Consider the following 60572-nt stretch of genomic DNA (forward strand, 5'->3'; position numbering starts at 1 on the left):
GGGTAGGGGTAGGAGTAGGGTAGTGTAAGGGGATTCCGCGACGGAGCGCTGTCGCGAGCGGACGTGTGCTCTGTGCCGTCTGCCTGCGTCACGCACGTCGAATTATCAACTACGATTATTCGATATTGAAGTTTTGTTAGTTTACAAAGGCCCTTATCAGGGCCACTTAGTGTTGTTGGGAGTCATTGCTTGTTAGGTGTTGTTGTTCTAAATTGTTGTTTTTATTTCAAAGTATAAAAATAGCCCCTTTGAGGGTCGGGAGTTTATAGGTATTGTTAGTTTGTTATTTAACTGTTGTCGGCTGTATTGTTGTATGGTATTGCTAGATATAGATTCTTGTTGATTTTTCTCATTTTTGTTTGTTGTTATTATATTGTCGTTTGTGCTGGTAGTCGCTAGGCGTCGACCCGTCTGGCTAGCCAGGCGGGTATAAACACGACTATGGCCGACGACCAGTCTTCGGGCATGGATGTTGCGCCTGTACGCAGAAGTCGCCGCGCGGTCCCAAATTACCGTAACCTGGGCCCGGCCACGCGGTTCTTACGACGTGATGAGTCAGTGTCGCCGAGCTCGCGAGATTCATCGCGCTCCATGACGCCGGTGCCCCGTGGCACAGGGATTGCCGCCGCTAGAGCGGATTTGCTAGCCGCGCGAAAGGAAGCTCGAGAGGAGGCGTTCAACCAGCTCCTTAAGGACAGAATCGTTCGCAAAGAAATGACGGAGCCTGTTCTAGACCCAGAAGAGGGGATGGCTAGTGGGGCCTCATGCCGTGAGGACCCCGCGGGACTCACGTCCGAGGAGCTGCGGGCCTCGGCGGGCCGGAGCGTGGCTGCCATAATGCAGATGGCTGCACGCTCGAATAACCGGAAGGGTACGTTCGTGCGCCGTTTCAAAGATGCGGCGACTGAACTGCAAGAGATCGTGGAGGCCCTCGCATCTCGGACCGAGGCTGAAGAAACTCGTAGGGTCCGTGCTGATAATGCTCGGCTACGAACCGAGGTTGAAAGCCTAAAAGCAGAGTTGAAAGCTCACCGGCGCGAATTCTCGGAGATGAGGACTGCTGCTAAAAGTGCAGCAGAAGAAAATATGACGTCACCTACAGTGGGAGTAGACTTGATAGAAGAACTAAAGGCCTCCATTGTGGCCTCGGTCGGGGTAATGTTGGATGCCCGTTTCGCGGGCATTGAGGAGCGCCTTCTCCCTCAGAAGGTGATTCGCCCCCCTCTGGGGGCGGACAGAAGGAAATCGGCCACGCAGCCAGAGCCAACTCATGGTGCTGGAACGGAATCGGCGTCCCCTGGAGCTCCTCCGGCGACTGCTGGACCAAGTGGGTCAACGCCGGACGCCGATAGTTGGGCCACTGTTGCAGGGCGAAAAAGAAAGAAGGGCCCGTCCCGTCCGGCAACGTCTGCCGCTGATCCGACGAACCTTCCGAAGGGTTCCAATGCGGCTGCCCCCAAAAGGGCTGAGCGAAACTTGACCCCCCCTAAAAACGCCGCAGTTCTTATTACAGTAACGTCGGACTCTGCAAAAAAGGGTGTCACCTACGCTCAGGTTTTGGAACGGGCTGAGCGTAAAATTAATCTCCAAGATTTGGGCATTGGCGCGGGGATGAAAATCCGACGAGCCGCCACGGGAGCTAGACTTCTTGAGCTGCCACAGGGGCAGACGCATGAGCAGGCGGAGATACTGGCCGGACGACTCCGGGTGGCGTTGGATGGAGTTGCCGAAGTTAACTGTCCAACAAAAACGGTAACCCTCAGGGTCAGCGACTTAGACGACTCTGCCACAACTCAGAAGGTTGCAGCGGCGGTAGCGCTGGCTGGAGGCTGTCTTCAGTCGGCAGTAAAAGTGAGCGACGTGCAGCCGGGCCTCAGAGGTGTGGGTTCAGCTATGGTATACTGCCCGGTGGACGCAGCCAAAAAAATATGTGAATCTGGTCGGTTGTTGGTTGGTTGGAGTTCCGCCAGCGTCCGTGCACTTGAGCAACGCCCCCTGCGCTGCTTCAGATGCATGAGCATGGGACATACGGGCCCCGTGTGCCCTTCGAAGAAGGACCGAAGCAGTCTGTGCTTCCGATGTGGTGTAGAAGGGCACAAAGCCGCAGGGTGCGTTGCTACCATGCGCTGCGCCGTCTGCGTTGATGCGGGTTTGCCGTCGGGGCACATAATGGGGAGCAACAACTGTCGCCCCCCTTCTGTTAAAGGAGGGAACGGTAATCAGCCACAGGTCAGTGAAAGGCAGAGTCCAGCAACGGAGGATGCTAATATGTCGTCATGAACCAGGCACGACATATTAGCGTCCTCCAGACGAACCTTAACCACTGTGCGGGGGCTCAGGACCTTCTACTGCAGTCCATCGCAGAGTGGAAAATTGATCTGGCCGTAGCATGTGAGCCGTACTTTGTCCCCTCGCATGCACATTGGGTCGGGGACACCGATGATTTGGTGGTAGTTGTTTCTGCGAACAATGCTGACCCCTCGCTTTCTGCTGTCGAGAGGGGTCCAGGGTATGCGGTAGCAAGATGGGGGGAATACACCATCGTTGGGGTGTACTTTTCGCCTAATCGACCACTGGCAGAGTTTGAGACTTTCCTAGACTCCGTCAGTGAGGCTGTTCGTAGACACAACGAAGGGCGCACCTTGGTACTCGGCGATTTTAACGCCAAGAGCCAAGCATGGGGGAGTCCAGCCACAGATGCCAGGGGTAGGACTGTCCAGGTGTGGGCCGTGCACCAAGGACTCTCTCTGCTCAACAGAGGGACAACTTACACCTGTGTACGCGAGGAGGGGGGATCCATAGTGGACTTATCGTTCGCCACGCCTCAGGTAGCTGACAGAGTCACCGGTTGGAAGGTATGGGATTGGGTGGAGACCTTGTCAGATCATAATTACATTAGATTCAAGATCTCCAGCCCTGCTGTGGTCACGATGACACCTTCTAGCGCCGCGAACTGCTTTCCGCGCTGGTGCCTGAGTCGGGTAGATCAAGAGTTGTTAAGAGAGGCGGCTATAGTTCAGCGGTGGTCCTCTCTCACCTTCGAGTCGGATGCCAGTGTTGGCACACTTGTGGACCGTCTGCACAATGACCTGACTGCAGTGTGCGATTCCTCAATGCCAAGGGCCCGCGGATGGCACCGCAGCAGGTGTGTGTACTGGTGGTCAGAAGAAATAGCGAACCTCCGTACCGCCAGCCACCGAGCACGAAGAGCCTATGTCCGGTGTCGTAGAAGAAATGGTCTGGACTTAGCTCTAGAACAGCAGCTACGAAAGGCTTATCGCCAGGCCAAGAAAACTCTACAACTGGCAATAAGTCGCAGCAAGGAGCGGGCTCGGGAGGAACTGCTAGAGGGTCTCAATCGAGATCCCTGGGGACGTCCTTATCGTATTGCAAGAGGAAAACTTAGGAATCGAGGACCTCCCATAACCCAAACGCTCCAGCCTGAGTTCTTGCACCGAGTAGTTGAAGATCTCTTCCCGAATTCCCGGGACCATGTCCCTCCTACGATGTCCACCTTGGTGACAATTGAAGATAGCGGTTCTGTCCCGCTGGTCACCGAGGTGGAGATGGACGTCGCTTTGGACCGTCTTCGGTCCAGAAAGACGGCACCTGGACCGGACGGTGTTCCGGGTAAGGTCATTTTCATGACTCGTGAGTTCTTTGAAGGGCGTCTCAGGGAGCTGTTCAACCAGTGCTTGCGGACTGGTCTGTTTCCGCAGCCTTGGAAAGAGGGCCTGCTATGTCTCATCCGTAAGGAAGGTCGACCGTCAGATACTCCGGCAGCCTATCGACCGATAGTCTTGCTCAACGAAGTCGGAAAGCTCTTTGAGAAGATTATTGCTGACCGACTCGTTGAGCATCTTGAGACTGTCGGTCCGGGACTTTCAGATGCGCAGTTTGGATTCAGGGCAGGTCGCTCAACCCTCGACGCCCTGGAGTCACTGAAGACCCTTACGGATGATGCAGTGACCAGAGGGGATGTTGTCCTCGCCGTTTCTCTGGACGTCACAAATGCCTTCAACAGCCTCCCTTTCGAGACTTTGATGGAGGCACTACGATATCATAAAGTGCCTGCCAAGTGGATATCTTGGATGGGAAGCGACGGACGAAGAGAGCAGCGGCAGGTGCTGAATGGTGTACCTCAGGGTTCAGTATTGGGGCCGATTCTTTGGAATATTGGCTTCGACTGGCTCCTGCGGTCATCTCTGCTCCCCAGGATGAGGGTGTTTTGCTACGCGGATGACACCCTCATCACGGCTTGTGGGAACACGTACGCGGAGGCGAAATTACTGGCCACGATCGGAACGTCTTTGGTGGTGAGGAGGATCGAAATGCTGGGGCTGAGAGTCTCGGCTCCCAAAACGGAGGCTCTCTTATTTCATGGCCCACGAAGGGGTCCGCCTCGAGGTGCATTTATTACCGTTCAGGGTGTATCGGTTGAGGTGAAGGCCCACATGAAATATCTGGGCCTCATTTTGGACGGTAGATGGACGTTCCGCAGACACTTTGAGCTGCTGGGTCCTAGGCTCGTTGGAGCAGCCGCCGCCCTAGGGAGGTTATTGCCGAATATTGGAGGTCCCGACTCGGCCTGTAGGCGCCTATACGTGGGTATCGTCAGGAGTATGGCACTGTACGCGTATGTACTCTTCTGCGGAGACCGCAAAGAGTCATTGCTGTGCGTGCTATCCGAGCATACCGTACAGTGTCATGGACAGTTTCCACTCTCCTGGCGGGTGACCCGCCATGGGAACTGCAGGCTGAGATTCTTGCCCAGGTGTACCACTACCGGTCAAGTCTCAGGGCTCGAGGTGAACAACCAGGGCCTGATGAAGTAAATCGTTTACGAACCCTCGGGAGTGCGGCCCTGGTCCAGAGATGGAAAGAAGACCTCGAGTCCCCGGTGGCTGGCGTCTGGACGGTGGAAGGTCTCCGACCCCACCTTGAGCGGTGGCTGCAACGGCGCCATGGCGCACTGTCGTACCGTCTCGTGCAAGTACTTACAGGACACGGCTGTTTCGGTCGGTATTTGCACAAGATCGCTAGGAGGGAAATCTCGCCGGTCTGCCACGAGTGTGGTGCGCCAGAGGACACGACGCATCACACTCTTGCGGACTGTGTGTCATGGGCACCGCAAAGGCACTCACTTATGTCTTTTCTTCAGGGAGACTTCTCGCTGTCGAGCGTTGCCAAGTACATGCTAGACAGCGAAGAAGGGTGGTCTCACGTTGCCTCCTTTTGTGAGACCATCATCGGCTTAAAAGAGGCAGCGGAGCAGCAGAGAGAGCGGGCGCCTGATGCTGACCCACTACGCAGAAGAAGAACGGGTGGTAGAAGGCGTCGTTATGCGCATCTTCTCCCACCCTTGTAGACACCAGTGAGTAGAACGACGATCGCGTCGGGATGTAAAAGTGCATGTATCTCGCGATCCTTTTACATCCCAATAGGACGCAGGTGGCCCCGCTGGGTTTTAGTGGGTATTCTGGTTTGCAGCGAGTCCCACATACCCGGCCGCAGACTGCACCACTCTGCTTGTGCAGCCTCCGGACGGGATGCGTAAACGCATTTCCCAGCGACAAAAAAAAAAAAAAAAAGGGTAGTGTAAGGGATAGGGAAGAAGTGTAAATAAATAAACTAATAAGTCAAAGCGAAGCTTGAGCGGGTCTGCTAGTAAATTAATGAAAAATAAGGCTCTAAAGATGCCATATGGTTTTTACTCAATTCAAAATTTAGCCTACCGTTCATTGCGTAAAGATTGTTTTAATTACAAATGTACTTTAGACTTTTCTTAAACTTTTATTACATGCCAAATTATATACTAAGTACTATGATAATAGGGATGTACCTACCCTAAGAATTTTCACTACATTGAAAAGTTTTAAAATTATGTTTTTAAGGACGTGGGCAGTCCCGAGATGTGGTAGGCGTCCACTGATCCGCATCGTACGTATCGGGCGCATCATTTTGTTCTATTTGAATGCTTTTTTACGTCCGTTAAAAAAGCGCTCGTGCGTATGGCAGCTTACAGACGACAATGTGATTTTAAGCGCTCCGTTTTCTTTTGGGGCACGGAACCGTTCTGTATTCTGAGCGGAACCCTAAAAAGGTTGGGAAACTGAGACACAAACACTATGACACAGCACCCTGTACTTCGAAATGTTGGATAGAAGCAGGCGTTACTTTGCGGAAGTTCATCATGATTATATAATGATTTATTTATTTTGCTATCATCCGCGAAAATTCGGCGAACCCATGCGACAACGTCACCCAGGTCCGACAAAATACTCTCTACGTACGTTTCACCCTGAAACCGGAGCATCCTCAGGAGATGTTGACTCTACAACTCTACAACTCTACAACGTGCAATTGCAAAGACTTTGCAATTGCACGTTGTAGAGTCAACATCTCCTGAGGATGCTCCGGTTTCGGGGTGAAACGTACGTAGAGAGTATTTTGTCGGACCTGGGTGACGTTGTCGCATGGGTTCGCCGAATTTTCGCGGATGATAGCAAAATAAATAAATCATTATATACTTCGAAATGTATTAATAGAGTTTTACGAGTTTATTGTAGGAAAAGCGATTCCAATGAAACTATCTAATCTCTATATTTTTGTGTTTTTCCTTTTGTAAGTAAATAATAGCAAGCTATCTTTATGGTACCTACGTATTTTATTGGTGGGAATTTTGCTTGCGTATTATTCATCCAGGTAGAGTCAACAACAATAATGTATTTAATTATGTATCAAGTGTTTGTAATCCTACTGTATCTAATCATCATCATCATCATCATCATCATCATCATCATTATTAACAAGCAATATTCGGCTCTCTGTTGAGCACGAGTCTCCTCTCAGAATGTGAGGAATGTGTGACCAATGCGGATTGGCAGACTTCACACACGTAGAGAATTAAGAAAATTCTCAGGTATGCAGGTTTCCTCACGGTGTTTTTCCTTCACCGTTCGAGACACATGATATTTAATTTCTTAAAATGCACGTAACTGAAAAGTTGGAGGTGCATGCAAAGATTTAATCAACGATCTCTCTTTCTTAATCTGGTGCTTCTCGGAGAAAAAAAACATAAAAAACTAAAGAAATTTTCGGGATTTGCCGCCCAACTATTTTGATCATAGAACATAAAACTTTTTGGAAATCGGTTAATAATTAACTTACCTTTTATTATTATCAGTCATTTCACTTGTAAGTTTTTACCCCGATATCATATTTCACAACAAACTCATTTTATTAAATAATTTTACATATTTTGTATCGTACAGACGTATATTATTTTATATGCAACGTTTTGAAAAAACTAAACACAATTTTTTTTTATTATTAAAGTAAATAAACGTTAACAATAAGAAACACAACAAAAAATATTTAAATTTGAATAAACGTCAATTAAATACAATAAGAATCACTTTAACAAATATTTAATTCGACCATAATTTTGCACGATTAATTAATTTGATAGCTGTTACATAATTTATTATGCGATCGGTTTATAATAAAACTTTACGATGTTTTACAACCGCCGAATTGTAATTTTGTGCTGCAGTCACCACTGCGCCGCGAGTTTACTAACTGTACGGAAGTAAGTCGATTTTTTCTTAACAATATACCGCCTTTCTAATTCGATTGATCTCGGCACATTTCGCTTTCACCTAAAATCGATCCCGTGATCTCCGTGACTGGTAGATCAATAAACAGAGGCGTGACTTATTATGTTCGACTTCTGAACAGCTTCTAAATTATTACGCTTTAATTGTTTACAAGTCAAGACGTAGATTGATGTGTAGGCAAATTATATTTTGATGATTTTTTTTTTTTTTTTTATTGTTTACAAGTTAGCTCTTGACTACAATCTCACCTGATGGTAAGTGATGATGCAGTCTAAGACGGAAGCGGGCTAACTTGTTAGGAGGAGGATGAAAATCCACACCCCTGTCGGTTTCTACACGGCATCGTACCGGAACGCTAAATCGCTTGGCGGTACGTCTTTGCCGGTAGGGTGGTAACTAGCCTCGGCCGAAGCCTCCCACCAGCCAGACCTGGACAAATTAAGAAAATCTCAATCTGCCCAGCCGGGGATCGAACCCAGGACCTCCGTCTTGTAAATCCACCGCGCATACAACTGCGCCACGAGGCCGTCACTAAATTAATTATTATAGTCTGACCTCATGAATTGAGGCAACGATATTTTATGCTATAGATATGTTACGTCAAAATCACCGCAAAAAGTGATACGATGTTGTGAAATTATGTGTTTAATTTTAAAAAATATTATCACCAAATCTTAAGTGTGTTTTTGACGGTCTCCGTGGTGCAGTGGCATTTGATGTGGCGGTGGATTTACAAGACGGAGGTCCTGGGTTCGATCCCTAGGTGAGCTGATTGAGGTATGGCTGGTGGGAGGCTTAGGCCGTGGCTAGTTACCACCCTACCGGCAAAGACGTACCGCCAAGCGATTAAGCGTTGAATTTTCATCCTCCTCCTAACAAGTTAGCCCGTTTCCATCTTAGATTGCATCATCACTTACCATCAGGTGAGATTGTAGTCAAGGGCTAACTTGTAGAATTTAAAAAAAAGTTATAGTGTACGGCCCTCAATATTATTAAGACCTACATTTTCCTATTCAAAATTTCTGAAGATCATTTCTAAGACAGCACAGATAAGTTTTGGAGAGAGAGGATATCCTTGTCTTACTCCTTTTTGTACCTTAGATGGTTCGCCTTTCTTTTCTAGCTGAATGCACGCAGAGCTGTTTTTATTTTAATGTATGTATTTATGTAAACATACATGTATAGCGTTTACACTGAACACACACCTCGGCAATGTAGACAATATTTCGATATTATTTGTTTAAATAACTTTACTATGCAACTAATTGATAATAAGGCGCCTACTAACTAATTAGACGCCTTTGTTCGCCTCTGTATTGGCGCGCTAGTGACATATCTAATAGTCTAAAATTCGTTGGGTTGGGGGTGTCTCAAGCACACTGTATTTAGTAGTCTGCACTTAGTTTAATACTTATGTAGCGTTATCCATATTAAAATTTAGTAGGTAATCCCTAAGTTGATAATGCTTCACTTATTTATAGTAGGAGCTTATATCTTCTTCTTCTGAAAGTCTGGCCACTACAGGCTATTAGTCATATACTCGATCGCAGCTTACACTTGACTGATAAGTATCCTATTACGCATGCGTGAAACATTTCGCATAAAGATCGTTTTTTTCTGTTGTTCAATGTTTTGTCAGTTGCTATCTAATCTGCTATCATTTTAATAATTTGAGGAAATTGTAAAATGAATGGATGCCATCTATTGTCATAAAATCATAAACAGATAACAATTGATTAAAAATATATACTAGGGTATATACTAGTGGGGAGTAATAGAGGGGAATATACTAGCGGGGAGTCATGAAGGGGTATAAACCAGTGGAGGGGGGGGATACTTGAGGGGTACCTATATACTAATGAGGGATACTAGAGGGGTATACACAAGTGGGGAGTACCTACTAGAGGGGTATACATGGGGTATCAAAGAAAGAATGAAAAGAACCACAGAACAATCAGCATTTACTAAATTCGTGAAAAGAACATTACAAAACTGCAAGTTAACATGAACACCAATCAAATTAAAAAGTTAGAGTAGTGGTGAAAGGTGAACTATACTATACTTAGTTTTAAACTCTTTTAATAATTTCTTAAAATGTGTTAGTCGTGAATTCATCAATAACATGTTCCAATATAATGAATATTTCTATACAATAAATAATAATATAACATTAAAACTTAAACTTAAATTAACTAGGTATACTTACATACTATATTTAGTAGTTGCATTATCGAAAAGCTTTTATTCCGACTTCTTTGTATTTTTAATTTGCCATGACAAATTAATAATTTTCATTGATCCAGTTCAAATGTTGCCGCCACACCATTTTAACTTTTTGTGAAGATGCAAATATTTTTTACAATAAATAATATCTCCTTATAAATCTGACATATAGAAATTTATCTAGATCAATCTTTCAACGATCTATCGATCTATAAATGGATTATACGGGCAATCAAAGACATCGTACATGAATGGTTTTATTGCAACTCATAATAAATATATAATAAAATATACTTCAAAGAACACCGCGTGCAAAGGATTCGTTCAGGTATGTTACAAGTAAGTGATATAGGACCTACTGCAGCCACGATGATAACAGATAATACAAATAAAGAACGCTTACTGGTCTAAGCCACTGATGGCCAAAATTACGCAATTTTATTAAGCTTTAAAGTTTGCTAAGCTTCTACTATTGTAAGTAAGGTACAGAGGCGCCTATGAAGTTTGGCATACATGGTTGTTTTATGAGGTTATCATCGACCTTTGCTATATTTTCTTTGCAATGAAGTTAAGTAATTTTGTCTTCGAAGAACACTAAAAATTAAACAAACTCTCAGGTTTCTGGTCAGTTTATCTCGAAGATAAGTGTCTGATGACTGACAACATGATTTCTTATTTTATTCCAAAAAAAATATGAACAACTGTCTTAGGTACTTGGATGTATAAGAATCACCTTTGTAAAAGCTATCTCCCGATACCGCTATATATGAGTTAAACTCTACTTAATAAAAACTCTACCATAGGTACTTATTTTACCTATGATAGGATTTTTAGCTGTTATAAAACTCCACAAGCACTCATAGAATACTAGTGAGTAGTGTCATCAAAATATCCTTATATTTTAAAATGCCTGAGTGAATCCAAAAATACTGTTCCGGTAAAGACGTTATCAATTTGTGTAGCTTATGCTTTAGGAGGTGCCACGGATTCTGGTCCACCTTCAGGGATAGGGTGTTTCGGACCTTTGATGGTAATATCAGAACATGCGCCAAAGGTTTCTTGTGGTCCACACCCTAATCCTGACCTCCCCTGACCGCAGTGACCCCAATTGTTACCAGCTACATATCTCCACTGAAGCACGCAGTGATCACAAACTAACCCTTGAGGGAGACGATATTTAACTTTGAACAATCCTTGAGTAGGAGGAAAGAAGTACTTTCCCCCTTTTTCTAAGTATACTGGGTATTTGTCAAAGCAGGCCTGGTCTTTGGAATGGGGGTCAGGGCAGATCTTGAAATACCAGTAGCCTTTGTGGTGGACAGTGATCTCCACTTCAGCTGTGAAGACTTGGCCGGAGTGGTAGGTGGCTACGATGAGGCCTGAGCCGTATTCTCCGCCGAGTTCGTGACGCTTAGGATCCGGGGCATCCCAGGGATCACCGCAGAGGCCACACCTGGTTTTGGTAAAATTGGAACTATTATTAAAAGTAATGTTATGTAGAAAATGTCTTAATCCTATTGTGTACTGAACGAACCTCTTCCATCTAAGACTGCATCGTCACTTAACATCAAATGAGATCGCAGTAATACAAGAAAAAAGGTACATGAGGCTTAACACCTATACGGCTCGGGTTTACGAACACAGCACTCTAGGCGGTTCTCTTTAGTATAGAAAGATGCCACAGATTACATTGTTAAATTCTAAATTATTTTATAGCTTAAACTGTCCACACAAACAGTGGAGCAATAAATAAGAATGCCCTGCAATATGTGGCATAACCTAGAAAAAGGCCACAACTCAGTATTTGGCCACATACTTCCTATTTACATATGTATCCCTTGCATGCCCTGTGAAGTGTTGCCTTGTTTATGGGTGATGGATTTTCATTTAACATAATAAAAAAAATATAAAAGGAATAAATTAAAATTAACTCACAAACTAAAGGCCATTCAATCCACTTACTTTCCTTTGTTGGTGCTAAACTGATGGCCGAAACCACCGCAGTTGAGGCCGTGGTCGTCATAGTTGGGTTTGGTTGGGAACCCCTTTCGCCACATGGAAGCCCTTGACGGAGGTCCCAGGACTCGACCGTGACTGGATACGGACACCACAAACACCGCTAATGCCAGGATATGACACAGCATCTGTGATAATAAAGTATTAGAAAGAATTTAATTACTACAAACACAGTTTTGTTCATCAAATAATAATAAAAGAACGTCATTGATGTTTTTATGTTTTACGAATATTTCCATTCCCAACCACTTAAACATAAAGTGTTAAACGTAGAGGTACGACAATAGGTCAATGAGAGAATATCGAAGTCATGATCGTTTTAAGCCTATTTCTTATATGTATAGCCTATAAGTCCTGTCCCAATCAATAATATAATGATGATAATGATGATGATGAAGCCCTCGAGCATTAGAACAGCGTAGGAAGGGCCCTTAAAAATGGGCTGCTAAGGATTGAGGATTTCACTTTAGATACATAATATTATATTATGTTAAATTTTACTTTTCCAAATTTTACTGAAATCCGTAACCTAACAAACATATTAACTATTATTTGTAGTTCAACAATACAAATGAAAAATATAAAAAAATAAACATTGTAAAAAGGCGGAATAATAATAATCTATAAAAATATGAAAGGATTCAGCTATTATACTAAAAAAGTCTTAGAACTTAGCTAAGCTTTTGATATTTCAAAATCATTGTCACCTTATTAATTTGCGATGTTTTACTTATTTTATAGCAATAATTATTTCAACACAGGGAACCACCAAATTACACGAAGTGCTATGAATAACTGGAAAATAAAATATATCGCGGAGTACTACAAGGAGCTATTTTTGCACCTACATAATTACTGATATTAATTTTGAGTGTATTCCCAATTAATTCCAAATGTTTTCCTGTTTACATTGACTTTAGCGGTGAACTCTTAAACTAGGGTTTAGGCTAATGAACCGCAGAACTGAATCCTTCCTCGTAATTTAGAGCCTAGAAGTATGTCACACTCATATTATAAAGTTGAAAGTGTGTATGTGTGTATGTTTATTTTCTACTCCTTCACACCACAACTACTGACCGGTTTGGTTGATAATACTTATTACGTTATAAAAGATTTGAGTCATTTGTTTATGTTTAGTTCGTTCTAATACAAGGGTGGTTCAAAAACAAACAAAAATAATCGTTACTCGTTAGCCTATAAATATTTTATATAAACCCTTTAGTCAAAAAATTAACTCGAAAAACATTACCTTGCTATTTTTCTTAAATCCCAATTAAAAACGCCGTAGCAGACGCCTGTGATAATCGTTTAGTAACTGTTAAAAACTGTCTAGATCATAAAATAGATCAAGACAATTTATACAAGAGTCCCGATGTTGTCAAAACTTATCGCACAAGACAATCGCCATCGAAAATAGATTCGATAGAATCTATACATCATCGGTTAATAATATTTGTACAGTTTTTCGAGATAACAACTTTAAAACGTTTCTAAGATTCACCGACAAGACCTTAGTTTTAGTTTTACAGAGTAGTTTAAAACTAGAGGCTACAATTAATAAACAATGGGACATACTTGTTAATTTTTATTTTATTTTCATCAATCTGGCCCGACAGATGTTATCCTGACATAGACCACTTTCTATAATCTATATTTAACTGTATTCTAAATAAAAAATAAGATTATCAAAAATGTCACAACTTTCAAACCATGGGTCAAGCATATATTTAAATTGAAGTGATTATTCAAATACAAAATTACTTACTTCGGGATAAGTTCGAGTTTTCTTAGTGTTTTCTAGTTCTAGTAGAAAACTATTACTATCTATTTGTTCTTATCACTACTTAATCAGATAAATATTGGATAGGTCATAAAATTAACGTCTTAAAGCAAAAAAGTAAGTTAAGTACAGCAAAAAATATTAGGTGGATTATTTATTTGAAAAATTCTGAATATCTCAATTTTCGTATTCCCTATACATTGTTTTTAAAATTATTGTATATCATCAATTTCAAATCTTTTTTTGAATGATTCTGTCTTTTCACAAATTAACTATTAGTTTAAAGATTAGCATCTAATTAAAAGGAGAAGGTTTAAGAACAATATTCATCAAAACCGGCTCAGATTTCACAGAGTTGTCACTCATTAGCGTAACGTCAAAAACTAAAAGAAAGATTATACTTACGCGTCCAAATGATCCTTTAGATTTCGAAGGTACTTCACAATTTCTCTGCTCAAATGATTTCCAAATATCTTCAGTTCCAATTGATGCGCGAAAATAAATAAAATGATTTTCTGCAATGTAGGAAAATTCACTTATTCAAAATTATATTTGCGCAATTGCTAGTATGAAATCATTGATTTTGTTTATGGAGTGTGGTATTTATTCTCAATGTTTATGTGCAAGTTATGTCTTCTATCTTGTAGCACAGTAAAGAAAATACTGTTAAAACTGCCCAACTGGAAAGTTAATAAAGAGACGGTTACTGGATCGCAATCAACTAGTGCGTTGATCCCATGGGTAAAAATAGTCCAAAGACGTCACCATTCCTCACAGGGTCCGCCGCACTAACTGCAACCTTTAATACCTACTAGCTCAGATAACCTCAGTTATTGTCTTATAATACATTAATATATTTAGTAGGTAAAATATATTTATAACACATTTGCTCGTAAAGTATCTCTTATTTCACCAATTTTAATATTGTAATGTATCTCATTATGCACATGTGCCGTAATGTAAAGTATGCTATATGCTCGACTAAAATGCTAAAGTAGTCCGAACTACGTATGCCTTTGGCACCAGGCGCTGCTAATTTTTTTGTCAATTTGACGACGATATCTTGTTATGGTACTCATATGTATCTACATAGGACGCCGTTAAATTCCTTGAGTCGATCTTACTGCGTATTATGTTTATCTTTCGAGTTTCCAGTATGCAGGTTACTAGTACCATCATACACGCACTGGTTATTTTCGATTTCGAAAACCAGTCCGTATTCACGCCCTACGTGGACGTTTTTATCCATGCGCAAATATTTCAAATGCATTTCATTCCTTTGAGTAGGTACGAGTAAGTACAATGTAAATAACACGAAAATAATGGAATCAAATAATGGCAACACAAAAAGGTTGATATATGATACCTTCTGATCATTTTTGAAGGCGGTGCCAACACAGTGATGCATTAACTTAAGCCATCATAAAGTTTTAGGATTTTCAGACGTTTCTTTCCCTTGGTTCTTTCAGAATCGGTTTTGAGCCACCGCCTTCAAAGTGATCAGAAGGTAGCACATACGATGTTATTTTTCGCTTTTCGCTTTTCAGATAAAAATCGGAATCGTTTGACAAATTGTCTATTGCCTTTTGTAACTTCGTTACAGGTTAAGGGAAACATTGAAAACGTTTGGATTTTGTTACTTATTCAAATTCAAGTTTCTTACTTTTACCTGCCCATGACAATTAATTAACATTTTTTTACTTTTCTTTATCAAATAAATAGCGTTCTCTGTTCTTAGCTAATCTATGTAAATGTGTCATAGATGTTTAGTCATTTTGAAATTATCTGTCATATCATATATCGAACACAAGTCGAACACTTTATTAATTACTATTTACCAAAAAAATAATCCAATTAGACAGGGTCATACTAAATGTGGTTCAGGGTCAGATTATAATGACCTCTCTAATGCTGTCCTACAATATAGTGTTGGCTTAAAATCGGAATTTCCTAGGTTCGATTTCCAATTCTTATTGGTTTATAATTATTTATAATATTGGTTTATAATATTGGTCGGAAATAAGTGCCAATTGTAAATCCTATGCCTACATGTGTTACATTTAAAACCTTTATAGTTTTACTCAAGGTTGGTTCTACGATCTGCTCATATTTACACCACAGCGCAACTGGCTATGTTTCTCCACTTACCATCATGCGGGCCATCTGCTTGGTTTGGTTGGCTACGTACTCAACATAAAAACTCATAAACAATTATATTGTCAATTTAAATAAGGTAGACGTAGGCACCCAAAACGCCTAGATATCGTGAAGAGAAATAGACAATAGAACATGGACTGTAACTACTCTGCCGCGATATTGGCCGATATTTTGTCTATTTCTTTGCACGACATGTCCTACACTTTGGTCGCATGTTAGGCCTCCATATCAAGAAAAGCTCTCTTTTATGGTGTTTTACTTACCAAACAAAAAAAAAATAGGTAGATTGGTAAAAACTACAGTTCTAAAATAAAAGTTTTTCTACGAAACAACTCTTGTATTATCGTACTCGGTCCTTGCCATAATTTTAGGTAAATAAGTTAAACAATAAAATCACAACTTAATGAATACTTAAAATTAACATCAACGTCAACCAAAAGAGTTTTTTGAAATTTAAAAGCCAACAAAATAACACCATATTTTCGCCAAATTATCACCAAAACGGACGTTAGGAATTCACTTATGTCTATGGCAGGTAAAGATAATCAAAAACGCATAAAAAATTAAAATTAATACAATGAGGAAGTGAAAATTAACATATTAGATTAAAAAAAAGCAACATTACGCATAAATAAAGGAGTAGTTAAGATCGTAAATGAAGATAAATCCAGTGTCAAATATATGCAGTGTCAAATATATGCAGTGTCATAAACTTGGGTGAACAAGGGTAAATACAGAACTCTTAATAACAAACAAAATATAGAAACCCAGATAGAAGTGATAGGAATGGCATGATCCAATTTTATAAACCAACGTCGTCGATGGATTCTCTCTACAGAACTTAAAATATACATTTCTTTTTATACACAGATATTCTCTAGATGTTATTAAACGTAAGATGTAGTGTAGTTGAAAGTTATTAATCAGGTGAATATAAAGATATGGTTTTTCTTGTATCGTGTATTACCAAGTTCACGAGTATGATGGTTCACGCCATTTCTATAACTTTGATTTCTATGTGGAAAATAAACAAGGCTTGACGTTCCTGTTGACTTTCAAACAAACTTATCTATCAGATCAGATCGATGATGATGAGTATCGTCAAACCTCGTGAACTTCCATAATATACAAATTATTTTAATAACTATTACTTTATTTACAAATTCCTAGTAAAGTTTCACTAAGCGTGAATGAACATTCAGATTATTAACTTTTACCTAATAATACATCACAGATTGATATATAAAAAGAACTAACATCTAACCCACGAGATGGTGGGGTGAACTTTTGGATTGGCACAAAGTAGCGGCACAAGATAACTTGGCTATGGATATCGTACGTGAACCTAAATCTGTTTCCTTAATACGAAATCAACACGGACCATTAGTGTCTAATGAAATTATGACAAGTAAACTAGATTGAATTAATAACTAAACAGGAAGAAAATAAGCAAAAAATTACTAAGAGAAATAAAAGTTCATGTCCTCTCTAGGACAACGCAAAAGTCCGTTCAAAAAATTGGCAAGCACTTAATAATTAAATTGACAATCTTATTAATAGTTCCGATAACATCACTGACATTTGCTAAAAAATCCTTTGACTAGATATTCATTAAATACAACTATTGATCGAGTAATGGGGATATTTTTACATGAGAAGATTTTAAGATTTCAACTTATAGCTTGAAAATAAATATCAATAAATCAAGATAATTAAATACAAAATAATAAGCGTTAAAAAACTAAGCTATTTTCAATAATAAACTAGAATTTTTGCTAACTTGCCTAAATTAATCGTATTTTGTGTTGTATTGTAATTCTATTTGGTACAATCAGATAACTTGGTATTTTTTTTCATTTCATCCTTCATAGGTTCAGTTTTGTGTGATTCGTTTTCTTTTTCTGCCCGCTTATTTGCTTCGTATTGTTTATTTTTTGAATCATTTTTATTTTGAAATTCATCAGATAAAATCTTTTCGAATTCAGACGATACTTTACTGAGATTCTTCTTCATAACAGAATCTGGATAGGTCTACAAATAAAAAGATTCACTTGAAAAAACATTTTGTAACTAATTATACATTTATAAATCTCAATGGCTAGATGATCGAAAAAATATTAAGTTCTACTATCAGTCGGTGCACTACTGTAGTTCCCACCACAGGCCAGAGATATGGCTAAGGAAAAGTGTAAGGAAAAACAAAAAGGTGAACTTTGAAAATAAGTATATATATCATCATGAATTAATTATGTATGTTTGTTTCTCCTTTGCGCAGCGGCTGCTGAAGCGATTTCGTTGAAATTTGGAATGGAAATAGATTTTCATCATCATCATTATCAACCCATATACTGCTCACTGCTGAGCTCGAGTCTCCTCTCAGAATGAGAGGGATTAGGCCAACAGTCCACCACGCCGACCCAATGAGACAATTCTCTGGTATGCAGGTTTCCTCACGATGTTTTCCTTCACCGTTTGATACACGTAATATTTAATTTCGTAAAATGCACACAACTGAAAAGTTGGAGGTGCATGCCCCGGACCGGATTCGAATGCACACATTCCGGAATCGGAGGCAGAGGTCATATCCACTGGGTTATCAGGGCTCTCAAATATATAGATTTTACTGTGGATTAACACATAGGTTTTTTATCACTTTTTATCCCGGAATCCCTAAATTTCACTAGGACCAAATCGCCCGCGACTTTAAAGTATTATATAAAAAAAATATTATTTATTTATTTTCTATTACCTACCTTGAGATAAAGTCGGACATTATTGAAAATTCGTTTAAAATCTTGAACAACTTGTTCATATTCGGTGTATGAGGAGTTCTTTAGTTTGGTTGAAATATCATTGAGACACATTGGATACTTTACAACTTCATAAAATCTTGGCGCCTGAAAATTTTCAATTATGAAGAAAGAGAGTCACAAACAATCAGTCTTTATTGGTGCAGTGATCATATGAGTAAAACATCTGCCTTATTACTTTTCAGATTATATAGACGCTCAGAAATACCTGGCTTTCTAGTGGTAATAGAATATTCAAAATCGGTTTAGTAGATCCAGAGTATTATCTCCTACAATCTTAAAAACTTTACCTCTTTATAGTATTAGTATAGAATAGGTTAATATAAAATAACATACCACTTTGATATCCATATCTTGTTCGATAAACGAAGCTTCATTTATTTGAGATAGATGAAAAATTACAAATTCGAACTTTTTTACAATGGTACTTGATAAGGGTTTCTTCTTTTTAGGATGGTACCAAGTACCAGAAGCTGCTACTTTAGTTTTTCCACCGGTTTTTCTTTGATTTTCATCTTTAATTGAGTTTCCAGTTTGATCAAAATTAGGACAGCGTACATTTGGTTTTATTTCTTCATTTTTAACAATTTCAATATCAACTTGATCATCGATCTCAGTTGTATTTTGTTGTTCTTCAGTAATCATATGGTCTGTAAAAACTTCATTTTTATTTGTTACACAGTCATGTTTGGTCGTCTGATCCCACATTAATGGAGTTTGTTTTGACATAAATTGACTAGAATGAAATATAGCAGACCAAGCATCGCAACGGTCAACATTAAATTGTGATTGGTTTGGATCATCAGAAATATCTTCATTCGCAGTCAACCCTAATGCATCGTAGAGTCTTGCAGTATCTGACTTGGATCCTTCATGAATAAAATCCATTAATTTTGGTGCTGATTGCTTAGCTGCCTCCCAAGCTCGATCAGATGTCATTAGTTCTAGAGATTCCATTCCTCGTACATCTAAACAAGGCAAAGTAGGTCTTACTAAGGAATTTTGATCCTTTAAGTACATTTCTTCAGCTCTTCTTGAAATCAAACACGGCCACGATTCTATATTGTACTTTGGTTGTGGTGCTAATGTTACTTCTGCAAATGGAATATTAATTTTTAAAGAAGACGTATCGTCGTTTTGGTTCTCATACACGACATCTTGTGAGGTATTTTGCATAAACGCTGAGGTTGGCTCTGCTGGCTTTATTGGTACTTTATAACTGCCAGGTTTCATATACACTTTAGACATTTCATGGAACTCATCATTTTCAAGGTCAATAAATTGCACGGGGCCAGAGATATTATTAGAGATCGTCACAACATTCGATGGTACTTGAATATTGTGAGTATGATGAGTCAAAAAATCACTGGGTTCTTTTCGGACCATCTGGCCCCATGCCGCAAAAAAATCAGCCTCTTCTTTAGTATCACCGCAACTATTATTTTTTTGCACATAACAACTTCGTATGTCAGCTGTCGATGCCATGCTCGGTATCAACGACTTTTCGACATGACTTAAAGGAATCATCTTAGCTTTAAGCTCCATATCCCGACGCTGTAGTAAATCGCATTGCATATTTGCAATGGTAGTTTGACTGGATGTTTTTCCTAATTCAGCATCCATTTTATGCTTCAACTGTGTAAAGGGATCTGCCCTTTGATCGGCGTGACAGGCACCTTCTAAAGCGCGAAAATCAGGAACATTTGTAATAGTCCAAGATTGACGGGGTTTCGCTTCGCGAATAACGCATGGTTCGCATTTGTACTGAGATTTCTGATAAGTCTCAATGTCACTGTGCTCGTTTAGTGGATAAAAGTTTTGTGAATTCGATGGTGGTACTACTGGAATTTTTTTATAAGTTACATTGGATCTAGTTGACCATGGACTGTCACTATAAATTTGTGGCACTGTTGTTGTTGGATTTTGTATCCACGGAGGTTGCATTACATTGTAGGGTTGTGGGGAAGCGTTAATAGTCCTCGGAGTGCTTACATGTGCCTTTGCTGAATGAAATTTATTTTGATGTCGAGGTGCTGCCGAATTGGTAGCATAATAATTATGTGTAAAACTTTTTTGTTCCACAGTAAACCCGTGATCAAGACATTTAAAAGTCTTATAAATATGTGTAAGCATTTCTTTTGTAACTGCCTGCCATTGCACAAAACATTCTCTGATATTTTGACTATAGTATTTGTTTTCGATTCTAGAAAATGTATCATGCTTTTCACTAAGCAATTCCTTTACTCCTTTCCAACCATCTAAAATTCTTACAAAAGAAAATATAAAGTTCTTTATGACCCAAGGAATACCTTGAGAGTGCAGATTTGCGACTGCACTATCGGGTTTCTGGACATTAGATCTAGTTTTAGCACAAATTGAGTGAATATTTTTAAAACAAGGTCTGTTGTGATGAGCAATAGCAATATTTTCGGCATCGGTGCATGCTTCTATAGCCAGTTGAACAATTTGATTGGGAATCTGATCATGAATGATAATTTTATCCATAGCTATTAGCAAATCTGCACATCCTGCAGCATTATTTTTGTCTTCTTCATTAAGTGATCTTTTTTGATTAGGTTTTTGAATACCAACATCGTATCTAGTATTAGGGTCTGGTATATTACAAAGTTCTGAAACCATTCTTTCTCCTTCTTTAAAAAAGTCAAGACTAGACGTAGAATCAGATCTCAAGTTTCTATCCTTGTTTCTAGGTCGATCAGTTTCAGTACTAATATCTTTATATCTTTCTTGATATCTACTGTCAGCACTGTATGCATTTCGTTTATCATGACTTTTGACAATTTTTTTCTTCGCTCCAGTGCCAATCGGTTCCTGGTGAGAGACCGACCAGGAGGTTCGTCTGTCAGCATTGATGCGGTCAGCCATTACATTGGTACCGCTATAGTTTGACGTGGATGGATCAAACACGAGACCGACCAATGGCGAGTTAGGTGGAGAACTAAACGTCGGAACCGATGGTTTGTTGTACCTGGAAGATATATTTTTTAACTATAGGTAAAATACCATACTTTAAACGTAAGAAATACATTTTAGAAGATCACCTGCTGTTTTGGTTGTGATAATGCTGACTTTCTTCGTAGATTCCAGTTGTAACTCTGCTATAAGTCGTTATATTTTGATCTGATAAATCTCTGCTGAGACCTGAAATGGAGATAAAACGACAAAAACTTTTCATCAGTTATCTTCTTCATTATATTATAATTTATATTTGATTTCATCATCATCGTCATCGTTATTAACAGCCAAAGGACGTCCACTGCAGGACATAGGCCTCTTGCATGGACTTCCAAACAAAACAGTCTCGAGCCGCGAGCATCCAGCGGCTCCCTGCAACCCGCTTGATGTCTCAGTAGGAAGTCGATCAACACTGCGCTTTCCGGTGCGGGGTCGCCAGTCCAGCACCTTGGGACCCCAATATTTGATTGATATTTTAATAATAGACTAAATTTAAAATTATATAGAAGAAATGCTTATTAGTTTTAATTCAAATTGTTCGTATCCGTATCCGAATATTTCAGGCATACAAGCTTAAATTAAATTAAAATTACTGATGTCTTTAATATAATTATTTAAAATTAACTTTATTTATTATATTGGTATCCACTTACCATAATTCTTTTGCGTTCCATGTTGGTGTTGCGAGTGGAAGCCATCTTGGTTACGCTCTGTTCCATCTGCACCGTCCCGGTACTCTCCGGATTTGTTTGTTGTGCCTCCTCCATACTCTTGCATTTGGTTTACGGTAAACTGTCGTTTTAACATTATATTAAAATATTTTATTCAAATATTCAGTGCGTGTTGCCAGTGATGACCTATGACTGAGACCTATGGATCCGAGACTTGGTCGCTAACTATGGGCCTCATAAGAAGGCTTAGAGTCACACAGCGAGCGATGGAACGAGCTATGTTAGGAGTATCTCTGCGTGATCGAATCAGAAATGAGGAGATCCGCAGAAGTCCCCGACATAGCTCAACGACTTGCGAAGCTGAAGTGGCAATGGGCGGGGCACATAGTTTGAAGAGCCCAAAGTGCTGGAATGGCAACCCCGCACTAGTAAGCGCGGTGTTGGTCGACCTCCCACGAGGTGGACTGACGACATCAAGCGAGTCGCAGGGATTCGCTGGATGCAGGTGGCTCAGTATTGTGATGTTTGGAAGTCCCTACAAAAGGCCTATGTCCTTCAGTGGACGTCCATCGACTGATATGATGATGATGATGATGATTTTATTGAAATTGTTATATTGTGATTTCAAATACTCTATAATTTGTTGTTTACGATACTCTCGATCGTTTATTTTTATAAAAGCTATATTTCGTAATAAATGCTGAAAATATTCATAGATATTTCATGGAAATATAGCAATTTAGAAGCCCGATGAGCTTTTTGGTTTGTTTGATAATAAATTTTAAAAAATTAAATCTTTATAAAATTTTTCGCATCCGAAAACGCCAATTTTAAGTAATAATGTGGGACCGTTTTATAAAGAACATGACTTAATGTAGCTTGACATGACATGAAGATTTAGAGCAAAATCTAGTTGGTGTCTGCCCCGCTATCATCTTTACAATCTATTTTTTCTTAAATTCCTATCACGTATCGTCTAATTATAATCAACAATAATATCTATGATTTTTTCATCAAATTACTGATGTCGAAGTACCTACTATATAATGTCGGAACTTAGCCAAACTTACTCACCGTTATTATACCGCTTTCCGCCACACTCGCAAGGCTTTTCTCAAATATTCAGTGCATTGCAAGTGAGTAATGATCACTTGAGCATAGTTTCGATGTGTTAAAAATTTTTTCGAGACATTAATAATTAACCTTACAAGATACGTTACAATTGGACTCGTCTTAGATGTTACAGGAGCAAGTTTCTGTCCTTCTTATTTTCTAAGTTTTTTAACATGAAGATAAAAATGATCGGATTCAGCTCCTGGGTGTGCAATGGACAATGTGACTTGCCAAATAATTGAAACCAACCATATGATTTCGTTCATTTGTTTTTTGACGTTTTGTCATTCGACATTTATTTTTCGGAACTGTTTTAGACCAAATCGGTCTAATTTATTTTATCATCAACACATAAATACTTACTGAAAGTCTGTCTGTGATTTAAAAAAATGATTGTGTTTTCTCAAATGTTTATATTTATTTACATGATATTTATATTATCAACCCATATTCGGCTCACTGCTGAACACGAGTCTCCTCTTAGAATGAGAGGGGTTAGGCCAATAGTCCACCACGCTAGCCCAATGCGGATTGGCATTCTTCACACACGTAGAGAATTAAGAAAATTCTCTGGTATGCAGGTTTCCTCACGATGTTTTTCCTTCATCGTTTGAGACGTGATATTTAATTTCTTATAATGCACACACCTAACTAAACTTTAATAGTTAGCCTACTTCCAAAAAGGACGAGGTTCTATGTTTTGCTCTAAGGTTTTTTAATTCATAAAGGAATTTATTGTTGTTGAAATATTTTTTTTCTTAAAAGAGAATCTCGAGAACGGAATCCCAAGAGCAGCAGCGCAAGACAATCTACATCTATAGTATATCAATAGTATCTACACACTTTAATTATAGAAATATACACAAAAAGACAGCATGCTAAAATAAATTCGTATTTATTTCGTCACCTACAAATAAAACTAAAAGCACATTACATAGATGTAATATATTAAGCATATTGTAGTTTAATAAACCTGTAATGACACTAACATCTGTTAAATCCATGTAACACATTGCACATATGGCAATTCAGAAATTTGTAATAATGGTATAATTAAAAAAATTGGCACATTTTCATTAATAGTATTACAAGTAGTTTCGTTTTCGTGAGCACGCCATTGGAGTGACATACTTGTGAACAAATACTATTACGAGGGAAGTGAACGCCATGAATATAGAAGAATGGTGTCCATGGGCGCTGTTGCACAGATCTTTTGTACAGGAGCATACTTCCTGGCGACCACCGAAGCCGGAGCGATGGTAACAAGCACCCTGGTAAATAAAAACAAAATGTTTATTATAAAACTATGTATTTTTTTTTAATTCTCTACAAGTTGACTCACCTTATGGTGAATGATGATGCAATCTAAGATGCGGGCAAACTTGTTAGGGTTGCAATGAAAATCCCCACGCCTTTAGGTTTCTACTCATCGAACGTCGTAAATCGTTTGACGTCTTTGAAGGTAGGGTGGTAACTAGCCACGGCCGAAGCCTCCCACCTGCCAGACCTCAACTTCCCTTCTGCCAGGATATCGACCTCTGTCTTGTAAATCCACCACTGAGCCACGGAGGCTGTCAAAAAGACTACGCCACAGATTATAATGCAAATCTTTTTATCCTAATTTTATAAAGCTGAAATGTGCGTTTGTTTGAACTTTGGATTGGAATTGAAAAATTATTTTTGTGTTGGATGAACCATTCATCAAGGAAGGCAAAGGCACTTCACGCTTCCAGTCATAGGAGAGAAACGTCAACGAAAAATGAGGCGATTGAAAAATAATTGTTTTGAGAGCTTCCCTGGTGTGCTTAAAGCAAAAGCCATTAAGGTACCTATTAAAGATTCTTTTTACATTGGATTATAATTATCATCATTTTAGTTCAGTGGGTAAAGGTTTTGAAATGGGTGCCTCTAAAATTGTTATTTTAATACTAGCTGATGCCCACGACTTCAACCGCCTGAAGTTCAGTTTTTCATCAATCCCGCGGACACCATGATTTTTCCGGAATCCAAAGCCAATATGATAATCCACGGTATACCTAATCAATCTACTTTTCAAGTTTTAGCCAAATCCACTTAGTAATTTTTACTTACATTAAAACTTACATTAAGTAGGTATTTAGTGGGATTTAATCAGCGTACAACCTTTATTTTTTCATCCAAAATTCATCTAAATTGATTGAGTAGTTTTTGGGTGTTAGAGTAACAAACATGTTTACCATTATAAACAAGTCACACAAAAATCCTGTACATTTCCGGGATATAAATTTCACCTTGTATTTAGTTTCATCCCATCCACAGCTTCTGATGACTCTGTCGGTCGGCATGTGACCATTGACATCGAATTCCACGTGCTGGACGATCTTCCTGCAAGGAGCAAGTAGTAGTATATAAAATTTATCAACAATTTGTTGTTTTAGTTTTGGCTGAGGCTTTAGACAAGCTTTTGTATTGCGGAATTTACTAAAACGATCTATGCGGCATTCATTTGATTCTCTGTTGGTGGTAGGTATAAATGTTTTTTAGTGATTGATTGACTTGATTGATTGAGGTTTCGAAGTCATTTTCTGAAGATACATTTTAATTCTCAGGTCACTTTCAGACGATAATGACTACTTCCAATCAAATGAAATTTGATGATGATGATGATGATTCTATTGAGAGTTTACCTGCAAAGTGTATGAGTGACTCCTCGGTCGTGGTCCGAGCAGTTCCGCTTCAAGTTCTCCGGCAGAATGGCGTCCGAGCACATGGTGTTGATGGCGCTGTTACACTCGTAGCAGACTATAGCAGACCCTGGAATACACATCAATACCAAAAGTCCAATACTCAACTGACCTATTCGTTTTATAAGCCTGAAGTTGTGAACTGATCTGGTGATAACTAAAAAAACATTTATATTATGGGAACAGTCTTCTATGGTAATTGTTTTAGAAAGTGGAAACACATGAAAGTGTGTAACAATCGCTCTTCATGGTGCTCGTAAGTGTGAAACAGTCGCTTTTAACGGAATGGCTCTTCGCAGTGGCTTCATGTCATCAAATTTTGGGGGACTGGTTGAATAATGTGTCATCTTTTACAGGTTAGTAGTAGTTAACTCTGATAACAAACACAGTGGGATTTCCTCAGATTTTATTAAAGTTTACCGATATATTGCAAAAACATTTGATAATTACAATCTTATTCCAAAAACTTTTGAATAATTCAAGTTTCATAATAATTTTCTATATAATAAAGAGTAAGTATAAAGAATCAGAGACGCAATTTGAAAAAAAATTATAAAAAAATTACCTACCGTAGTGGAAGAGTCCAAAAATGATCACAGTTTCAAGGCCGCAACACCTCATGTCTGCACTAAGTGAGCCTTACATCTGACAGTCGTTACGATCAGCCTATAGCAACAGGCTAAAACTTGGTTGAAACCCATGTATACTGCAGCGAACTGATTGTGATGAACTAAACAAGGATATAGCACTGAATAGCAATCCTGACAACACAGAAGTGTCCCCCTATCAATATTGATGTGGAATAAGCTACTCTAATATTAAAGCGATTGAGTTGAAATTTGCCCGCAGCTCTACAATATAATACTATTGTTGAAATTGAGTGATCGAAACTCGACCCTAAGCTTCTGCTTATGGTTAAATCATTTGGTTGGATTTCGGAATGTACTTCATGAATGTATAGAATGAATATATAGGGTTGTCACAAGTAAATTATCTTGATCTTGACCTCTCTCCTTATTCGTGTTTTATTTTTATGTCCATAAACACTTTAGGGTTTAGAACGCTGCTTGTTTGCTGTGCTGCAGTGCTTTTACAAAATTTTACCCAATCAGCAAATAATGATGTCAAGGTTTTGTCAAAATCTACAGGCTCTACTTATAGGCAATTTCCGATCGAGGAAGAAGGCGGTTGAATGTTTTTTATATTCAATCATCATCAGGTGCGTACTTGACTCGTTCTCACGAGCTGTGACGATTAAACTACACCTCAAACTGGGTTTTATGCAGTATAATGAGCAGAATAATGATAACTAGCCTTGGCCGAAGCCACCAAACAAACGTTTCTAAATCCCATTACCCACGCGTCAGGAACACTCGATCGAAATTTCCGTGTAGGTAGTTAAATGTTACCTACACACCAAAGTGACACGGCCTGGATACAGGATGCCACTCATTGAATCAGATATACCCACGTAAAGGATGCACGCAATTTAAATCGTTGCGCAATTTAGATGGCCAAGTATTTGGGAGCTGAAATTTGAGTGATATTTTGATTTGTACAGCTAAAATTCGATGGCATACGAAAATTCGTCATCTTAACGACATTGGAGAACTTGATGAAGATAATTCCATTGAAGTGTTTGGCGTTTTCCACTCTATCTTCTAATTGAAGATTTGATTTCGCTTTTCCGATGATAGTCATGCTGACTCCTAGCTAATATTTGTAAGATTTCTAAATATTGTTTATTGAAGACATTCTAGTACTTAAATTTATATAAATATTAAAAATGTTTTATTACTTTAACAATATAAATATTAAAAGAAGATATTACATCTCCAGGTAAGAAGTGTTTTCTTTGTGAAATGAGAACTAAAACGAGAACAAAATCAAATCTGCATGTAAAATTGATCTAACAACCATACAACAACCAAAACTAAGATTAAACTTAAAATAAAATAAAAAGCAGGCTAATGAAAAACGTTTAATAAATAGTCGCAATTAACAAACACAACAGTATAGATTGTACAGCAGTGACATGAACAACATTATACGATACATAGCCATCGGTAAAGTAGTCCGAACTGATTAGAACATTAAAGAGGCAGTGTTAATTCTGATGTGTTATCGTCTATTTACAGGAGATTGCTAAGTTGTCGATGATTATCATTGTTGGACGCAAGTAAAGATAAATAAATCAGCAGTGATGACTCACGAACTTGCAGGTTATTCTTGGTATTTATTTTCTTCATTATTGTTATACAATGTTTTATGCTGGCTTCAATCATCTCTTTCCACACTTACACTATATTTAAACGATATATATCTGTGACGTGACCTACAGAGTGAATATATAGCACCTCTCAAACTTACAAGTTATAATATCAAGATAATGAAATGAAAAATGGAATGTAATGTAATTTGAATTCAAATCAATTCTATTTAGATTTAAGATATTTTACTAGCTACAAATACTAAAATAATTAGAATTGATTGAACAGATGGTACAACAGGTGGTGAGTCTGCCCTAATTTAAAAGTAGGTACATATTAATAAGAAAGAACACATACAGTATAAGCTTTTGAAAATATTTGTAGGTACATCAGAAACATTGACTCATTAAATGATTTAAATGCTTCGGAGTCTGGAGACTCACTTCAGAGCTAAAGGTATATTATTTTTACCACAGTCCACCGCACATAAATACATGGTGTTTATGTGTATTTCTACAAATCCTAGTCCGTAACCTAATTAATGCAAATAATATTGAGTTACTAATCCTCTACTTTGGAATATAAACCTGTAAATTGTACTAGTTTTATAACAGCTTAGATCTAATCAGAGTGCGTTCTAATAAGCTGCGACCTGGTCTAGTTCTCTACCTGAATCTAATTGAATTAGCTCATTGCTCCACTGTTCACAATGTTAGTTTTTCCCTATAACGTTAAATGATTAGCTTCCTGAAGTCTTCTTTAATATATTTATTCATCTTGCTTACTGTTGTACCAAATTTAAGATCTTTCGTCCTAATGAAACGATAGTACGACAACAAGCAAGGCAAATAAACGCAATTCAGAAAATTCAGGATTTTTTTCTCACTAATCGCTGTTTAGTATTTTATTTATATCAATCACAAGTTGAGTGTATTTTGTTTATTTTTTTTCTTTAATGCTTTTTTGCTTTAACCCTTTGACGTGACATAACTCACAGCACAGTCATAAGTATATGAACACCTTCGGTTGTGATGCTACGCGGGGAAATATCAAGTTACACATCAGCTTCCATCTGCATATCAATTTCATATCTGCATTATTTTCTCGATTAACGACTTCAATCTCGCATCGAAATTTTATCATACTTAGACTCTTATTGAATCATAATATTATTAATTAGTATTATCCATTCACATATCAAGAATATAATCTGCTACGAAAAAAACTTTTTGCATTATCATCGTTCGTAAGTCATTCGTCCTGCTTACATAATATCGCAATACCTTGTTTTTTTTATCAGTAGCATTATTTAAATTAATATTACTAGTACCTATTCACGTAGTTCTTCATAGTCAAAAGTCAATTTAAAAGTTACTTAGTTTGTCTATTATACTGATTCTTTTTCTACTTTCTACGATTCCTTTGGTATCTAGCTTTTCGTCCTACTTCTTTTAACATCGAAATAATATAAATACTCGTATATCATAGGGATCAGGGGACAATGCTCAATAACATTCTTTAGTTCATGTTCAACACAATAGGTACAATACAAACATACAAAGCGAATCAGATAACATCTCCCAGATTAGCATTATAATCAGCGATTTTGAAATGCTCAACATTCTGCATAGTACAATTGTCCCCTGTTCTATTTATCCTAATACAGCTGCAACGGAAGGGTCACATTCATTCTAGAAACGTTCGTCTAACAGAATAACATTAACATCCTAATCTATCTATAGCCTATTGAGGCCAAGTACAATACAATGTACAAGACTAGTGCTTCCTTCCCAAACATTTCAAGGTCATTTGCTCTTAAAGTCCTAATGTGACTTAAACTACTACTGTGTTTGAAAAATTAAGGAATACACTTATCATAATTGTGTTACCATCACTATTAAAACTAGAAGGTGTGAGAGTAAAGTATAAATAATCACGTCCATCTTGATAAGTATAGTACCAAATCTAATCTAAGAGAAATGCTGTTTGCAACGATAACTGTGGTAATTTATGCCGACAATAACAGTGTAAAGTATTTCGTTAAATCTTGCTGCAGCATCCCACAGATGATGTTATATTTTGATGGAATAAGAAGACATAGTCCTCGAAATGTTTGGGTCTTGAGAAGGTAGTTAGAACCTTAGCAGCGCGAACGTCAGAAGCATCAGAAGGGTCGCTGCGACTGGAACTGACGCAGAGTTACAGCCGTCTTCTAAGCACGAACACACTTCCTGTCTGCCTCCGAACCCTGAGCGTTGGTAACAGCGCCCCTGTAACAATTTTGTCATTGTAATACGAAGCCAGTATGCCATGATGTGCAATTATTGCGTCGATCAAGACATGCCAGAACTTCGCATATTTATTTGTAGGATTGACGGTGCAGATGCCAGTAATTATGCATTACTTTGATTTGTGTTATAATAGACTGATAATTTATATTTAAATTTTTTGTAGCCATTTCCAGACTCTATCTTCAGATCTTGTGGTATCAATATAGTTCATTATGAACCAATTATAATTTTTTATTCTATCCAATAGTCAGGTGAAATCCTTATTTGACTAATGCGGATTTACATTTATCTGACGTGACTTGACGTGACGCTTCAAAACAGAATCGGTATCATACATTTTGCGTGGCAACGTTTACACTTATGTGTTGTGACATATCGTGATGAATACTGATGCATCGCATACAAAATGTATGAAACCGATTCTGTTCTGATTCGTCACGTCACGTCACGTCAGATAAATATAAATCCGGCTTAAGGTACCTACGACAAATATGGGTAATAATGCCACATAGATCCGACAAATTGTACGTTTGATTGCGATTCTGAAAATGTGATTCGATACATGCACCAATTCAAGGTCGCTCAGCGAGTTATGGAGCAGGCTATGTTATACTCGTAAGTCTTTTCTGGAGGACATTTGCAGCGAAGAAACCTGTAGTAATCGACAAAGCGCAAAAGATTAACAAATTGAACTGGGGCGGCCATATTTGTAGCACTAACAGATTTACCCAGGGGCAAACGTGTTTTGGAGTACAGACCAAATGTATATAAAACTCCAGGTCGTTAGTTTATCTTGCTGTTGTAAATGGTATTTGGTAGTGGGAAGTGGCTGGACGAGAAAGACAGAGGGTTGTGTTGGTCTCAGAAAGACCCATGCCTAGAAGTGAATGAATAGAGGCTGATGCTCAGGTCGATGGTCAACTAATTGCTCGAATAGGTTGTAGAAGTGGAAAGTAGCTGGACGAGGAAGACAGAGGGTAGTGTGCGGCGGTTTGTACTCAGAAAGGCCCAAGCTCAGTAGAGGCTGATGATGATGACTGATGTTCCTCACCTTGTAACTGCTATCATCCCACCCGCAGCCTCTGATGATGCGACTGTCCGGCGGCATGCCGTTCATCTCGAACTCCACCACCTGCGAGATCTTGCGGCACATGGTCTCCTTGGGGCTGCAGGGCAGGCGCAGCGTGTCCGGCAGCTTGCTCATCAGGCAGCGAGAGTCGTTGTGACTGTTGCATTGGTAGCACGTGATTGCTAGTCCTGGGGATAAGCGATAATATTTACTACGTTATATAATGATTTATTTATTTTGCTATCATCCGCGAAAAGTCGACGAACCCATGCGACAACGTCACCCAGGTCCGACAAAATACTCTCTACGTACGTTTCACCCCGAAACCGGAGCATCCTCAGGAGATGTTGACTCTACAACGTGCAATTGCACGTTGTCGCATGGGTTCGTCGACTTTTCGCGGATGATAGCAAAATAAAAAATCATTATATAACCATGATGAACTTCCGCAAAGTAACGCCTGCTTCTATCCAATATTTACTACATCTGTAAAGGCTTGGAAGCCCTGATAGCCCTGTGGATATGACTTCTGACTTTCATTTGAAAGGCGTAGGCTGTGGCGTAGGTTTAAATCCAATCTTGGTTATGCACCTCCAACTTTTCAGTTGTGTATTTAAAAAAAATAACTGCATAACTGAGAATTTCCTTAATAGTGTAAAGTCTGCCAATCTGTTTTGGGCTAGCGTGGTGGACTATTGGCCTAACCCTTCTCATTCTGAGTGGAGACTCATGCTGCCACACTAACTATTATCGAGAGGTGGTTTTCGATTCCCACCGCTGGATATTGTCGTACCTACTCACCTTTTCCGACTAGCTGGAGAGAACTGGGAATTGGTCATATTTAAAAAACAAGATACCTATGGCAAATATTCGTTATAAAAGAACTTACTTATGGAGTATATATGTATAATATAATGACAAACTTTCCGTTTTCATAAAATGGTGTGTTTGCCTATCGTAGGTATCTTAGCCCATAAGTATTAGCACATAAAAATGAAGACTGATATGACTACAAGACTTGAGCAATGAATAAGAGCATAAGGCTGCCAGTCCACCGAAGCGGAGCGAGGCAGCGGAGCCGAAAAACGGAGAAATATTAACCAATAGGATTGCTCAAAATCTACGCTTCTCTTAAGTGGACAAGGGACTTACGAGCTAGTTTAAAAATCATGTAAAATTTGTAAGCGGAGCGAGGAAGTTTTCTTCGGGAAGTCACTTCGCTCCGCAGCCTCGCTCCGCTCCGGTAAACAGTACGCAACTCCGCTCCGCATTAGTCCGTTACTCCGCTACGCTTACTCGCTCCGCTTTAGTGGACAAGCAGCCTTAAGCTTCTATCAAAATGAGGCATGCGAAACTGACCAAATATTCGCGAACTGCGAAATCTATAAATACTTAGGTCAATCAACGAATGTGCGATACATTTTTTTGCTCGTAAATCAAGAGTAAATTTATTTAGAGCTACCTCATGTTTTCAATGTTGTAAGTTTTCAACGTATACTAATATTATAAAGAGAAAAGATTTGATTGTTTGTTTGTTTACATTGAATAGGCTCCGTAACTACTAAAGCGATTTGAAAAACAAAAAAAGCTGAAGTGGCAATGGGCGCGGCACATAGTTCGAAGAGCCGATAATCGTTGGGGTCTTCAAGAGTCAAAGAGCTGTGATAGCCCAGTGGATATGACCTCTGCCTCCGATTCCGGAGGGTGTGGGTTCGAATCCGATCCGGGGCATGCACCTCAAACTTCAGTTGTGTGCATTTTAAGAAATTAAATATCATATATTTGTCTCAAACGGTGAAAAAGAACGTGGTGAGAAAACCTGCATACCAGAGAATTATCTTAATTCTCTGCGTGTGTCTACCAATCCGCATTGGGCCACCGTGGTGGACTATTGGCCTAACCCCTCAAATTCTGAGAGGAGACTCGAGCTCTAGCTCTAGCCGAATATGGGTTGATAATGAATTGTGTCAAGAGTGGGTACGACAGACGTTGGATCGAACCACGACCTCTCCGTGATGAGGCCCTTTTACCACTGAGCTATTGAGTTTGCATAGTCACTTCAACCTTGGCCGAACAAAAGCACAAAAGCCACAAACCTTGTTGCAGTAAACTGCATAGAACCGCCAAGAAGCAAACCGTCCCGATCGCCATCGTGTCCCGAAATACCGGTTTATGCCGCTCCGTACCGCGCGCGCCGCACTAACTGACTGACTGGAGGAGATCTATGACGGCTATGCTATTATGTTACACTGTGGCCACACTATGACCCTGTTCCTCAAATGATGATTTAATCCACTGAAACGGTAACAGGCGATCAATTTTATAATGTTAAAGGTTTACCTAACACAGTGAAGTTATAGCAAAGAACGTTTCCACACAAAATTATAACATAATTTTCGGTAATGTAGGTACTTGGAATTCTGTATTCTTAAAGCACTCACACTCTCAAATGAAACAAAATAAAAATTAATTTCTTCAAATTTCAACTTGTGACTTTATCACAGATTTCATTTATGTAATCGTTTATTTAAAAGAAGGCTCAGAGTCACACAGCGGGCGATGCAACGAGCTATGTTAGGAGTATCTCTGCGTGATCGAACCAGAAATGAGGAGATCCGCAGAATAACCAAAGTCAATGACAAAGCTCAACTAGTTGCGAAGCTGAAGTGGCAATGGGCGGGGCACATAGTTCGAAGAGCGGATGGACGTTGGGGTCCCAAAGTGACGGAATGGCGACCCCGCACTAGAAATCGAAGTGTTGGTCGACCCCCCACTAGGTGGACTGGCGACATCAAGCGAGTCGCGGGGATTCGCTGGATGCAGGTAGCTCAGTATCGTGATGTTTGGAAGTCCCTACAAAAGGTCTATGTCCTGCAGTGGACGTCCATTGGCTGATATGATGATGATGAATCGTTTATTTAAATTAGTGCCTTTATTATGTTTAACATTCTATAAAATATTATCATCTTTCTTTATAGTACATATTAAAAAACTTTATTAAATGGACGAAAATGCGGGCCTTTAAATTACATGTTTCTAAATCTAAGCTAAAAAACAAGTGTTTGAAAATGCTATCCAATGCAAGATCTCAAGATTACAATCCAAAGCGAAAGGCCAGATTAAATCTCATTGTCATAACAAACATTAATCATAGCACATTCAGCGATCACTTTAAGATAGTACTTGTGATTGATATTATGAGTTCGATAAAATCAAGTATTAAGATTAACAAGAGTTTAATTAAGCTATCTGTCCAACTTAATCTCATTTCGATGAAGGAGCTTAAAAACAAATTGAATTACTTATAAGATCGTATACTTGGGGTAAACGAATTAGTAATTGAAAACACGTAGCGAATAACCCCGCTGTTTCACCCGTGTCCCAATATGAATGGGAACAAAATATAGCCTGTAACATAGGCTATATTTTGATCCCATGTATTCCGTGATAATGTAGCTTATTATTGATGAAAACATTTTAAAAATCGGTTAAGTGATTTAGGCGTGATCGTAATAAAATCACATTCGTATCAATTAATACGCGTATTAGCAGGGCCCTACTTCTTGTTTCCGTGAGAATACGGGGTTAAAATGTTGTCTGTGTAGTTGATAACGTAGTTTTATATTGATGAAAGAATTTTTGAAATCGATTTAGTAGTTTGGACGTGAAACAAAGCAAAAAATATATTTTAGCTAGCATTAGTGTGTAACAAAATCAATTTAGCCAAATAATGAAACCGACATGAAGTATGCCAGGCTTTCGGACAACACAATTGAAGATTTTTAACCCGCGGATATAATCAACGATTAGTTTTTTCGTACTGTCGTGACTGATCATAGTTTCAGCAACTGGGCTCATCCAAGGTACACGGCAGTTACCTATGATCGAAGGAGGCGTTTATCCAATTGCTACTGCGGTCCTGACAAATTGACTGATATATGGATATATTATGTATGTCCGCGTGTTATGTTAAACGAATGTGTCAAAGGGCGGAGCAAATCTGTGTTTGTGACCTACTTTCTATTGAGATTGAAGGTTAAACGAGATCATGAATAAGAATTCTGAATTACTTAAAATTTGATAGGTAACTAACTAAAAAGAATAATCTCAAATGTCAGTATTATATTACTTTAAGTCGGCGACCACGGTTAGGAGCACCCGAGCACAGTATTTACTGCTTTTGAGAAAACTCGAGCTCAGCAGTGAGCCGAATATGGGTTGATAATGATAGGGACTGGACACAAATCTACAAGAAGTCTTATTTTTTTTAATTATTTACAAGTTAGCCCTTGACTATAATCTCATCTGATTGTAAGTGATGATGCAATCTATGATGGACGGAGGCAAACTTGTTAGGAGTAGGATGAAAATCCACACCCCTTTCGGTTTCTACACGACATCGTACCGGAACGCTAAATCGCTTTGCAGTACGTTTTTGCCGGTAGGGTTAGGACTAATCACGGCTGAAGCCTCCCACCAGCCAGACGTGGACCAATTAAAGAAACCTGAATCGGCCCAGCCGGGGATCGAACTCAGTACCTCTTTCTTGTAAGTCCACCGCGCATAACACTGCGCCACGGAGGCCGTCAGAGTCTTCTTATAGAATAATCTTTACAACCTAAATCTAATTTCCTAGGTCTAATACCCAGGCCTAATAACATAGCTAGTAACAGTAGGCCTTCCTGGATTGCAGTTGCGTGCGCAGGAAGCCCTTGTTACCTCTCGTTACTGCGCCGGGAGCGTAATCTCTTAATCACGGCGGTAGGGCTAGCGCCTGGCATTCCTGTCAAAATACCCACATTATCGAATATTGGAGGTAGCAGAGCGAGGTATTCAATCATCATCAACTCATATTTGACTAACGGCTTACTGTTGTGCACGAGTCTCCTCTCAGAATGAGAGTATTTAGGCTAATAGTCCACGATAGCCCAATGCGGATTGGCAGACTTAAACAACAGTCCAAAAATTGGATCAATTGAAGGCTCCATAACTCCTCTCCTATAAAAGAAACCTAACCTAATCTGGCCTATTCACTAAATTTTACCTACTGTATGATATCCACGAAGGGTTGGAGGGCACCTTTTTTTTTTTTTTTTTTTTTCTGTCTGAGTAGGTGCCGATAGCTCCCTGCGGAACCACTACGGCGTCACCGGGGGGGTTGGGCGAGCGCAGAAGCATCGCCTGATGTGACCCGAAGGCTGAAAGAAAGATAGAGGACGGAACGGCTCTCTAAGGGCGTCTCCTATGAGACTCGGACCTCGGCTTAGAAGGCCATTCTGGAGGAGGTAACCGTGACCTGAGTGAATCAGTCCGGACGCCCCCAAGATCGTGAGTTAGAAAACCCACGTCCGGGTGACGTTAGATATCGGGGACCTCGTCTTCGCCGGCGAAGACGCTGTGTAGCTTGTGATTGTGTTACCTGGGAAGCATTGTCGGTTGTTATGTCATCGTCTGGATCGTAAAGGACGTTCTTGAGACGCCTCTGCTTGCAGTTAGCGTTTAGGTTGGGAGTGTAATTGCAGGCCTCAACCACTAGTTGGTTGGGATGGATGGCAGCTCTGTCAAAATAGTTTTGAGAGAGCTGTTTCATGTACTTAGCTATTGTCGGTTGGAGGGCACCAGGTGGCATTTGTTACATAGAATCTCAATTTCGTTTACGTCAACTAACAACGTCGAGGATAGTGAATTAGCTTGCTGGTGAGCTAATGAAATTACGCTTATAATAAAAATCAAATTTAATTTATTTCACGTAGGCTTAGTTTACAAACACTCTTGTAAATGTAAATGTTATACTATATTATTTTAATAATGATAATATGTAGGACTAGCGGACGCTCGCGACTTCGTCCACCCTTAGACCTCTTTAATGCAGCCCTTACAGTAAGTAGTATTGCTGTAAAAATGGAGTAAATTCTCCCGTTTTCCCAACGTTCACTGCTCTGCTCCTATTGATCGTAGCGTGATGAAAGTATACTATAACCTGCCCAGGTGTATGAAAAATAATTGTACCAAGTTTCGTTAATATCCGTTAAGTAGTTTTTGTTTCTATAACGAACATACAGACAGAGAGACAAAAAATTTACTGATTGCGTTTTTGGCATTAGTATCGAGCACTAACCACCCCTAGATAATTATTTTGGAAATATATTTCATGTACACCTCTCTTCTTCATGTTGACCTCTCTACAGATTAAGTATAGAATAGTAGTTAGTAAATTAATCCAAAAAGAGTCCACAACAAACTCAGTCAGGGCTTTTCTTTACCGACCTCCGTGGCGCAGTGGTATGCGCGGTGGATTTACAAGACGGAGGTCCTGGGTTCGATCCCCGGCTGGGCAGACTGAGATTTTCTTAATTTCTACAGGTCTGGCTGGTGGGAGGCTTCGGCCGTGGCTAGTTACCACCCTACCGGCAAAGACGTACCGCCAAGCGATTTAGCGTTCCGGTACGATGCCGTGTAGAAACCGAAAGGGGTGTGGTTTTTTATCCTCCTCCTAACAAGTTAGCCCGCTTCCATCTTAGACTGCATCATCACTTACCATCAGGTGAGATTGTAGTCAAGGGCTAACTTGTAAACAATAAATAAAAAATAAAAAACCTTAAACTGTATTAAGTTCCTATACAGGAGCTCTGGTAGCCCTGCCTAGGTACTATCTGGGCTATAATAATGGCCTAGCCCCGGTACCTCTGTCTGTCGGTACACTGATTGACCTCGCCTCGTCTGTATCACATACCGTATGATAAAAACACTAATATGAGCACTATCCATATCCATACTAAAGCAATAGTATTAATTTCGATTAAATTAGGTAGGGATAAATTGGACCTTAGAGCAGAACATATGCTAGTTTTTATTCCGGAAAAATCCATGGTTCTCGCGGGTTTTGTTAAAACAGAACCGGAACAGACGGAGTCACGGGCTTCGGTATATTGATTGTAGACTCATTGACAAGTGACTGTTCACTACTTTGTTTGCGTAGAAGTTCTTTTTAACCAATTTAAAAAAAAGGGGGAGGTTTCTCAATTCAACCGTATATTTATACTTTTTTTTAATCAACTTTAATGGACCTTTGTCCATAGGGATTAAATAGGGATGATGAAAGTGTTTTTTTAATTGTATATAAATTAGGAGTCCACAAATTTAAAGTCGCTCAGCGAGCTATGGAAAGGGCTATGTTAGGAGTCTCTCTGAAGGATAAAATCCGGAACGAGGAAATCCGTAGGAGAACGAAAATAATTGATGTAGCCCAAAGGATTAGCAAACTGAAGTGGCAGTGGGCGGGCCATATCTGCCGTAGAACAGATGGCCGCTGGGGCAGACGTGTTCTGGAGTGGAGACCGCGTACTAGCAAACGCAGTGTAGGACGCCCTCCAGCTAGATGGTGCGACGACATCAAGAAGGTAGTGGGAAGTGGCTGGATGAGGAAGGCGGAGGATCGTGTGTGGTGGCGCGCTCTCGGAAAGGCCTATGTGGACAGTGGCCAGCAGTGGACGAATACAGGCTGTTGATGATGATAAATTATAAGTATGCTAATAGTAAAGCGGTTTTCTAAAAGTAACAGGATATCTGCGATCATACTTTCGGACGTACACGGATTTAAAGAGTTATTTCTTTTATATCAATATATTCTAACCTAGTCATCATCCCCATTACATCAGTGGCGTGCACAAGGCCCATAACTAAGATAAGCATTATATGTAACGTACGTACAAAATCTATTAATACAAAATCAATTGCTTCTATGAAGTGCACACTACTGAATTACACAAGGAAACATGGTCTACAGACCGGCACAAACGCCAAACCAAGGGGTTAACCTAAGCGACTTCGGATAATCAGGTCATGGATTCGAGTCTTGGGCAGGGCGAGTTTTGTCAGAATACCCAATTCATAATAGCAATACACATATAATAAGTTGGTAGTGTAACCTTGAATTATTATGTGGTCAAATCCCATGTCGCGGAGCGAAGACCACTTTTTCAAGCTATTAGTTTAAGATAGTTCAGTGACATCTGTGTAACCCTTACAGAGCCAAACTATTACGTAACCCGCCCACCCGCATTGCAGCTGCTCGGTGGGTTTCATTAACCTCCAACTTGTCGGAGAAGAAAAGACTGTTAGATGTGGGAACGACAATAGTCCAGCGGGCGGGGATCGAACCACCACCTTTCGATAATGAGTCCAGCCCCTTTACCACATACTGTGCCTTTAGCCACTGAGCTATTAAGGCTTTTCTCCGTCCATGTCCCTTTTTTTACGGTCCTGGGCCTTTTCAACACTTGTTTATAAAAAAATGATTATCTTGGTCTTTAGGTATATACCTAATGAGTAAATTAATAAGCTGTCAATTTCATTTTGTTACTGAATAATATCGCATCGCTTACATTAATGTTGGTAATGCAACTAGAATCGTAACTGAACTAAACTAATTAAAGCTTCGTGAGGCATGATTTCGTCGTATGTGCGAACCGAATTAAACCGGTTAAATTTCAGTGTCAAAGATCACAAAGGGTTGTCCCTTTGTGATCTTTGACACTGAAATAACAGATTCATTTATAATCTCACATCCACTCAGACACTCAGTCTGCTATCTGCCTTACAAGGAAAATAAAACCAAAATTTGATTAAAATCTTAAACTAGTAATTCCCTATTAAAAAGTTACAGACAGATTATGCATATAATATTAAATAGATTCCATGTTATAGTTTAATTTTTAAAGCGCCTGTAACATTCTGTTTACACCGTTACCAATAAGTTGATATGCTATTTTTTTTTAACAGGCGCTTTAAATGTTAATAGAAAGTTTTGAATCCTGTGTTATAATTCTGGTGTTCTACATTTAAACAGGCAAGTATTTATACTATTCAATATTCTTAAAATAATAGGTTTCACATATATTTTATACTAATATTATAAAAGAGATAAAGTTCGTGCTACTTGTAATAGTAATCTCTGGATCTACTGAACCGATTTTGAAAATTCTTATACCAATAGAAAGCCACGTTATTTGTGAGTGTCGTAGGCTCTATCCCCGTCTGCTCACGTGAACGGGAACTATGTGAGAAACCGCAGGGCGTCAGCTAGTTTGTACTCACTTATTACCAACTACCATCGTCATCATTACAAGCCGTTGGAACTTAACTTAAAACCATCATAAACAAGTTATATCACACTACTACTTTTGGTTGGTGGGAGGCTTCGGCCGTGGTTAGTTACCACCCTACCGTCCGCCGTCGCCGAAGACCGCCAAGCGATTTAGCGTTCCGGTACGATGTCATGTAAAAAATTTTCCGGGTGTGGATTTTCATCCTCCTCCTAAAAAATGTTATTCCGCTTCAGCTTCAGATTCATTCAGAGATTGTACTCGAGGGCTAACTTGCAAAAAAAAATAACTTTGTAACCACAATTAAATGTACCTACTGTGTGGATTACCCTGCCCACTACTAATAGATCTTGTCCGAATGCCGCTGAGGCCACTAACTAAGCGCACTGGTTCACAACGGCATAGATCCTCGATATTTAGGCAGTACAAAGACAACAATACCCCATACCACACAAAACTCAGTAATTACCCGTACCTACTCGCATTAAGTGAATAAAACTCAATTGAAAACAAACAGTGCGTGTAAAACACACTTATTCTGGACCTTACCGAGTAATTAACTACTTTACTATATTGGTAGCACGAGGACAGACAGTGTTTTCTGTAGAATTCATTTGTACTAATTAATAGATCTGTTAATTACACGTCCTTATTCTGGAGACACTTCATTGTTAAAAATAATTTAAAACTAAAAGCGTTTATTCGATAAGTATCGGTTTAAAAATGTTTATAAAATCCCATTTAATGAAAGAATAGTGTTATGGATTCCACATAAAATTATAAATGAGGATATTTATATTTTTAACGACTGTATTAGTTCAGCAATTATTTATAAAGTAATATATGACGGGATTCTTGATTGAATTTACCTAAATCCCACGCGTATAAAGTGTGACGAATTCTACATGCAATAGGTACTTATATTTAAGCTTGTAAACATTAAGTGGGGTCAGGAAATACAAATATGTTAGATTACAAAATTTCGGTCTCGACCGTAACACATAATAAGAAGAAACACGACACTTCGTAAATGCTTAGGCAGCGTTCACACTTGACTTAAAGCCGTGCGTCATAAACTGGCTCACTTTCACTAGGCCCACTATGTATGAGAGGTCGTACAGACTAGTATTTTAGTCGAGTACAAACAAATTTTGGGCGATAAATCCAAAAATTGATCGTACTCGACTAAAATACTACTAGACCTAAGTATCAGTAGAGACAATAGTTATTTAATCTATTCACTAGCTGATGCTTCAGCGTAAAGAAATCTATGAAGGCTTGCAATGGCGTAACATAGGTACAAATCGGTCATCGATTTGTTAGGTAGATACTATTTTTGTCAAGCACTCATAAAGTAAAGGTGATATAGTCGCAGTTAGACTAACAGATGTTGATTTGTTGACGTTTAGAAACTGAATTCTAACCGGATAACGCGATACCTTCTGACTAAAACTGACTAGGTGGTCGGTGGTCTAGTGGTTAGACTTTGTGGCAACTGATCATGAGGACCTGGAGTCGCGTCGTGCGTATTGAAATGAAATATCGGGTTTTTTTTTAAAAGTTTTCGCTTCCAGCTGGAATTGAAAAGTTGGTATTGTTACATTCATCGACGCTTAATCGTTCTCGGAGTTACGTCATGAAATATTGGGTTTTCTTTCCAAAAGTCTTCCCTTGCAGCCGGATTTGAAAAGTTGGTACTTATTGTAACATACATCGACTGACGCTTAATTAATCATCACCGTCCTTAACCCTAAGGCGGAGGATCGTGTGTGGTGGCGCGTTCTCGGAAAGGCCTATATGTCCAGCAGTGGACGAATACAGGCTAATGATGATGATGATGATGATGATGATGATGATGATGATGATGATGATGATGATGATGATGTTCTAAGTCAGTCAACTCGCTTTAGAGCAAAGGGGTACGTATAAGCTGCAAGTAACCCAGCCAATAATAAAAGAGGCTGACAATAATGATTCTTCATAACACAGGCAGTAAGCGGCTAAGTTAACGCCCAGTGTGGTCGTAGCCTTAATCAGTTCATTCACATCTCGCGCCCGTTCACGGAATAAGGATGTACATTGTGCTTGTCCAAGTTAGCGGCTCCACTGACCGCGCCAGTCTGTAAGCGACGCTAAACCCCTAAACAACTTCCAAATAACATATTTTATACAATAAACATAATTATTAAAAAAAAATCGGTGACAAAATGTCTCTAAAATTCGCGCTTCCGATCTTTTTCCTCGCGATTTTCGTTCGTTTTGGTGAGTAGTGAAAATTTTAATATGCAATTACTGAGCCGGAACCGTTGGCTATAAAACAGAACAATAAGTCAAGGTCATCCAAGGAATAGATTCTACAAAAGCTACAAGCTACTCTGTAGCCATCAAAGTTTTTAAACTTCATTTGCTTAATTTTTTTTTAATTCAATAAATAAAAATATCCTTTTTTTTTAACGCTGCGAGCAACGAATATGCGGGTATGATCGCGCATAGGAATGCCGTTGAAATTACTCTTTTTTGGTGTAATTTCACGAACAAACAATCAGTCTCTCCGTGTATGTATGTAAACTAAGCCTAATTGAAATAAATGAATTTTGAATTATGCCGTGTTGTGTGCCGAGCTATGCAGGTACAATTTTTGGACACAATGCTTTATAATGACGGCTGACACAACTCTAAATAGAGGAAAAAATAATCTGAGCTCGTAAATAAACAAAAAAATAATAACTTCAAAATTAAACTTATAAATTACTATCTTTGCGGTGAAGGTGGTCTGTTCATATTTAACGACATTTTATTTATCTTCTAGCAGACACCGCGTGTTCCCACCCTCGTGGTTCCCGTTCCCGTAGGAATTCTGGGATAAAATATAGCCTAAAGCACTCAGGGATTGTGTAGCTTCCCAACAGTGAAATAATTTTTCAAATCGCTTAAGTAGTTTCGGAGCTTATTCAATGCAAAAACCAAACAATTTTCAAACAAATTTTCTCTTTAGGTACTTTTGTATGTAACGAATAAACTCAAAACTACTGAACCGATTTTAAAAATTCTTTCACCAATAGAAAGCTACATTATCAGGGAATAACATAGGCTATAATTTATCACTATATTCCCACGGTAACGTCAAATACGCGGGCGAATCCGCGAGGTTCTGCTAGTCTTATACTCAAAGTTGCTCTTGTCCAGGTGAATCAATAAAGTGCTACGAATGCAACAGCGCGAACAACTCAATGTGTCTCGACCCGACGCTGTACGACTCGGACACCATACAGAAGTACCTTCACAGCACCGAGTGCCAGCGCAGTGTGTTGGCCGTGCAGCCCAAGCCCATGTTCTGCAGGAAGATCATACAGACCAGTGAGTAGTCAATGAGCAACTTGACGACATGGACATAGTGTTGCCAGATGTCCGGATAAAGCCGGACATAGTTAGGCTTTTCTATACCGAGTCCGGCCGAAATGAACAGTGTCCGGCTTTTTTTAGGCTTTACATTTAGCAAACGAGCGAACATGTTTAGAACATACGGTAATAAATAGTAGATTGTTATACAAGGGGCTAAAAAGACCCATTACATACGAGGTATTTTTAGGACACAAGCCGTAAGGCGAGGGCCGCTAAATAGAGACCGAATATGACAGTGTTTTAGAGCAAGAGTAGTGAATAATAATCATGAATACTTGATTTTATATGCAAATAAATCTTCGATACCTATTAATACTGATGTACATAAAATCCTCAACAATGTAGACTGTCCGTCCTATTTACCCAAAACTGGCTGGACTGTCCGGTTTTTAATTTCGGCGACTTGGCTATCCTACATTGGCAGCATGCAGCAGCAGTGTCTGCGCATCACGAGCCGATGTTTTGAAGGTCCATTGCTGGTCATAGGCCTTTAGCTGGGACTTCCAAACACAACGGTCTTGAGCCGCCAGCATCCAGCAACTACCTAACAAGCCGCTTGATGTCTTCCTTCCACCTAGTGCGGGGTCGACCAACACTGCGCTTTTCGGTGCGAGGTCGCCATTTTAGCACCTCCTCGGAGAAACTCCAAACATAGCTCGCTCGATCACCCGCTTAATGAGATCTCTACCTACGTATGAGGCTCATAGTTAGCGACTAACCCTAACTAATTCGCACGAGAGTTTTTTTAACGGACGTTAAAAAAGCGTTCAAATACAACAAAATGCATTCCCAAGTTCACACGACAGCGTTTTTATAACATGACGCCTTTTTTTTTCGAGCAGTGTTGCATTTTATATTCTGGCGTTAGAAATAGACCTTCATTTTACTTCATACTTTAATCGAACGCTTCGGTATTACAGACAGAAAATATTCATTTATTATCATAAAATGCACTGTTTGTTTACATTGAATAAGACAATTAACCTTCTGTTTCTTCTCATTAAGTTCAGATTAAACAATGTCAAAAAGATAGTGTAACAAATATTTACTTAGTACGAAAAAAGCGTTATTTTTTTTAAGGCTCAGTTATACTCGCGCCTCGTACCTCGGTCCTTGACGCGTCCTCGCCTTGCATTCCCGCCCTAAACGCGAGCGCCGCGAGTCGTCATAATTATGTTTTCTGTGCTCGCAACTCGCCTCGCCGCTCGCGCGAGAGTGTAAAGGTATTAGGAATAGTACTCGTAGTACTAGTATTGGTCTTATTTATAGAGATCACTAATATAATAATTGATATTGATAATGATCGAGACCTACTAAATAGCGTGGACACGGAACAGCTTCCGAACTCCTGACAATTTCGTAGAAGAAAGATAAGCTCAATTTTTCATAGCCCGACCCCGGTAGCCCAAGACCAGTGGTGTGCACAAAATTTTTAATAAGAGCAGGCACTACAAATTGTACAAATACGAAATTCTAAGTTATTACTTAGTTCTTATTTTTGCAAGCATGAAATGTACCTATGCAAACTTCATGATTCCAGGAACTCATGATCTGATCTAGCATGGGCTATATTAATAGTAACAAGTGGACACCCGCGACTTCTAGTGAAATTCAGTATTTCAATAACCCCGCGGGTGGGTAACCTTACATTCTTCCGGGATAAAAAGTATAATTTATGTAACCCAATAACCTCATTTATCTTCCAGCAAAAGTCTCATCAAAATCTGTTCAGCCTTTAAAACATTTTTTTTTTCATAATATAGTAATACTGAATTGTACCTATTTGAGAAAATACAATCATTTTGACATCACACACAGAGACTTTAAATATTTATATACTCCGAGGCACTTTAATGTACTCGCGTCATATTAAAGTAGGCGGATTATCGTGCCTCTGATTATATTATGTACTTAACGATAAAGATACCCATTTATGATAACCATTATAACATCGTCGTGTTCTCCAGTTCTCCACAAAGGCCACGACCCCGAGGTGAGAGTGACGCGCGGCTGCGGCTGGGTCAAGCACCACCGGGACTGCTACAAGGCAGACAATGAGGATCATCTCGAGACGGTCTGCCAATGCTTTAGCGATGACTGCAATGGAGTCAACGCCCTGAACTATAGTTTACTCTCAATTTTAACCATAAGTCTAGCTAGTATAGTGTTACTTATGTAAAAAACCCGATATTATGTGACAGAATTACCAATAATCCGTAATTTTAACACCTATAATTTTATTTTTTGTCCCAGAATTGGGATTTAACGTTACAAATGTCTATAAGTTTGCAATTCTGTGGTTGAAGTTTTAAATTAATTATAAGCAGGGTAATAATAACATTATACTTACAAATAAACTTATTGTTCTGTTTGATTTGATTTTACCTTTAAATAAAAACCTAAATAAGTCCACGTTACCAATACGGCAAAGCCATGAATATTTTGCCAACGCCATCTAGTAGCAACGCGATGCTTTGTTACGAACCTTTGAACGTGTGAATGCCGAGCGGAATGGCGGCCGAGCGCTGTTAACGCAATGCATTTTGTTATTGCTAGATGGCAGCACTCGGAAAATTACCCTGTAACCTATATTTCTTGATTATAAAATTTAAATGTTTTTTTATCATAATGATGTTTGAGATGCTGTAAATAAGATGCTTAAATTAATAATGATTTTTATTTAATTTTCAAAATGTCGAAGTTGGAGAAACACTTTAGTAATTTTGTCACTTAGTGCAAGTCAGGTTGGCCGAGTGGTCTAAGGCGCCAGATTTAAGCTCTGGTTCCCGAGAGGGAGCGTGGGTTCGAACCCCACACCTGACAAATCAGTCTTATATTTTTGTTTCTTATTTTTTGATAAATATTTTCAACACAAATTTTCTGTTATATATTCAACAAGCGGACGTCCGCCTGAAAATATATTTATATTTTCGCATGTTTAATACATAAGTAATAATAGTCTACTAATCTATACTTAATATATAAAGCTGAAGAGTTTGTTTGTTTGGTTGAACGCGCTATTCTCAGGAACTACTGGAATCCGATTTGAAAAATTCTTTCGTGTTAGATAGCCCATTTATCGAGGAAGGTTATATGCTATAAATTATCACTGTTTTTCTACGGGAACGGGAACCACGCTGGTAAAACCGCGCGGCGAAGCGAGTCGCTGGGATTCGCTTTATGCAGGCGGCTCAGTATCGTGATGTTTTTAAGTCCATACAAAAGGCCTATGTCCTGCAGGACTTCCATCGGCTGATGATGATGAATCATTTAATTCTGATTTTATTTTCGTAATAAAGTATACTATATGTAGACTTCTTCGTGTTATGGTATCAAATCTTGCCGAGTTTTATTTGAATTCATTCAGTAGTTTCAGCGTGATGCCTGGTCAATATAAAAAATATCTTCAATGTAGAGAATTTTACCTGTTACAGTTTTATTATAAGTATGGATAGTATTTAATTAGATAGGCGGATATCTTTCACAGATTGTGACGTCACTAATCCAAAACTGACGGCTAAAGTCGTTATCAATTCGTCAATCATCTATTATCGAACGGTTATCCGTACATTTGGTTTTTTTTAACACCTAGTCCTAGTCCGGTTTAGTATGGCGAAGGCAACCTTAATAAAACTTTCGATAGGGTGGAATAACGCCGGAAATCATTGCATTATCATGCCTGTTTACCATTTTACCAAGTATAAAAAAATATATCGATTAATAACCGTAATGAAAAATATACGCTAGTTAGCAGTGGCGAAGGATGAAATATTGACAAAGGCTGAAGGCGTCCAGGGTGTCCCATAAATATTACATTTACAAGGTGATAGCTGACATTAAAATCTACCAAAATAGTGTAATATATGTTAGCCGAAGGTTTCAAGTTATTATACAAAATTTCAAGTTATTATACAAGATTTTTATACAAAATTCAAAAATCCCTACCTTCAATGCAGTTTATAGTCATACTAGCGGACGCCCGCGACTTCGTTCGCGTAAATTTCGATGTCAACTTTACTACTACCCCTACCCTACCCTACCCCTACCCTACCCCTACCCTACCCCTACCCTACCCCTACCCTACCCCTACCCTACCACTACCCCAACCCTACCCAACCCATACATTTACCCTACCCCTACCCTACCCCAAACCTACTCCCACCCTACCCCTACCTTACCTGCACCCTACCCCCATCCTACCCCTACCCTCCCCGTACCCTATCTCTTTCCTACCCCTATCCCACCCGTACCCCTATCTCACGCCTATCCTACCCCTACCCTACCACTACCCTAAACCCGGCCCTAAACCTACCCTACCCCTACACTACCCTTACGCTTCCCTACCCGTACCCTACCCTACCCTGTAACTTCTCTATCTTACTCCTACCCTTAGCAAAATCGGTCCAGTCCTTCGAGAGTAGTGGTATGACCAAGAGAAATAGAGACTTCTATGCTAATAATATAAAGAGGTAAAGTTTGTGTGGTTGTAGGAGGTAATCTCTGGATCTACTGGACCGATTTGGAAAATTGTTTTACCAATAGAAAGCTACGTTATTTGCGAGTGTCATAGGCTATGTTTGATCCCCATATTCGCACGGGAACGGGAACTACGTAACTGAAAGCGCCGGGCGTCATATAGCGGAATTTCTGCGTCTTTTAGAAATTTTGTATTATCTCCGAAACTATTTAAGTAATTAACATACTGTAAAGGGCAAATCTTATCTCCATAATATCTTTGTGATTATTAAATAATTAATAATAATAATATAGTAATAAGGATTAAAGTTTAGTTGTATAAATAATGACGTAAACCTAAGTATAAAAAATTAAAAATTTTTAAAACACAAAAGGTACTATATCTGCTAATATATAGAAGATAGATATATAGTGTCGCGGACTTTTTTGTAGAACTTTTAAAGATACATAAAGTCTCCATACATTAATTTCAATTTTACACAATAGTTAAGGCAGCGCATGCGAATAAGTCTGTTTAAGAGGATTTTCAGTCCGACCTGTATGACAAAAACTGTGATAACTCGGCTAATATATATGATACCAATATAAAATATAGCCTATAGCACTCCCCGATAATGTAGCATTCTACTGGTGAAAGAATTTTTAAAATCGGACCAGTAGTTCCGAAGATTACCCCATTTAAAAAATGTGACAAACTTACAAACTTACAAACTTTACCTCTTTATAATATTAGTATAGATTAGTATAGATAATGTGCTGAAAAATTTCATAAGTGTTGATTTTATACTTATTAATTAGTTTTGAATTGTTGTTTCAAGTAATGAAAGTTAATTTTTTAACTGTATCTGTATCTGTTTGTACTGTATCGTATATTCAAAATAGTAAAGGAAGAGCGAGAAAAAAAACAACTGCGCAGTATTGTATCGCTTCGAAAATTACCATCTGTTTCTATCCAGATTGAAAACACTGAAATTTTTACCGTATATAAAAATGAGTTCTAGCAGAATACAAATAGAATTTAAAATTAAATGACAACTTTCGAGAAAGCCAGGCGCGCATTAGATTGTGGCAGTGGCTATGCCCACCACAGGTAGGTGTAGGTAGGTATGCAAATGAAACTCTTAAGTTATAGTTCAGGGTTCAGACCGTATACTTTTTCAAACTCGCCTTACACCGTCAGATAACTTATAACAAACAGTCACTGGCCTGAACGTAGGTAGTAGGCTGGTTCCCGCTTCAGGGTCCGTAAGTATTAGGCCTCGGCGTGCGGTGAAGGAAGAGCAGATGGAAAGTAGATAAAGAAGGCGATGAAGGCGAAGACGGCGCAGAAGGCGAAGAAGGCGTAGAACCTGGAACCCCAGAGCAAGCGAGGCATTAGAGCGTGCCCTCCGTCTTGCCACGTAGTACCTGTCCAAGCCCAGCGACTGAGACAGACACTACAGAGCACCGAACAGCCTTACAATAGCTAAGTTAGTAAGTTTGATAGGAACTCACCCCAGCGGGTTTCCCTAGGTTTCGAGCCCAGGAGGCCAACACCAACCAAAGTTAATTATTTACTTGGCACTAACGCAACGTCAATTAGTCTCTTTCGAAAATTGCACAGCAAAAGAAATACAGCGAAGAATTGCTATTGCTTGGAAAAAATATTGGAGCTTTAAAGAGATAATGAAAAATAAAGACATAGACATGAGTACAAAAAGGAAACTGTTCGAAGTTGCAATATTACCATGCCTAACGTACGGATGCCAAACATGGTCACTAAGAAAAGAAGAGGAGGATAAACTTTCTATTTGCCAGAGGAAAATGGAAAGAAGCATACTGGGCGTAAAAATAAAGGACCGAGTAAGAAACCAAACCATAAGGAAAAGAACACAACTGACGGATATAATAAAAAGGATCCGATCCTTAAAGTGGAAATGGGCTGGGCATATTTGTAGACTGCAGAACGATAGATGGACCAAAAGGGTGACGGAATGGGTACCAAGGGGCGAAAAAAGAAAAAGAGGTCGTCAGAAAAGGAGATGGGGAGACGTCTTCTCACAAACGAGTGGCACGGCCTGGATGCGTACAACCCGAAACAGGAAAATATGGAAAGATTTGGGGGACGCCTACGCCGTACAGGCGACTTGTATCTAGTGTATTATTTCTTTTTTATTAATGTTAGATTGTAAGTTAAAATTGTAAAACGATACTAGAGTAAAGGCTTTTTTATTTTTATTTTTTATTTATTTATTTAACGTAACGTCCCAACCTTCGGCACCTGACGCAGGTATGAGAATGCCTCGCACCTTATGTGCGGTCGGTTAGCATCGCTCCTTCCGAGTGCAGCCGAAGTAAAAGATTCGTGCGAAATCCTATTTACAGCTGTGCGCGAGTACGTTCAGTTCAAACCACTCCGCGCGAGGACCCATAAGCTCAGTGCAAACCACTGTCCTATTTTATAGTTATAATAGCGTTACAAGATCAAACTAATATAATTCATCACATGCATTTCCTGCGACTTCATTCGCATCACACATCATAGCAGCGGCGGGGGTCTATAACACAAATAGCCATCCCCCCAGTGGGCCTTAGGCAAATCGGTAGTTTTCAATGACAGTTTTGAAATATCCGCCGAGATAGTTAATAACACAAATTAATCAATAATAGGCAGATGGAGCGGAACACGACTGTGTCGTAGCCGCTCCAAAAAATTTAAAAATAAATACATTCTCGAGTCAGTACGACACGAAGCGTCGCATCAGTAACTTTCAACATTATTCAAGAAAAATGGCGTCTTATGTTTTTAAATATTTTAAAAACTGTTCACAAAAACTAAAGAAATAAGATAGAGTGGCTAGTTACCACCCTACCGGCAAAGACGTACCGCCAAGCGATTTAGCGTTCCGGTACGATGCCGTGTAGAAACCGAAAGGGGTGTGGATTTTCATCCTCCTCCTAACAAGTTAGCCCGTTTCCATCTTAGACTGCATCATCACTTACCATCAGGTGAGATTGTAGTCAAGGGCTAACTTGTAGACAATAAAAAAAAAAAAAAAGAGTATTTTTTTATCGGTAATTATTGATTATTATATTAATTTACGTAGGTAATTGTTGTTAGTGTTAAATTTTGAAATACAAATTATGACAAAAGTGTGTATATGCGGATGTCAAGGAGACGCGTGACTTTTTTTTAATGGGTTTCACTGGCTTCACAACGCTGCTTGTAAACACTCATTCTGTATGATCTTTATTCTGTGTACACTATCATGTAATGTGGGCCAACGTAGTACGAGTGTGTTTTGTGCAATAAGGAGAAGCCGAGTTGCACAATAGATAGCACGAGTGCTACAATCGCTAATTACGTGCAGTGGCATACAATACTTTTTTTACGACCATGATGAATGAAATAAAAGAATTAGCAAAATTTGATAAATAATATACCTAATTGGCGTTGGGCATGTCCTCCTAGATTTGTCTCTAATACGAAAGCCAGAATTTTTGTAGCCATAAAACTATTTAAAATTAAAAAAAAAAAAACTTGTAACACGGTTTACTCGTATGGCAATGAACATTACCAAACGACCTGTATGAAATGAATAGTTTTGTGATATGGTTTGTGGTTTTATAATGAGTAGATTGAAATGAAATGAAAATTTATTGTTTTATCAAGTTTACATAGCTGATTGGGCTGGGACCTTCTATTAAGATTACGAATTGGGAGTACAAAACCTCCATTGTAAATTAGTTCTAAGACACTATTATATAATATTTGTTTATTATCTGACATTTCTAAACAAATATAGTGCGTGTTAAGCCTAAAACTGTTTATCAGTATTATCACATTTAGCATCACACACACAGCTGTACAATATGATCACGATGAAACCTGACTCACACATTAACAATTGGCGTTTTCCCCAAACACACACTAACGACAAACTAACGCAGTATACCTGGTTAGGTATATTATTATTATTAGGTATATTTGACCGTCTGCGGTTATTTTTGTCTATGACGCACAGAATTTTCATGGAAACAGATGTTGGTTTTCAAGAAAATCCTATATGGGTGATATCGCATCAATATACCTAATTGACGTCTACCATCCACCAGGATTATAAACAGAAACCTTCGATGATTTAATGATGGTGATGATGGAAAAGCTTTCATAGAGTTCGTTCGTTTTTCTGACTTTTTAAATGATAGAGATCTACGGAATCTATTCTGTTTAAAAGGCAAAATAAAAACTTGCTTTTTTCAAAAATGCAGAATCAGTTGCTAGTGTTGTGGTTCTCAACAGAGGTCTGGGTTCGATAACAGTTCGGGTCGATCTGGTGGTAGGGATCCGTAGAAAACTGATTACTATCAAGTTAATTTTTAATGAGTAGCTTCACCTCGATCAACTTTTTCATTTACGAAAATTCTTGATTTTGGTAGCTAACTGAGTTACAAATGAAAATTTCTGAGCGCCGGAACGTGATAATGTACTAGGCAATTTGTAGGACAATGTCGCTGTTGAGTTGTATAACTATTAATTAATCAACAATAAAAAAAACATCTGGTTAGTAACAACTTTTGATAAACTTCACAAGTTGAATCAATACCAAGGTTATAAAAAACGCTCAGAAATTTTTATTTCCTGGTAACTCAGTTAGCTACCAGAACAAAGAATTTACGTAAATAAAAGACTCAGACTTGGCCTGTCAATATTTACTCGAAAGAGTACTTTGTGCCTAGTGGGAGTTTTCAATGTTTTCATACTGTTACTATCGCGTTGACGTAAACGAGAATTTATATGGAATTGAAACAATTGTGCATTAGTGCCACTAGATGGCGCTGTTTCAATTCCTTAGAAATTCGCGTTTACGTTAACGCGATCGTCACAGTATCAAACTCTACTAGGCCCTCTGGTAAATACGGTATATTGGGCAATTATTTTTTCCTTTTGTTTTATAATATGTAGAGAGATGCCAATACAATGACACTTTTATGCCAAACAATACTTCATGCTTTGATCCCGAAGGTTTGATTGAAAGCCTTTCAAGCGAGCCCAACATTAGCTTTGAAGAGGTATATTTTTGTGTTACTTTTTTTTCCAATGACTTTTGTGAGACGTGCACACTGCACATTTGCATTTTCCAATTTTTTTTTATTTTCTTTAACTTTTTAGGGCTATCACGGCTCTAAAAAAGTGGATATGACCTCTGCCTCCGCATCCGGAGGGTGTGGGTTTGAATCCGGTCCGGGGCATGCACCTCCAACTTTTCAATTGTGTGCATTTTAAGAAATTAAATATTACGTGTCTCAAACAGTGAAGGAAAAACATTGTGAGGAAACCTGCATATATACCAGAGAATTTTCTGAATTCTCTGCGTGTGTGAAGTCTGCGAATCCGCATTGGGCCAGCGTGGTGGATTATTGGCCGAAGCCCTCTCATTCTGAGAGGAGACTCGAGCTCAACAGTGAGCATTGAGTGAGTATATGGGTTGATAATGATGAATGATGATGATTGACAAAATCGTGGCATTTCGTATGCCTCCCACCCAGGGTAACCTCTCACCCCCACATTGCTACCGTCTAGCTCTGGCTCTACCATACTAGCGCAGTTTAAAATCCTCTATAAATGGTCTAAGTCTATAAAACATATAATTGTGATTAGTTGCAGAGTTTGTTTGAGAGATAATGTTTTTTTTTTATTCTTTACAAGTTAGCCCTTGACTACAATCTCACCTGATGGTAAGTGATGATGCAATCTAAGAATGAAAGTGGGCTATCTTGTTAGGAGGAAGATGAAAATCCGCATTCCTTTCTGTTTTTACACGGCATCATACGCTAAATCGCTTGGCGGTACGTCTTTGCCGGTAGGGTGGTAACTAGCCACGGCCGAAGGCTCCCACCAATCAGACCTGGACCAATTGAAAAAACCCATACCACTGCGCCATGGAGACCGTCAAATGTACAGATATTGTACAGAAGCAGAAATAAATACCTTTCGCTTATTTATTGTATCTAAATTATATTTCAAAAAGTAGTTTTCTTAGGATTTATTTATCTTAGGAATTGGGATTTATTAATTTGTCAAGTTTTCTTAGGAGTAGTGTATGTTTCTTGCTTCAGTTAGGTCTTGTTTAAGTTAGGTCTAGTCACCTAGCCAAACTGGCCTATTCACTATTTTAGTATTTATTATCAACCTATTGAAGTGGACAGCAAAGTGTCATCTACATACTATAAGATATCCACCGTGATCAACGGATGACATTTGTAATTTGTATCATGGTTGATGACATTTTGACAATTTATTTGCTTTTTAATTTGATGGGTTGATAATAAAGACCAAAATAGGAGCTGCTGCTGTCCAGCTGGTGGTTACCCGGTCCATTCCCTCCTCCCACAGAAGTCACCAATTTCGCGACACCTCTGGCAAAGCTCCCTCGGATGCCTCTTGGTCGGGTCACTCTTATCCAATCCGCCAGGGTTATCCAGCCGCATCTGAAGTTACAAAACAGAAAACATGATTTAAAAAATCCCGCCATTAGAACATCGTGGACACGATAGCGATCGAAAGACTTCACCAATCGAGTTTTTAGGGTTCCGTATTCCTCAAGGAACCCTTGTAGTCACTTGGTCGATTTTTATTTTTATTACGCTTCAGTATGATTTGAATTGAACCCTATAGAATTTACACGGTTCTAATTGATATTAAATAAACTATAATTAAATTGAGAGCTGTGATAGCCTAGTGGATGTGACCTCTGCCTCCGATTCCGGAGGGTACGGGTTCGAATCCAATCCGGGTCATGCACCTCCCACTTTTTAGATAAGTGCGTTTTAAGAAATTAAATATCACGTGTCTCAATCGGTGAAGGAAAACATCGAGAGGAAACCTGCACACCAGAGAATTTCTTAATTCTCTGCATGTGTGAAGTCTGCCAATCCGCACTGGGCCAGCGTGGTGGACTATTGGCCTAACCCCTCTCATTCTGAGAGGAGACTCGAGCTCAGCAGTGAGCCGTATATGGGTTGATAACGACTCCCGATAGTCCGCGCGGGCCGCGAAACGCGAAGACAGACATGGTGAAAATAGAAGGGTTCCTTGTAGACTACGGAACCCTAAAAATAAGATTATGAGACGTGCTCTGTTGGATTTTCCAAATTATTATGTACTAGCCAACGCCTGCGATTTTCGCGGAAATCTGTTACAATGTTACTGGTGGTCAGATATGAGCCATAGTCGTAACTTATCATAAATGTTATGTACGTGTATTGTAGAGAATTATTTTGTATGCAATAATCTTAAAACTGTGAATATTTATACTAATATTATAAAGCTGAAGAGTTTGTTTGTTTGATTGAACGCGCTAATCTCAGAAACTACTGGTCCGATTTGAAAAATACTTTCACCAGTAGAATGCTACATTATCGGGGAGTGCTATAGGCTTATATTTTACATAGGTAGGTAGGTAGGTAGGACCGAAAATCCTCTTAAACAGACTTATTCGCATGCGCTGCCTTTAGTATTGCGTAAAATTGAAATTAATGTATGGAGGCTTTATGTATCTTTAAAAGTTCTAAAAAAAAGACCCCATTTAAAGTATGTTACAAACTTACAAACTTTACCTCTTTATAATATTAGTATAGATAAATAAAAAATAAGTAAAATAGATACAGAAAATCAATATCAAGTAAATAGGGGGTCTACCCAACACGGTAAAATATGGCAAGGGGTCTACAACTCGAAAAAGTTTGGGGAACTCTGGTCTAGGCCAATGTTGGCCCACGAGTTGGCAGCGCCGCCGTTGGAACTGAGGGCACGCCGCCGAAGCACCGTCTCTTGCCTTGGGTGTCTATAGCCGTATCAGCCGTATCTATTCTAATATTATAAAGCTGAAGAGTTTGTTTGTTTGATTGAACGCGCTTATCTCAGGAACTACTGGTCCGATTTGAAAAATTCTTTCTGTGTCAGATAGCCCATTTATCGAGGAAGGCTATAGGCTGTATATTATTTCTGTATTCCTACGGGAACGGGAACCACGCGGGTTTAACCGCGCGGCGTTAGCTAGTCAATGATACGGGGACCTCAGACTACAGGGCAGGGGCCCCGTACGTGTGAATGCAAAATTAGTACAATACAGGTAATCCCAGAGAGCCCAAAAGTTGGAAACATACGTTAAGTCACTGTCATATTTATTTTAAGCGAGTATGTTTGTTTCTTTTGTGAGAAAGAAAGCCTTATTTATATATTATAGCCTTCATTTGGGCCCCCCAACTAATTTTGATACTTATTTTGATACAGGGCGCTACGCCACTGCTTTGTACGGACTGCAGTTCATAGATGGAAAAATGCACTGCCTACCAGGGGCGTTGGTTCGTAACAACCCGACTCCTATCGGGTTACCTTTAATAATCCACGAGTTTTACGGACGTACATAGTTTAACATTCTCAGCTACAAACACATTCAAACTAAAAAAAACACATATACGGATTATCTACGAGAAATCATATCAGTCTTCGCTACTGCTGTCTCCCCTAAGGACTCATTACGAACCTGTATTGTTGTAGTCACTTTTTTTTAGTACCTATTGTGCATACCCTGGCTAAAAACCTTATGCACGCCACTGGTGTGCAGTAAGTATATCACGAGATTATACCTTATTAGCCGACGCCCGCTACTTCGTCTGCGTGAATCTCGATGTAAACTTTCAACTACCCTTATCCTACCCCTACTCTATCCCTACCCTACCCCTATCCCACCCCTACCCTACTCCTACCTATCCCTACCCTACTTTTCTGGTTGATTTTTTACACCTTGTGTCAGAAATACCCAAATATCTTACGGAAGCCTATTTTTTTCCAAAATAAAATTTAGCCTATGTTAGTTGTGGATAACGTAGCTTTCGAACGGTGTAAGAATTTTTAAAATCGGTCCAGAAGTTTTTGAGCCTATTCATTACAATCAAACAAACAAACAAACATACAAACAAAGTTTTCCTCTTTATAATATTAGTATAGAAGTATAGATAACCTCACAAACGCGCATAGTCACAAAGTATTGAAGAATCAAAGAAATGCGATGGAGGATAGCACTCCTACCTGTCTATGAGGATACACGTTGATCTTACATTTGCTGCAGTCTTGCCCACTGTTGGCCCACGAGTTGGCACTCATCCACCGCCGTTGGCACTGTGGGCATTTGAACTCGCCGAAGGACCGTCTTTTGCCTTGGTACGGTGTCAGCCCTTCACCCTTTTTAGCCTTGTTTCGCCTTCGCCTGTTCGCCTGAAAGTGTTAATTTAATGAATATTAGCAAAAAGTAGAAGATTCTATGTTTGGCTGTTAGTATGTATGTTTTTTATGTATGGCCAGCGATATTTCAATGCGAGATGCGAGGAAAGGCGGTCTTTGAGAAAATGATAAACCTTAACCTTATTTCAATTTATAAACAACTAGCGGACGCCCGCGACTTCGTCCGCGTAAAAATCGATGTCAACTTTCAACCCCTATTTCACATTTTATTTTGCAAGTTTTATAACTTATACCTAATAAATAGTCCACTTATCATTTTACATTTACAAATGTACCTAGAAAAATTAAGGACTTTCCGTACAAACTTTCTACCCCTATTTCACCCATTTCTGATTTTGTTATCGCGACAAAAAGTATCCTATTATCCTTCTACGTATTATGGTCTCAAATCGACTTAAACCCTACCCCTAACCTAGGCATACACTCCCCTACCCTGCCCTACCCCACCCTACCCCTACCCTACCTTTACCCCCTACCCTAATCTTACACAACCCCTACCCTGCCTGTACCCTAACCTACCCTACCCTATACCTTCCCTACCTTACCCCTACCCTTAGCAAAATCGGTCCAGCCCTATGAGCGTGGTGCGATGACAGAGGAAAATAGAGACTTCTATGCTAAAATTATAATCTTTGGATCTACTGGACCGATTTGAAAGATTGTTTTACCAATAGAAAGCTACGTTATTAGCGAGTGTCATAGGCTATGTTTGATTCCCATATTCACACAGGAACGGGAACTACGTAATTGAAAGCGCGGGGCGTCATGTAGCGGAATTTCTGCGTCTTTTCTTTAAATTTTGTATTATCTACGAAACTATTTAACTAATTAACATACTATAAAGGGCAAATCTTATCTTTATAATATTCTTGTGATTATTAAATAATTTATTTTGATAAGGATTTAAGTTAAGTAGCATAAATAATGACGCAAACCTAAGTATATAAAATTTATAATTTTTAAAACACAAAAGGTACTATATCTGCTAATATATGTATAGAAGATAGATATCGCGGTGATAGGTGTCGCGGAAGATAGGTGTCGCGGACTTTTTTGTAGAACTTTTAAAGGTACATAAAGCCTCCATACATTAATTTCAATTTTACACAATGGTTGAGGCAGCGCATGCGAATAAGTCTGCTTAAGAGGATTTTCGGTCCGACCTGTATGACAAAAACTGTGTTAACTCGGCGAATATATATCATACTAATATAAAATCTCCCTGATAATGTAGCATTCTACTGGTGAAAGAATTTTTGAAATCGGACCAGTAGTTCCGAAGATTACCCCATTTAAAAAATGTGACAAACTTACAAACTTTACCTCTTTATAATATTAGTATAGAGTATAGAATTGTAATTGTACTTACCATTTTAAAAAGTAGTTTAATTTATCAAATAAATAACCACTAAAATCATTTATAAATGCACTTTAACCAGGATAAATACTGCACTTAAAAGGTGAATATCTAGATTCTAGTACTTGGGCAATAACTATAAATCTGCGATCCTAGGTACCAGTAGGTACGTACCTAGTAACAATAACTACTTGCCAAGTAGATATGAGTTTAAATGCCTTCCTTGTACTGGAAGTGTTTTGAATTTGTACCAAGATTCCAAGAAGTTACTTAGTAGGTACTTAATGAGTCAATCGTGGAGAACTAAGCAGGGTTGCCATATAACTTTTGTAGATCTACCTTTTTGTAGATCTTTGGTAGATCTACCTATTTCCTGTCTACCTATATTATTAAATCATTTTATGATCTACATTGTTAAATGAAGTCTTAGCATATTATACTCGTATATAATATAATATTTGTAATTCCTACAAAGATTACGCGGACGATGAATATGAAAAATTAAAAGAAAAAAAATTAAATAAAAAATAAAAGAGATCCATTTTAGACCAAGTATTTACCTGGTCTTTTGTACCATAATTTTGTCCATGACCATATTCCAAAGATTTTATACTATTGCATATATCACTAAAGGCCTAGTTCGGACTACTGTAGTATTTTTAGTCGAGTACGAACAATTTTTGGATTTACCGCCCAAAAATACGGCCTATAACACGTCGAATCTGAGACGAACAAAGATGTAGTTTTGACGACCTCCGTGGCGTAGTGATATGCGCGGGTTATTTACAAGACCGAGGTCTTAGGTTCGATACCCGGCTGGGTCGACTGAGGTTTTCTTAATTGGTCCAGGTCTGGCTGGTGGGAGCCTTCTGCCGGGGCTAGTTACCACCCTACCGACAAAGACGTACCGCCAAGCGATTTAGCGTTCCGGTACGATGTCGTGTAGAAACCGAAAGGGGTGTGAATTTTAATTCTTACAAGTTAGTCCGTTTAGTTTGCATCATCACTTACCAACAGATGAGATTGTAGTTAAGGGCTAACTTGTGAAAAATTAAAAAATAATATAAAATAATCGTTGCCTTATGTGGGATCGGCAAAATATGTCAATCTCTTCCAGTCGCGTCCATTGCATTTACATGTTTAACCTCTTTCATATACTCCACCCATCTCCTCTTAAGCCTTCCATCATTATTAAAAAAATACAGTTGTTTATTTCAAAATAAACCAAGTGAAATAATATAATTCACGGCAAACGTCAAATCGACATCAATCCGTCATACCAATTAATA

The 60572-nt window shown here is 39.0% G+C and overlaps 7 protein-coding genes and 1 non-coding gene across 9 annotated transcripts; 3 read left to right on the forward strand and 5 right to left on the reverse strand.

Annotated features, from left to right (window-relative positions):
* Positions 1–441: 441 nt before the first annotated feature.
* On the forward strand, positions 442–2280 carry LOC112046725 (uncharacterized). Its single transcript, XM_024083487.2, has one exon. It carries the CDS (start codon positions 442–444, stop codon positions 2278–2280), a length of 1839 nt encoding a protein of 612 aa, XP_023939255.2.
* A 7283-nt stretch (positions 2281–9563) lies between these two features.
* LOC112050657 (uncharacterized) lies at positions 9564–14617 on the reverse strand. Of its 2 annotated transcripts, none has more exons than XM_024088966.2 (3): positions 14044–14617; positions 11805–11986; positions 9564–11295 (listed from the first exon to the last, which is right to left on the reverse strand). In XM_024088966.2, exons 2-3 carry the CDS (start codon positions 11984–11986, stop codon positions 10806–10808), a joined length of 672 nt encoding a protein of 223 aa, XP_023944734.1. In that variant the 5' UTR covers positions 14044–14617; the 3' UTR covers positions 9564–10805. The 2 variants fall into 2 exon arrangements, with proteins under 2 accessions (XP_023944734.1, XP_023944733.1); XM_024088965.2 differs by lacking the exon at positions 14044–14617 and adding an exon at positions 12566–12713.
* A 2996-nt stretch (positions 14618–17613) lies between these two features.
* LOC112050655 (uncharacterized) lies at positions 17614–22358 on the reverse strand. Its single transcript, XM_024088962.2, has 5 exons — positions 22235–22358; positions 21668–21767; positions 18942–21594; positions 18549–18692; positions 17614–17826 (listed from the first exon to the last, which is right to left on the reverse strand). The coding sequence occupies exons 1-5, from the start codon at positions 22356–22358 to the stop codon at positions 17614–17616; spliced, it is 3234 nt and encodes a 1077-aa protein (XP_023944730.2).
* A 1885-nt stretch (positions 22359–24243) lies between these two features.
* Positions 24244–26818, reverse strand: LOC112050656 (uncharacterized). The gene is made up of 4 exons (XM_024088964.2): positions 26658–26818; positions 26032–26158; positions 25636–25729; positions 24244–24636 (listed from the first exon to the last, which is right to left on the reverse strand). Exons 1-4 carry the CDS (start codon positions 26707–26709, stop codon positions 24451–24453), a joined length of 459 nt encoding a protein of 152 aa, XP_023944732.2. The 5' UTR covers positions 26710–26818; the 3' UTR covers positions 24244–24450.
* A 1238-nt stretch (positions 26819–28056) lies between these two features.
* LOC112050649 (uncharacterized) lies at positions 28057–33913 on the reverse strand. Its single transcript, XM_024088956.2, has 3 exons — positions 33755–33913; positions 31641–31846; positions 28057–30568 (listed from the first exon to the last, which is right to left on the reverse strand). Exons 1-3 carry the CDS (start codon positions 33807–33809, stop codon positions 30431–30433), a joined length of 399 nt encoding a protein of 132 aa, XP_023944724.1. The 5' UTR covers positions 33810–33913; the 3' UTR covers positions 28057–30430.
* An 8954-nt stretch (positions 33914–42867) lies between these two features.
* LOC112050650 (uncharacterized) lies at positions 42868–46504 on the forward strand. The gene is made up of 3 exons (XM_024088957.2): positions 42868–43024; positions 43949–44119; positions 46132–46504. Exons 1-3 carry the CDS (start codon positions 42970–42972, stop codon positions 46341–46343), a joined length of 438 nt encoding a protein of 145 aa, XP_023944725.1. The 5' UTR covers positions 42868–42969; the 3' UTR covers positions 46344–46504.
* Positions 46505–46903: 399 nt separating this feature from the next.
* Trnal-uaa (transfer RNA leucine (anticodon UAA)) lies at positions 46904–46987 on the forward strand. The gene has a single exon. It is a non-coding gene; the product is annotated as a tRNA-Leu (tRNA).
* Positions 46988–49754: 2767 nt separating this feature from the next.
* On the reverse strand, positions 49755–59578 carry LOC112050658 (zinc finger CCHC domain-containing protein 24). Its single transcript, XM_052887437.1, has 4 exons — positions 59296–59578; positions 57714–57899; positions 54993–55111; positions 49755–49989 (listed from the first exon to the last, which is right to left on the reverse strand). Exons 1-4 carry the CDS (start codon positions 59296–59298, stop codon positions 49893–49895), a joined length of 405 nt encoding a protein of 134 aa, XP_052743397.1. The 5' UTR covers positions 59299–59578; the 3' UTR covers positions 49755–49892.
* Positions 59579–60572: the final 994 nt, after the last annotated feature.

The sequence above is a fragment of the Bicyclus anynana genome, chromosome 19, assembly GCF_947172395.1.
Source record: "Bicyclus anynana chromosome 19, ilBicAnyn1.1, whole genome shotgun sequence".
Taxonomy (NCBI): domain Eukaryota; kingdom Metazoa; phylum Arthropoda; class Insecta; order Lepidoptera; family Nymphalidae; genus Bicyclus; species Bicyclus anynana.

What these genes read in the sequence shown, in the direction of transcription:
- LOC112050650 (XM_024088957.2), top strand. Translation starts at nt 42,970, where the DNA reads ATGTCTCTAAAATTCGCGCTTCCGATCTTTTTCCTCGCGATTTTCGTT. An exon ending in CGCGATTTTCGTTCGTTTTG is followed by an intron (nt 43,025 to 43,948) that starts GTGAGTAGTGAA and finishes GCTCTTGTCCAG; the next exon opens with GTGAATCAATAAAGTGCTAC. An exon ending in CAGGAAGATCATACAGACCA is followed by an intron (nt 44,120 to 46,131) that starts GTGAGTAGTCAA and finishes CGTGTTCTCCAG; the next exon opens with TTCTCCACAAAGGCCACGAC.
- LOC112046725 (XM_024083487.2), top strand. Translation starts at nt 442, where the DNA reads ATGGCCGACGACCAGTCTTCGGGCATGGATGTTGCGCCTGTACGCAGA.
- LOC112050657 (XM_024088966.2), bottom strand. Translation starts at nt 11,986, where the DNA reads ATGCTGTGTCATATCCTGGCATTAGCGGTGTTTGTGGTGTCCGTATCC. An exon ending in TTTAGCACCAACAAAGGAAA is followed by an intron (nt 11,296 to 11,804) that starts GTAAGTGGATTG and finishes TACCAAAACCAG; the next exon opens with GTGTGGCCTCTGCGGTGATC.
- LOC112050658 (XM_052887437.1), bottom strand. An exon ending in ACGTGTATCCTCATAGACAG is followed by an intron (nt 55,112 to 57,713) that starts GTAGGAGTGCTA and finishes TTGTAACTTCAG; the next exon opens with ATGCGGCTGGATAACCCTGG. An exon ending in GGGAGGAGGGAATGGACCGG is followed by an intron (nt 49,990 to 54,992) that starts GTAACCACCAGC and finishes CTGGGGTTCCAG; the next exon opens with GTTCTACGCCTTCTTCGCCT.
- LOC112050656 (XM_024088964.2), bottom strand. Translation starts at nt 26,709, where the DNA reads ATGAGGTGTTGCGGCCTTGAAACTGTGATCATTTTTGGACTCTTCCAC. An exon ending in GTCACTCATACACTTTGCAG is followed by an intron (nt 25,730 to 26,031) that starts GTAAACTCTCAA and finishes TGCTCCTTGCAG; the next exon opens with GAAGATCGTCCAGCACGTGG. An exon ending in GGGATGAAACTAAATACAAG is followed by an intron (nt 24,637 to 25,635) that starts GTGAAATTTATA and finishes TTTATTTACCAG; the next exon opens with GGTGCTTGTTACCATCGCTC.
- LOC112050649 (XM_024088956.2), bottom strand. Translation starts at nt 33,809, where the DNA reads ATGGCGATCGGGACGGTTTGCTTCTTGGCGGTTCTATGCAGTTTACTG. An exon ending in ATGCAGTTTACTGCAACAAG is followed by an intron (nt 31,847 to 33,754) that starts GTTTGTGGCTTT and finishes GCTTATCCCCAG; the next exon opens with GACTAGCAATCACGTGCTAC. An exon ending in GGGATGATAGCAGTTACAAG is followed by an intron (nt 30,569 to 31,640) that starts GTGAGGAACATC and finishes AAATTGTTACAG; the next exon opens with GGGCGCTGTTACCAACGCTC.
- LOC112050655 (XM_024088962.2), bottom strand. Translation starts at nt 22,358, where the DNA reads ATGCAAGAGTATGGAGGAGGCACAACAAACAAATCCGGAGAGTACCGG. An exon ending in TATCACAACCAAAACAGCAG is followed by an intron (nt 21,595 to 21,667) that starts GTGATCTTCTAA and finishes TATATCTTCCAG; the next exon opens with GTACAACAAACCATCGGTTC. An exon ending in ATGTCCGACTTTATCTCAAG is followed by an intron (nt 17,827 to 18,548) that starts GTAGGTAATAGA and finishes TTTTATTTGTAG; the next exon opens with ACCTATCCAGATTCTGTTAT.